Here is a 72,089-nt window from a genome sequence, read left to right as displayed (position 1 = left end):
TTTATTTTTATTATACTTTAAGTTCTAGGGTACATGTGCGCAACGTGCAGGCTCGTTACATAGGTATACATGTGCCAGGCTGGCCCACTGCACCCATCAACCCATCATTTACATTAGGTATTTCTCCCAGTGCTGTCCCTCCCCGCTGTCCCCCACCCCACAAAAGGCCCCAGTGTGTGATGTTCCCCACCCTGTGTCCAAGTGTTCTCATTGTTCAATTCCCACCTATGAGTGAGAACATGCAGTTTTTGGTTTTCTGTCCTTGTGATAGTTTGCTCAGAATGATGGTTTTCAGCTTCATCCATGTCCCTGCAAAGGACATGAACTCATCCTTTTTTATGGCTGCATAATATTCCATGGTGTATATGTGCCACATTTTCTTAATCCAGTCTATCATTGATGGACATTTGGGTTGGTTCCAAATCTTTGCTATTGTGAACAGTGTCGCAATAAACATATGTGTGCATGTGTCTTTATAGTAGCATGAATTATAATCCTTTGGGTATATACCCAGTAATGGGATCCCTGGGTCAAATGGTATTTCTAGCTCTAGATCCTTGAGGAATCGCCACACTGCCTTCCACAATGGTTGAACTAGTTTACATGCCCACCAACAGTGTAAAAGTGTTCCTATTTCTCCACATCCTCTCTAGCATTTGTTGTTTCCTGACTTTTTAATGATCGCCATTCTAACTGGTGTGAGACGGTATCTCATTGTGTTTTTTATTTGCATTTATCTAATGACCAGTGATAAGGAGCATTTTTTCATGTGTCTGTTCACTGGATAAATGCCTTCTTTTGAGAAGTGTCTGTTCATATCCTTCGCCCACTTGTTGATGGGGTTTTTTGTTTTTTTCTTGTAAATTTGTTTTTTAAGTTCTTTGTAGATTCTGGATATTAGCCCTTTGTCAGATGGGTAGATTGCAAAAATTTTCTGCCATTCTGTAGGTTGCCTGTTCACTGTGATGGTAGTTTCTTTGGCTGTGCAGAAGCTCTTTAGTTTAATTAGATCCCATTTGTCAATTTTGGCTTTTGTTGCCATTGCTTTTGGTGTTTTAGTCATGAAGTCCTTGTTCATGCCTATGTCCTGAATGGTATTACCTAGGTTTTCTTCTAGGGTTTTTGTGGTTTTATGTCTAACATTTAAGTCTTTAATCCATCTTGAATTAATTTTTGTATAAGGTGTAAGGAAGTGATCCACTTTCAGCTTTCTACATATGGCTAGCCAGTTTTCCCAGCACCATTGATTAAATAGGGAATCCTTTCCCCATTTCTTGTTTTTGTCAGGTTTGTCAAAGATCAGATAGTTGTAGATGTGTGGTATTATTTCTGAGGCATCTGTTCTGTTCCATTGATCTATATATATGTTTTGGTACCAGTACCATGCTGTTTTGGTTACTGTAGCCTTGTAGCATAGTTTGAAGTCAGGTAGCGTGTTGCCTCCAGCTTTGTTCTTTTTGCTTAGGATTGACTTGGCAATGTGGGCCCTTTTTGGTTCCATATGAACTTTAAAATAGTTTTTTCCAAGTCTGTGAAGAAAGTCATTTGTAGCTTGATGGGGATGTCATTGAATCTATAAATTACCTTGAGCAGCATGGCCATTTTCACGATATTGATTCTTCCCATCCATGAGCATGGAATGTTCTTCCATTTGTTTGTGTCTTCTTTTATTTCATTCAGTAGTGGTTTGTAGTTCTCCTTGAAGAGTTCCTTCACACCCCTTGTAAGTTGGATTCCTAGGTATTTTATTCTCTTTGGAACAATTGTGAATGGGAATTTACTCCTGATTTGGCTCTCTGTTTGTTGGTTATTGGGGTATAGAAATGCTTGTGATTTTTGCACATTCATTTTTTATCCTGAGACTTTGCTGAAGTTGCTTGTCAGCTTAAGGAGATTTTGGGCTGAGACGATGGGGTTTTCTAAATATACAATCATGTCATCTGCAGACAGAGACAATTTGACTTCCTCTTTTCCTAATTGAATACCTTTTATTTCTCTTGCCTGATTGCCCTGGCCAGAACTTCCAACACTATGTTGAATAGGAGTGGTGAGAGAGGGCATCCCTGTCTTGTGCCAGTTTTCAAAGGGAATGCTTTCAGTTTTTGCCCATTCAGTATGATATTGGCTGTGGTTTGTCATAAACAGCTCTTATTGTTTTGCGATACATTCCATAAATACCTAGTTTATTGAGAGTTTTTAGCATGAAGGGCTGTTGAATTTTGTTGAAGGCCTTTTTTGCATCTATTGAGATAATCATGTGGTTCTTGTTGATGGTTCTGTTTATGTGATGGATTACGTTTATTGATTTGCATATGTTGAAGCAGCCTTCCATCCCAGGGATGAAGCCCACTTGATCATGGTGGCTCAGCTTTTTGAAGTGCTGCTGGATTCGGTTTGCCAGTGTTTTATTGAGGATTTTCACATTGATGTTCATCAGGGATTTTGGTCTAAAATTCTCTTTTGTGTGTGTGTGTCTCCACCAGGCTTTGGTATCAGGATGATGCTGGCCTCATAAAATGAGTTAGGGAGGATTCCCTCTTTTTCTATTGATTGGAATAGTTTCAGAAGGAATGGTACCAGCTCCTCTTTGTACCTCTGGTAGAACTCGGCTGTGAATCCACCTGGTCCTTGACTTTTCTTGGTTGGTAGGCTATTAATTACTGCCTCAATTTCAGAGCCTGTTATTGGTCTATTCAGAGATTCAATTTCTTCCTGGTTTAGTCTTGCGAGGGTGTGTGTGTCCAGGAATTTGCCCATTTCTTCTAGATTTCCTAGTTTATTTGTGTAGAGGTATTTATAATATTCTCTGATGGTAGTTTGTATTTCTGTGGGATCAGTGGTGATATCCCCTTTATCATTTTTTATTGCATCTATTTGATTCTTCTCTCTTTTCTTCTTTATTAGTCTTGCTAGTGGTCTATCAATTTTGATTTTCAAAAAATGAGCTCCTGGATTCATTGATTTTTTTTGAAGGGGTTTTTATGTCTCTGTCTCCTCCAGTTCTGCTCTGATCTTAGTTATTTCTTGCCCTCTGCTAGCTTTTAAATGTGTTTGCTCTTGCTTCTCTAGTTCTTTTAATTGTGATGTGAGGGTGTCAATTTTAGATCTTTCCTGCTTTCTCTTGTGGGCATTTAGTGCTATAAATTTCCCTCTACACACTGGTTTCAATGTGTCCTAGAGATTCTGGTATGTTATGTCTTTGTTCTCATTGGTTTCAAAGAACATCTTTATTTCTGCCTTCATTTCGTTATGTGCCCAGTAGTCATTCAGGAGCAGGTTGTTCAGTCTCCACGTATTTGTGGGGTTCTGAGTGAGTTTCTTAATCCTGAGTTCTAATTTGATTGCACTGTGGTCTGAGAGACAGTTTGTTGTGATTTCTGTTCTTTCACATTTGCTGAGTAGTGCTTTACTTCCAACTATGTGGTCAATTTTGGAATAAGTGTGATGTGATGCTGAGAAGAATGTATGTTCTGTTGATTTGGGGTGGAGAGTTCTGTAAATATCTATTAGGTCCGCTTGGTGCAGAGCTGAGTTCAATTCCTGGATATCCTTTTTAACCTTGTCTCATTGATCCGTCTACTATTGACAGTGGGGTGTTAAAGTCTTCCAATATTATTGTGTGGGAGTCTAAGTCTCTTTGTAGGTCTCTAAGGACTTGCTTTATGAATCTGGGTTCTCCTGTATTGGCTGCATATATAGTTAGGATAGTTAGCTCTTCTTGTTGAGTTGATCCCGTTACCATTATGTAATGGACTTCTTTGTCTCTTTTGTTGGTTTAAAGTCTATTTTGTCAGAGACTAGTATTGCAACTCCTGCTTTTTTTTGCTTTCCATTTGCTTGGTAGATCTTCCTCCATCTCTTTATTTTGAGCCTATGTGTGTCTCTCCATGTGAGATGGGTCTCCTGAATACAGCACACTGATGGGTTTTGACTCTTTATCCAATTTGCCAGTCTATATCTTTTAATTGGGGCATTTAGCCCATTTACATTTAAGGTTAATATTGTTATGTACGAATTTGATCCTGTCCTTATGACATTAGCTGGTTATATTTCCTGTTAGTTGATGCAGTCTCTTCCTAGCATCAAAGATGTTTACAATTTGGCATGTTTTTGCAGTGGCTGGTACCGGTTGTTTCTTTCCATGTTTAGTGCTTCCTTCAGGAGCTCTTGTAAGGCAGGCCTGATGGTGAGAAAAATCTCTCAGCATTTGCTTGTCTGTAAAGGATTTTATTTCTCCTTCACTTATGGAGCTTAGTTTGGCTGGATATGAAATTCTGGGTTGAGAATTCTTTTCTTTAAGAATGTTGAATATTGGCCTGCAGTCTCTTCTAGCTTGTAGAGTTTCTGCCAAGAAATCCACTGTTAGTATGATGGGCTTCGCTTTGTTGGTAACCCGACCTTTCTCTCTGGCTGCCCTTAACATTTTTTTCCTTCATTTCAACCTTGGTGCATCTGAAAATTATGTGTCTTGGGGTTGCTCTTTTCAAGGAGTATCTTTGTGGTGTTCTCTGTATTTTCTGAATTTGAATGTTGGCCTGCGTTGTTAGGTTGGGGAAGTTCTCCTGGATAATATCCTGAAGAGTGTTTTCCTACTTGATTCCATTCTCCCCGTCACTTTCAGGTACACCAATCAAATGTAGATTTGGTGTTTTCACATAGTCCCATATTTCTTGGAGGCTTTGTTTGTTACTTTTTACTCTTTTTTCTCTCAACTTCTCTTCTCACTTTATTTCATTAATTTGATCTTCAGTCATTGATACCCTTTCTTCCCTTCGATCGAATCGGCTACTGAAGCTTGTGCATATGTCACATAGTTCTTGTGCCATGGTTTGCAGCTCCATCAGGTCATTTAAGGTCATCTCTACACTGTTTATTCCAGTTAGCCATTGGTCTAATCTTTTCCCCAGGTTTTTAGCTTCCTTTTGATGGGTTTGAACATCCTCCTTTAGCTTGGAGGAGTTTATTACCAACCTTCTGAAGCTTACTTCTGTCAGCTATTCAAAGTCATTCTCCGTCCAGCTTTGTTCAATTGCTGGTGAGGAGCTGCGATACTTTGGAGGAGAAGAGGTGGTCTGGTTTTTAGAATTTTCAGCTCTGGTTTCTCCTCATCTTTGTGGTTTGATCTACCTTTGGTCTTTGATGTTGGTGGCCTACAGATGGGGTTTTGGTGTAGATGTCCTTTTTGTTGATGTTGATGCTATTCCTGTTTGCTAGTTTTCCTTCTGACAGTCACGTCCCTCAGCTAAAGGTCTGTTGGAGTTTGCTGGAGGTCCACTCCAGTCCCTGTTTGCCTGGGTATCACCAGCAGAGGCTGCAGAACAGCAAATATTGCAGAACAGCAAATATTGCTGCCTGATCCTTCCTCTGGAAGTTTCGTCCCAGAGGGGCACCTGCCTGTATGAGGTGTCAGTCGGCCCCTACCGGTGGGTGTCTCCCAGTTAGGCTACATGGCGGTCAGGGACCCACTTGAGGAGGCAGCCTGTTCATTCTCAGAGCTCAAACACTGTGCTGGGAGAACCATTGCTCTCTTCAGAGCTGTCAGACAGGGATGTTTAAGTCTGCAGAAGTTTCTGCTGCCTTTTATGCAGCTATGCCCTGCTCCCAGAGGTGGAAGCTACAGAGGCAATAGGTGTTGCTGAGCTTTGGTGGGCTCCACCCAGTTTGAGCTTCCCCTGCTAGCCGCTTTGTTTGCCTACTCAAGCTTCATCAATGGCAGATGCCCTTCCCCAGCCAGGCTGCTTCCTCACAGTTTGATCTCAGACTGCTGCACTAGCAGTGAGCAAGGATCCATGGGCGTGGGACCTTCCAAGCCAGGTGTGGGATACCATCTCCTGGTGTGCCGTTTGCTAAGACCATTGGAAAAGCACAGTATTTGGGCAGGAGTACCCCGATTTTCCAGGTACAGTCTATCATGGCTTCCCTTGGCTAGGAAAGGGAAATCCCCCCACCCCTTGTGTTTCCAGGGTGAGGCAATGTCCTGCCCTGTTTCGGCTCACCCTCTATGGGCTGCATCCACTGTCCAACCCGTCCCAGTGAGATGAACCAGGTACTTCAGTTGGAAATGCAGAAATCACCCATCTTCTGCATCAATCACACTGGGAGCTGCAGACCGGGGCTGTTCCTATTTGGCCATCTTGGAACAGACTCCCCGTCTTTAGGTTTTTCTATATATAAGATCATGTCATCTGCAAACAGGGACAATTTGACTTCCTCCTTTACAATTTTGATGCCCTTTTTTTCTTTCTCTTGCTAACTGTGCTGGCTAGGGTTTCCAGTTCTATGTTACGTTCTATCAGTTTTTATAGGAAAAGATTTAGCTTTCCTCTATTCAGTAAGATGTTAGCTGTGGATTTTCCATATACGGCCTTTAGTAGGTTGAGCTGCTTTCCTTCTTGTGGGAAAGAGAGTTTCTGGTTGGTCTCCTCTGTGTGCGACACCCGTGGAAAGCCATGGGTGGACTCTGAGGAGAAGTCTCCTTATTGCCTTCATGTCTTTATGCCCCAAGAGCATAACCACTCAGCGGCATTCCATAGGTTGCTCAGGGAGATAACGCTTCCTTGAAGCAGTGGAGTGTAATCAAACATCTTGGCTCCTCCTTAAACCTGCTCCCACCCGTTTCAGTCCAGATAAGTTAAAGATCTTAAGTAGTTTATACACACGCCTTTGCTCAAGGAAATTCACAGAAACCACCACTGCTATACATTTTATCAAATAACTCACGAGTTCTCCTTCACTGATTAATCCATTTCCTCATCCCTTCCTCCCCCTCCCATCTGCCCTAAGAACAAAGAACTTGTAAACCAATTAAACCAATAAAACCAATAAATTGGGCAGAGCCTGAGAGCTCTGGGCTGTGAGCAAACCTCCGATGCTCTGGTCCCCTGGACCCGCCTTTTAAACGCTTTTCCTGTCTCTTTCTAACTCCTTTGTCTCCACTGGACTCAAGTACCCACTGGGTGGTGTGGGACTGGTTTTGCCAACACTTCTCTACCTAATTTATTAGTTTTTATTATGAAGGGATGTTGAATGTTATCAAACGCTTTTTCTGCATCTATTAAGATGATCATATGGCTTTTGTTCTTCATTCCATTAATGTGATGTATGATGTGTATTGATTTGCATATGTTGACTCATGCTTGCTTTCCTGGGATAAATCCCACTTGATCATGGTGTATGATTAATTTGATGTGTTGTTGTATTTAGTTTGCTAAGATTTTGTTGAGAATTTTTATTTCTATGTTCATCAGATATTGGCCTCTAGTTTTCTTTTTATGTTGGATCCTAGTCTTCTTTTGCTAACAGGGTTATGCTAGCCTCATAGAATGAGTTAGGAAAAATTCCCTCTGTTTTAAAATAGTTTGAGAAGAATTAGTGTTAATTCTTTAAATGTTTAGTAGAATCCAATGGTAAAACCATCCAGTCCTGGACTTTTTTTTTGTTGGAAGACTTTTTATTATTGATTTAATCTCATTAATTGTTATTAATATTATATGTTTAGGTGTTCTATTTGTCTTGTTTCAATTTTGGTAGGTTGTATATGTCCATTAAGTTATCCATTTTCTCTTTATTTTTAAATTTACTGGTATATAGTAATCTCTAATGATCCTTCCTATTTCTATGTTATCTATTGAGATATGTCATTTTTTGTTTCTGATTTTTATTTATTTGAACCTTTTCTCTTTTTTTCTTAGTCTAGTTAATGGTTTGTCAATTTTGTTTATATTTTCAAAAACTACCCTTTTGTTTCATGAATCTTTTGTATTTTTTTACTCTCAGTTTTATTTATGTATGCTCTGATTTATATTATTTTTTTCCTTCTATTAATTCTGGGGTTCATTTGTTCTTGCTTTTCTAGTTCTTCAAGGCGCATTGTTACACTGTTTATTTAAAATCTTTCTAGTTTTCTGATGTAGGCATATATTGCTATAAACTTACCTCTTAATACTGCTTTTGCTCCATAAGTTTTGGTATGTTATGCTTAAATTTTCATTGGTTTCAAAGAAGTTTTAAATGTTAGTCTTAATTTCTTTCTTTATCTATTGGTCATTAGGAGCAAGCTATTTAATTTCTATGTATTGGTATAGTTTTGAATGTTACTCTTGTTATTGGTGTCTAGTTTTATTCCATTGTGATCAGATAAGATACTTGGTATGGTCACAATTTTTAAAAATTTTGGAGACTTGTTTTGTGTTCTAATATATGATCAGTCCTGGAGAAATGACCATATGTTAATTAAGCATCAGTTAACATTAATGCTTAATTAACATATGTTAATTACGCTTAATTAATTAACATATGTTAATTATGCTTGATTAACACGTGTTAATTATGCTTGATTAACACGTGTTAATTATGCATAATTAACATATGGTCACCCAAGCAGCTGTTGAGTGAAATGTTCTGTAAATGTCTGTTAGGTCTACTTGGTCTATAGTGCAGATTAAATTCAATGTTTCCTTGCTGATTTTCTGTCTAGATGATTTGTCTAGTGCTGACAGTGAGGTTTTTAAGTCCCTAGATATCATTGTTTTAGGGTTTCTCTTTCTTTAGATTTAATAATATTTGCTTTATATACCTGAGTGCTCTAGTATTGGGTAAATATATTTTTACAATTGTTATATTTTCTCACTGAATTAATTCCTTTATTATCATATAATGTCCTTCTTTGTCTCTTCTTATAGCTTTTAAAATGAAATCTCTTTGTCTGATACAAGTATAGGTTTTCCTGCTCATTTTTGGTGTTTGTCAGCATGGAATATCTTTTTCTATCTCTTCACTTTCATCCTATTTGTGTCTTTAACAACAAGATGAGCTTCTTGTAGGGAGTATGGAGATAGGTCTTGTTTTTGTAACCATTCAGTCAGTCTATGTTGTTTAAATGAGGAATTTAATCCATTTGTATTCAAGATTATTTTTGATAGGTGAGGTCTTATTCCTATCATGTTTATTGTTTGTTTCGGGGTTATTTTGTATATTCTTTGTTGCTTACATCCTTTCTTCTTCTTCTTATTTTTTTAGATTTGGGTGGTTTTCTGTAGTGATAAAGTTTGATTTATCTTTCTCCTTTGTGTATCAGCTGTACCAGTATTATAGTTTTGCATGTTTTCATAATAGTGGTTATCATCTTTTTATTTCCAAACATAAGACTCCTTTGTAATGCTGGTCTAGTGGTGATAAGTTTTCTTAGTTTTTGTTTGTCTATGAAAGATTTTATTTATCCTTCATTTCTGAGGGATAATTTGGCTGGGTATATTATTATTGGCTGGCAGGTTTTTTTTTTCTTTCAGCATCTTGACTACATCATTTTATTGTCTCTTGGCCTATAAGCTGTCTGCTGAGAAATGCGCTTTTTTTTTTTTTTTTTTTTTGAGATGGAGTCTGGCTCTGTCACCCAGGCTGGAGTGCAGTGGCATGATCTTGGCTCACTGCAACCTCTGCCTCCTGGGTTCAAGCAATTCTCCTGCCTCAGCTGCCCAAGTAGGTGGGATTACAAGCGTCTGCCACCACACCCGGCTAACTTTTGTGTTTTTAGTAGAGGTGGGGTTTCACCATGTTGACCAGGCTGGTCTCGAACTCCTGACCTCGTGATCCACCCACCTTGGCCTCCAAAAGTGCTGGGATTACAGGCATGAGCCACTGCACCCGGCAATACACTGTTATTCTAATGAGGATTCCCTTATATGCGACTTTACACTTTTCTCTTGCTGCTTTTAAAATTCTATGTTCTTGACTTTTGACAATTCGACTATGATGTCCCTTGAAGAGGACCTGTTTAAGTTGAATCTATTTGGGGTTCTTTGAGCTTCCTGAACCTGGATATCCTTCTCTCTCCATAGACTTGAGAAATTTTTTGCTATTATTTCATTAAATATATTTTTCTTACCTTTCCTTGTCTCTTCTCCTTTCTATAATGCTCATAATGTAAATATTTGCTTAATCGTGTCTTGTAAATCCAGCATGCTTTCTTTATTCTGTTTTCTTTTTTCTTTTTTTTGTCTGCCTGTATTATTTCAAAATATTTATCTTCTAGTTCATAAATTCTTTCTTCTGGTTGGTCTAATGTGTTGTTAAAGTTCTCAATTGTATTTTTTGTTTAACTCATTAAATTCTTCAGTTCTAGGATTTGTTTGTTTTTTTATAATGATATCTATTTATCACATCTGTTTGTTGAAATTCTCATTCAAATGATGAATTGTTTCCTAATTTTATTGAATTGTCTATCTGCATTGGCTTGTATCTCACTGAGTTTCTTTAAGATTATTATTTTGAATTATTACTCTAGCACTTCCTATATTTCCTTTTGATTGGGGTATATTACTGCAGAATTATTTTCCTTTGGAAGTGACGTGTTTCCTTGCTTTTTCATGGTTGTGTCCTTACATTGATTTCTATGCATCTGGTAGAAAATTCACCTCTTCCAAATTTATGGAGTAGGCTTCCTAGGGAAAGACTTATTCATATGAATAGGTCTTGGTGGTATCAGTGTGTTGTGTGTTTTGATCTTTGTTCTAGTATAGTCTCTGTGTAGTTTCTTCAGTTGTAATCCATGCCAGTGGCATTTGCGAGTTTCTTAGCGGCTTAGGCTGAGAATGTTTGTGGCTTGGTTGTGTGCTTTGCCATGGGTGGGCCTACTGGGCTGTTTCTTATGTTGAGGGTATCTGTATGCACATATGGGTTGGCCAATGTGAGGTTTGACTGTCCAGGGTTGGGGGTCACAGGGCTGTTACTCTGGCCACAAACTAACGCACACAGTTGTTTGGCTAGCCTGGGGTTTGACCTCTCAGGAGCAGCTTGTGGGGTGGTTTCTCAGGCCTGGAAGGTATGTACACTACTGCTCTGCCACCTGGAAATGTGTTTTCCAGGGTTGACCCATAGGGCTGTTTCTCAGGCCTGGGACATGGGCTAAATGCTGCTTGGCTGTACTGGGGGGGTGTGCTAGCCAGTGATAGTCCATGGGGTTATTTCTTAGGCCTGGTATGTGGGTGCAGGGCTGGCTGTGTGTGTGCCTGCTGCAGCTGATCCACGACACTATTTCTCAAGCTTTAAAGCTGCATAGCTGCTCAGCTGGGGGATGTCTGTGGGAGGTGGTCCATGGTGCTGTTGCACAGACCTGGGATGCAGACACAGGGATGCTTGGTTGGCCCCGGGCATGCTTACCAGAAGCAGCCCACAGGGCTCTTTCTCAGGGGCACATAGCTGCTTGACGAGCCTGGGGCCGTCTTCTCTGGATGGACCATGGGCTAGTGCTTAGGTTTGAGATGAAGGTGTAAGGCTGCTTGGCTGGCTCAGGGGTGCACTCAACAGGGGTGGTTCATGGAATTGTTTCTCAGGTCTCTTGGCTGCTTGGCTGATCTGGGAGCATTCCTACCAATGATGGCTTACAAGACTATTTCTCAGGCCCTTATTAGGGTTACAGGGCCACTGGGTAGGCCAAGGACATGTCTGGGGGTATCAGGGATGCTAGGGGGCTCTTAGGTTCTGAGCACAGGTATGTAGCTACTTTGCTGGCCCAGGGGCATATTAGCTGCTTGAAGACTCAGGGGCCTCTCCGACTTCGGGGGAAGGCATGCAGTGGTTTGGCAGGCTTTAGGATAAGTTTGTCCTAGGCAGGACTGCTAGACTGTTCCTTTGACTGGAAGTGAGGGAGGCAGGGGTTGGTTATCCTGCTGTGCTGGACCAGAGTCACAGCCAATCCTAGGCCCAGGCTTCACACAGCTAAGATTTTGGCATTCTGTCACATTTGTGGGCTTGGTTTAATGAAGATGGAGCCCCAATGCAGGATAGCAGTAGCTACTGTGCCCCAGAAGAGGGCACACACTGGTCTTAAAGATGGCACCGTGCTACGGCAGGTTGGCTCACCATGGCTGGGTGAGAGGAGTACACACCTTGTGCTTCTAATCTGGGCAATATAACTATGCGAATTCCCAGTATATTTCAAAACTTGGCTCAGGGCTTGTGAGAACTTAAGATTTTCCTGTTGTAAGGATTGTAGGTGTTTACGGTGGCAATGGGGGCTGGTGGGGATCTTCTGCATACCTTCTCCCTGAAACAGAATGTCCCTCCTGACTCTAGGCAAATCTGATCTGGGTGAGAGAGATGGGGCTGCAGAGGCTAGGTGTCTCCACACTGCCCTCCTGGGCTTCCAGTCACCACAAATGTCTCTACTCTCCTACTGCATTCTAATGATCTCCCTTCAACACTCCAGTCAAATCAGCTATGGATTCTTTGCTTTGGTTCATTCTTGTAGGGGGGATGAATGCCAAGTGTCTGTAGCTAGCCATCTTGCCAATGTCACTCCCCCAATTTCTATCACACGTTTTTTTTTTTTTGGCCAGAACTTCTGAAAGCTATGCTGTAAGGCAACATTGTGGGGTGGATGGTTTTTTAAGCTTTTTCAGGTGAGCTTTTGTTTGTTTTTACTGAAATATCACACAAATGTCTAGTAAAAAACAAGTTTCAGTTATAACTATTTTATTTAAAGAGGGAGCAGTGACCTAAGACCGAATTCCTTGGCCTTCTTCTCTCTTACCCTTTGGCACATTTGAGAATACACAGGCCTTTACCAAATGCAACTGAAAGCTCCAAAATTGACATTTGCCAGAGAAACCTGGAATTGAATCTTGCTTTCATTGCTTTCTAGCTAAGTAACATTGGAAAAGTTGTTAGCCCATCTAAGATCTGTTTTCTTTATCAGTGAAATAGTGGTACCAGTGCTTAGCTTGCAAAGTTATTGTGACATTAAATTGAGATAGCAGAGGATAGTAGATTCTCAACAAAGATTATTTCTATTTCTCTCCCTGCTTGAAGCTACATACAACATAATAAACCAAATTTTTTATAAACCTGGTTTAAATTAATTCGTTGCCATCATCCTCCACGTATTTGTAGAACATGTGAAGTTTTCTTCTGTTTTTCTTTGTTACCAAAATTAACCCTGATGTAGTTTTTTCTCTTCTCTTATACACTCATCTGGTGAAACAATAGATAATATTTCTCCTTTCTCCTTTATTTATGTTTGTTGAATTTTCATTAATGATAATATCTTACTTTTATAAACAAAAATAATTAATTTAAATAATACCACAGTTTTAAAGCTATACTGTTAGATATTATTTAGCTTGTTTACTAATTTAATAAATGGTGTTTAATACATCTTTAACAATTGCCTAATGTGTATTTTGATAATTTTCTTCTTTTTCTTAGTCAATTTGCATTGCAATAAAGGAACACCTGAAGCTGGGTAATTCATAAATAGGTGATGTGGCTCAAGGTTCTCTAGGATGTACAAGAAGCATGGTACCACCATCTGCTTCTGGTGAGGGCCTCAGGCTGCTTCCACTTACGGCAAAAGGTAAAGAGGAGCAAGCATTGCATGGTAAGAGGATAGAAGCAAGAGAGATAGCGGAGGAGGCATCAGGCTCTTTTTAACAATCAGTTCTCATGGGAATTCACAGAGCGAGAACTCGCTCATTACTATGAGGATGGCACCAAGACATGCATGAAGGATCCGCCCTCATGACCCAAACACCTTCTGTCAGGTCCCACCTCCAACACTGGGGATCAAATTTCAACATGAGATTTTTGAGGGGACAAACATTCAAACTCCATCATTCTTCATATATGATTTTCTTAGAAAGTTTTTATACATACATTATTTCCATAAGTTTCCAAAGTTACACATTGTTATGTCATGTATACATATGTTTTTTATGTAAAAAAAGGATCAGTGAAAATAGCAAATTATAGCTTAAATTACTTTTCTCTATGCAAAACCAGCCTTTGAGTAATAGGTTGCTATTTGCAAAGGCTGTTGCTTTGTTTTTTTCTCTATACCTTTGACTAAAATGTTGTAAGATGCTTTTTCTTCTTTCATCTTTCCTTCTTTTATCTTGGCCTATTCTTGGAACTTTTGTCATAGTCCTTGACTATTGCAGGTTATTTAATATTGAACTTAATTGTATCTTTGCAGTATTTGTTTGACTCCATATTTATACTCTGCTTTTCTGTAGACTCACCTCCCTAATGTTACTGCTTAAGTGCTAACAAATTTGGAAAATGGATTTGATAAAGGAAGTGAACAGTTCCTAGACTGGCCTTAAAAGAAATCAGACCTATTTATTCATAGACTTACCACAGAGTGATTTTCATGGGACTAACTCTTGAAAATTCTAGTTTTTAAAAAACAGAAACAGAGTGAAATAATTCACTGTAAAGAAATTTAAAGTTACTTATATTTCTTCATTAATAGATTATTTGAATCTGAATTCATTGTTTACAAAAGCACAATCTTTGATGTGGGGGGCACATATATAAGGAAGATCTGGAGTGACTTTGTTGGCCATGATTACAATGTAAAAAAAAAAATGCCTCTTATTTGTAATGCGTAAGCAGGAGGAATTTAACAGAAAGTCCACCTTCTAAGATGACCAAGGAAAATAGGATGAGAAGAAAAGGGAAAACTTAGCTTAGAATGAAATTATGTGATTGGAAAGATCTAAAACAAGTAATATTAGCAACCAAAATCAAGTTTACATTCCCAACCTGTTAGCTAAATCTAGAAAAGAACTTGACATTCTAATATAAGCAGCTGCTTGAAGAGTTTAGACAACTTTCTTTGCATAGATATTTAGATAAAAGCAAATTAATGCGTATGTTTTACAGAAAATTATTTTATCTGTGACACAGAATTTAATGGAAGACAAGTATTCTCTAGAAAAATAGACTCAAGGGAAAACAGCTGGAATTCTTACAGCTTATAAATGAAGTGCCTGAAGGTAGCCTTAATACAGTTTGCTAAATGCTTCCAAAGAATTGCCAACAGGTCTCCACATCTTTGAATTAAAACATACCAGGTTTCTTAAGGAAACTCAAAGTAGATCCAAGCTGGCACAGCATTTCCGGGCCCTGTGATCCAATGAATTAAACTTTAGTCATCACTTCCTAAACAAAGCAGAGCGGAGTTTCTTATGTAGGCAAAATTTCCTTACCTCCATTTCAACCGCTGTTTTTGAAAGGCCTTGTGATGAGGTCCAAGGGAGTTTTGATCTGAGAATCACAGGAAATGTTTTTTCCACTTTCCAATAAAATTCCAAGTTTTTGTAACATGACCATTCAGTCTTTCTATAATTACTTTGCTTTGCTAACTTATGTTGTATAATGAGGTAAATAATTCAGTGTAGAATGAAAAAGATTGGCCGGGCGCAGTGGCTCAAGCCTGTAATCCCAGCACTTTGGGAGGCTGAGGCGGGTGGATCACGAGGTCAGGAGGTTGAGACTATCCTGGCTAACACGGTGAAACCCCATTTCTACTAAAAATACAAAAAAAAAAAATTAGCCGGGCGTGGTAGCGGGCACCTGTAGTCCCAGCTACTAGGGAGGCTGAGGCAGGAGAATGGCCTGAACCCGGGAGGCGGAGCTTGCAGTGAGCCAAGACAGCGCCACTGCAGTCCAGCCTGGGCGAAAGAGTGAGACTCCGTCTCAAAAAAAAAAAAAAAAAAAGAATGAAAAAGATTATGTGTGTGTGTGCGTATGTGTGTGTGCATGTAAAATTAATTGCAGAGAACCGATACTAGTAATTATAATCCTTTTTCAATCCCTCAGAAGTATAGTAGAGATAAGTCACTTAGATGTGCATTTTGGTGCTGCTTAATTAAGGAGCATGTTGTTTACAAAATTATCCTGAAAGAAGAAAAGTATTACGGTTGACTCCTTCCACCTGGCTAAAACACAGATTATTATTTTACTGTCAGATTAGAAACATGTGAAAAAGTCTCTTTCTGTAATTTTAAAGTGTACTGTGTTATTGTTATTCACAGACAAAATTTTCTTTGTTTTCCATCTATGTACACTAATATTTAGTATTTAAACACATAATATTTAAATATTTGAAAAAAACCTCTGGGAATAGGAGACCAATCTGCCAAAAAAAAAAAAAAATCCCCTTTCAACTTATGGCTTTTACTAGTACCTTAGTATTAGAAATTTCAACCACTTTATGAGTTTTTAACAGTCTATATATGAGATAATTTATTGAATAAGTTGTAGGGTTTCTTTAGATGAGAAAAAATTGCCAATTTTAAGTATGAAACTATAGAATGTCATAAATGCTAGAAGGAAAACAGTCTTGTATAAATTTTTAACCCCACATCCCTGTAAGTAACATATTTTGAGCAGGTACAATTATATACACTTGACTTATTTATGTACTACATTATAAAACACACACTTAAAATAACATAAGAGTATAAAAATGAAATAGCATTTTCTCATACCTGAAGGAGTATACAGTCATTCCTTGGTGTTTGTGAGGGACTGGTTCTGGAACCCCTGCAGATACCAAAATCCATGAATGCTCAAGTCCCTTATATAAAATGGCATAGCATTTTCAAATAACCCAGGCATACCCTGTACACTTTAGATCATCTCTAGATTACTTTAAATAACTAATACAATGTAAATGCTACACAAATAGTTTTAATATTGTATTTTAAAATTTATATTACTTTTTATTGTATTTTTTTCCAAATATTTTTTATCTGAGGTTGGTTGAATTCATGCATAAGAAACCCATGTATACAGAGGGCCAACCATATACTATCGCTACAAATTTGAATATGAAGAAAAATTTCATGTAGCTATTTCTTTCACTCTGTATTTTTTTCAAGGCTCCAGAGAACCTCTTTAAGCCGGGGGCACATGCAGCACAGTTTTGTGGCCTCTTTACCAGAGGACACATGACAGGGGAGAGAGAGGTACTTCCGCATCCCACAGGGTGGCCCTCAACACTCAGTGTGCATCAGAATCACCTGTATGTTTTAAAAAATACTGATGCCCAGGCTCTAACCTCAGGATTTGGTTTCCAAAAGTCTGGTAAGAACAGGGTCTAGGCATTTATATTTTTAAAAATCCTCCCAGGAGAAGTTAGTGTACAGCAGGTGTTGAGAATCACTGCTTTAGACACTTGTTGGAGGGCCAAAGAAAATTTCCAGCAGAATGTGGCTATGGTGTTCAGCCATAGTGCCTGGTGGGGCAACACAGTAGCTGCAAGGACACAGTGGAAGTAGTGATCTGTCCAGATGGAGATGACTGCATTGCCCAAGGAAGGTGGTCACTGGAATCAGAAGAAGCAACTGCCATGCCCTACAAGATAGTGGTGCTCAGCAGAAGAAGATGTGTCACTAAGATTGAAGGCTGGACTGCTTTAAGAGCTCTGGCAAGTCATCAGGAGAATGTTGCAGGGGCTGAGATCTTGACAGAGCAGGTGGGAACAAAGACTATTGCAACTTAAATTAATGTCATGCCAATGTCATTAAGGCTTCCACAGTTTGAAGATGCTTAGGGAAACTCAGGTTACAGCATTCGTATTGTAACAATAACCACCTTTTACAGAGAGAGCATCACAATTTACAAAGATCTTTTGTATATATTATGTTACTTGATCCACCCTTTATCCCTGGGAGGAAGTAGGATAAACTCTATTAGTTCCATTTTATGAAGGAAAATAATAAAGTTCAGAAATGTTAAGTATTTGCCTGAGGTCATACAATACCAAAGGGCAGAATCAGAATGCCAACCTAGATCTCTCAGCTCTTAACCTTTCTCTTTCTCACCAAATCTTGAGATGGTAGGGTGTTTGGTGATGCATAGAAGAGGATGTCTATGAATTTATGTGGTTATTGGCTTGTTTAGAAATGGGGTAAATCTCTCTCAGGCATGCTTTTAGAATGGTGCAAAAGTAATTGATTATTCAACAACTAAGAGGTTAATACCTGACACAGCAAAGACATTCCTGGCCCTGGTTCAGTGCCGAGGACCAGACTAAGTGCCTGGGCTATAAAATATGTGGTTGTGAAATGATAGAAAGATTACCTTTCCCCATGGCCATTCATTTTCAAATTCAGGTGTTTTGGAAATTAATTGTATTGATAATAATGGGCCATAGAGAATGGATAAGCAAAACATTGATCTATCCATTCAAAGATTCATTTCATCTGTGATCAAGCTATTTCGATTCTGCCTCCTTAATATCTCTCCTTTGTGTCTCCTCCTGCTCCCAACCACTGCTGCCTTTATTTAGATTTTCACCATCTTTTTCATAGCCTCTTGTTATGTGGTCACTGATTCTTATCTAACCCCTTCCAGTTTGTTCTCACACTGCTCCCAGACTTTTGGCTCTAAATTTCAAATCTGATCATGTCCCTACTCTTTTAGATTTTACCCTTTTAGAATTTTTCAAAGGTTGCCTTTTATTGGTAAGGTTTTACTTAAACACCTGCGCTGGAACACAAGATCATCTCTACTTTGGTTTATGCTTTTCTCTTCAGCTTCATATCTAACTGAACCCAGTTCTTACTGTATCTTACATTCATGTCACAATGAAATATCCAGAGTTCTCCAAATGTACCATACAACTGTGCCATGACTCTTCTTTGCAGACTCACATCACCTTTACTTCCTGATGAATAAGAGTACATTCTCCAGACTTAATTCAAGCCCCACCTTCTCCATTGATTAACATCCTGATTTCCCATGGCCTCACCCAGTTGGCAATGACTCCTTCCTTTATGAACTCATCATACTCCATGAATACTTCCATCACAGCACCTATAAAGCTTCATTCCACCTACTTGTTTATGTAGCCTTCTCTTCCATTTAAACTGTTTATACTCTTTGGGGGTATGAATCATGTCTTAGTCTTATCACCAGCACCCAAAATACTGTATGATGTATGAGGTATTTAATAGTGCTTATCAAATAAATGCCTTAATTCATTAACTCCCATATATGAATTAGGGGCTCTTCCTTAGATATAACCTAGAGCTTCTGAATTTTAAAAAAGTTAGGTAAAAGGTCTCACAAAGACTTTTTTAGTTTCTCTTTCAAACCTGGGAAATAATAGATAATGATATATCTATGAATGTCAGTTGGCAGACATTGCTAAGTGTTTTTCAAAGCAGTGGGAGTCCCGAACCCAGTCATATATGCCAACCACAAAACTATAAATAAGTATCTGTGTACTGCAATTAATAGCTTATTTGGAGTTGGATAATTTCTTCAAGCATGGAGTATTTTAAATCAGGAATGAACTAGCACTGAGCGAGTTTTGGCAAGTTTCTCTTACACATGGGGAGAGATTTTAAACATCACTTAGGTGCTTAAACAGAAACACATTAATATCAGCCATTATTTTTGGTTACAAGCTGGTGTCATAACTGGCCTAATCCTTTTTCTTTCTTCCTTTTCTTAAAATAATCTGATCTATAAGAACAATTGGCAGATGTTATTTGAAAATGGGCTCCACACACCAAAATTCTGTGGAAGTTCCTCTACACAGGTAGAGGAAAAAAAGAAAAAAAAATTTCCTACTTCTTAAATCAGATAGAAAATTCCCATTCTGGGATTAAGAAGAAAAAAGCAAATCTCAATTTATAAGTGCTTTGCCAAACATATAAATCACAAGCGTTTATGGTTTATTTTTGAATATTCTTAATTGCTAAGATGTAAACTCAACATTTCAAAAGTCTCTACATTATTTATCCAGTCTTATAACCTTGAAAAAAACAAACTGTCCTAAAGCATGAACTATTTTTAAGTGAGCTAATATCTGTGGAATCCTTTCCCTAATGGATTTCAGGGTTAAGGGCGTGTCTGATCCACTGTGCAAGAAAGCAAGATGTGCTCATTTCCTTCCACTGTATGCATGAAAATGATGACGACTTATCCTCAAAGTGAAAACTAGGAACTATGTGTCAAGTGATGTATAAGACTATGTAAAATATACATGTATGCAAGAAATATGTACATCTAAACACTCCAAATGTTTGACTGTAGAATATGACTTTTAATGTCAGAATGAGAAGAAGGAAGCATTGAACAAGAATAAAGAAAAATCTTATATTTACTTTTTAAATTAAAAAGCATAACCACATCTTCTATAAATTCTAACAAAATCCTGCACACAATTTCGAGAAACAGAGTACCATATCTCTTATGGTACTGTGTTACTTGGATGAACTTAGCAGTTGGTGGGGATAAAGAAGTATGAGACTAGAGAACCAAATTTTTATTATTTGTCAACAGACAAATGGGTAGATGCTAGGAGTAAGTAGAGGAGTAAGTAAATTCAGAGGGAATTTTTTTTTGAAGAAACCGGGGCAAGGTGAGGGTGGCTTTGGTTTATGAGATTACCCATGCTCGCTATTATGACTGTGCTTCCTGTACTAATTTCCGTATCTGTTCAAGCTGAATCCACATGCCTGTTGATTGGTACTTTGCTTGGTTTCAGGGACCTCTCTCAAATGTAGCCTAGAGCTTCTGAATAAAAAATATCAAGTTAAGATATTTGATGAAAGTTTTTTTCTACTTGTTTGCCTTGATTTATATAGTGCATCTTACAAAGCCATTGAAATTAAATCACATATCCATAATCTGTTAAGAAAAGGTAAGTAGAAGAAATAAGGTTATATGAAATTGGGACTATTTTGAAAATTCCAGGAAGTATGCTGGCATATATTTCTCAATTGTTTTCTCAACCTTTTGAAAATTATTGTCCAGGCTGTAGATCATGTTGTCAGTGGCTTCTCCCTATCTAATAAAATATGAAGACCCTCTCCACCTTTTGGAGGAAAATGCTGGTATCTTGGAGTTTGATACTACCATGTAGAAACCAATATACTAACTTGTAAGAGACAAAAGTTTATTTACTCCATGTATTGTTGAAATTTTATCATAAAAACTGATATTCTTTGGGAAAATGATTATAAAAGCCACAAATTATAATATCTATTCGGTTGTAATTTAAAAATACCTGAATTTTCAGCCATTTGCAGTGGCTCATGCCTGTAACCCCAGCACTTTGGGAGGCCAAGGCAGGCAGACCACTTGAGGTCAGGAGTTCAAGACCAGCCTGTCCAAAATGGTGAACCCCACCTCCCACCCCATCTCTACTAAAAATACAAAATTAGCCAGGTGTGGTGGTGTGTGCCTGTAATTTCAGCTACTTGGGGGGCTGAGGCACAAGAATTGCTTGAAACCAGGAGGCAGAGGTTGCAGTGAGCTGAGATCGTGCCACTGCACGTCAGCTTGGGTGACACAGCGAGACTCTGTCTCAGACAAACAAACAACAACAACAACAACAACAATTTTCAAGGAAAGAATAAGTTTTCTACTATCGATTCCATTAACTCTGACTACACAACTCAGATTGTGTTTTTGAGGTAGCACAGTAAGCTGGGCATTAGTCCTGCATGCTCCTAGGTAAACTCTCTGAGCTTTAATTTTCTCATTTGTATGATAGGAATCATTCTACACACCCAGTTTCTCTCAGGGCATTTGAGGGGAAACCCCTGGAGCAATGGACAAAAAAAAAAAACCCCTTTGATACCTGTAGATACTGGTGTTCCAATCTCTACAGATTGGTGTTCCAATACCTCTGCCCAGGGTATGCTTATGCCCCAGCACCTGATCATAAAATGGTGTCTTTGCCCTCTTGCCTCCTGGCTCACAGCTTCTTACACACTTGAGTCAGAAGCGGTTTTTGTCTTCCTCCTTTCATGAGAGCAGGAGCCTCATTCCAGTCTCCAGCTTTGAGAAATGAGTATTTCTGTTGCCTTCTTGCATGGAGCACTCTCTGCTCTTTAACTGACAAGGGCTAAGCTCCTGACTGCTATTGTCTACCTTGAGTTTTGCCCCTGCTTTTGCTTGGCATTTCTGTCCAAGAAAAATGCTGATCTTGTTTTTGAGATGGGCTATGTCTTTTTGGTCTCTCTGTTATCAACCTATATATGTGTTTAGAGTGGAGAGTATGCATCAAAGAAACATACTCGATGTTCAAGAAATCTTTAAAGAAATGCTGTCTTCTCAGTTCTTGGGGCAATATTGTGTTGAGTCAACTTATCCAGACAACTTGGCTGGAAGGCTTTATTGGTGCAAGTATTTCATAAACTGCAAAGTTCTATACAAACATAAAACATTATGTTGATGTGTATAAGAAAGAAAACCTAAGGTTTACCTTTTTCTGAACTTCACCAGCCATTCCTGAGAATATCTGATATTCAGTGTTATCACTTCAATAGCAGCACAGATCAGTCACAGAGTGTGGCCCACAAACTGCTGATCCATGGATTGTTACTGATCTGGGGCAAGATAAGTTCAGAAAGTGAGAGTGAGCGCCTAGAAAATTTTACAGCAATTTGACAAAGTAATTTTACATTCGTTATATCTAATGATTTGAAGAATTAGCTTATTATATTTTTATATCTTTTAAATTTCATTTTTCTTGTACTTTACAAAATACCTGTGACGAATTGAAAATTGAAACTAGGTCCTTTACCACAGATAGGCTTATACTGTTACTTATGCTTATTATATTTCACCAAATACGATTTCATCAATTTAACACGTGCTATAATCTTTATATATTAATACAAAAGAAGAAAACAATGCTACCAATTAAGCTATCCACAAGGCCTATATATCACTTAGTTTTTAAAATCTTATATTTACTGAAAGAGCTCTTTTAGTAAAGTAAACAAAATTTTGGACTTAACCTAACTTTAAAGAATTTCATATCAGTCTCATGTGGGTATAAAAGGAAAATGTTAATGCAATAAATTAATGAAGAAGACATTTCCTAAATTTCTTTACAATCTGAGTCCAATGCTTCTGACTCACTTTTCAGCTTAGAGTTGTTAATGTCTGTGTTTTCTACACAATATTGCCCCAGAGCTGAGAAGATGGCATTTCTTTAAAGATTTCTTGAACATTAGTTGCAGATTTTTCTCCCCAAATTACTGGCCTTACTAAAAAGTGTCTAGGGGCAGTTACGTGTATTTTAGGAGCAAACTATATCGTAACTTTTCATGCCTGTAAGTACTGTCCTTTCTTAGGTTCCATAGAGCACTTGATAGTTGCTTTGCAAGAAAAAATGAAATTGTGACTATCTTTTCAAAAACAAGTATCTGCTTCTTCAGTATCAAATGTATACTCAATGTTCTGTTTCCACGCTTTATTGCAAATACAATAACTTTTTTGTGTTAATGCTCAGTTATATTGTAATCTTTTAAAATATATTTTAAAAGACAATTAAACCCAACACATATATTATTAACAAGGCATTTAATTCCATAGAAGTGATGAGAATATGAAAACTGTGACTGAGCTTGAGAATGCTTAGGCAAGGTCTGGATGACTGTAATTGCAATCACAGATTATGAACTGTATCCTAATAACATGAGCTGTCTTTACAATCTTTTATTTTATTTTTTCAGGGATGGGGTCTCGCTTTGTTGTCCAGGTTGGGATGCAGTGGCTATTCAGAGGTACAATAATCATAGCATACTGCAGCCTCAAACTCCTGGTCTCAAGTGAGCCTCCCAAATAGCTGGGACTATAGGCAATTGCCACCACACCCAACCTTGAATTAATGACTTTTAAGAGTGAGCTATCATTTTGCCTATAACTTAAAGATACCTAGGTTCATGATTAATATTTACTCCCAGGAGAATCACTAAACTTAATGCTTCTAAATTTAAATCCATTGAACATAAAGGAATTATCTAACTGTATGGAGATTGCAACATTCCATTGACTAAATCAACTAGCCTGCTAGAGAGCTCAGTAAATAGCTAAGTGGTTTAATTTACTGAACTACTTACTCCAAAGACAGAGTGTATCTAGCACATGTGTAACAAATAGCACTTATAATGTGTAAGGCATTATCCACAGCAACCTTTTAAATTAGGATACTAATAATTCTCCCATTTGTAAGACCAGGCAACAAGGGCAAAGAGAGGTTAATAAGTTGTGGAGCCAGGACTCAAAACCACATGTCTACCCTAAGGGTCGAAAGACTGAGCTTTTAACATATGCTATTTTGTTTTTCAATAAGTGAAATTATTTTGGCTACACTTTGAGTTTTCAGAAGATCTCATAGTTAATATAAGAAATTATTTTCTAAAACTTTCCAGATCATGAAAGCATATAATGGGAGAAAAAAAACAACAACTCTGAATTTAAGCAAACAAACCAACTACACTGGTCAAGGCTGGGAGCATGAGTGGAACCAGCTGAAGAAAATGTGGCCCAATCAGAGCCTTTACCAAGTCTTGGTAATAAATGCCCTTGGCAAACAAAGACAATCAGAACAAAAACTACTTTCCACTACCACTGAAAGGAAAAAATGTTGGCAAAGGTTATGGAAATGCGGTGACTTGTAATTATTTAGCTGAGGGGGAATATCAACTGGGACTTACATAGACTTTAGATGCCAAACAAAACGATTTTAATGAAATTCTAGGAGACCAAATGTAAATTAAAACTATGGTCCAGGCTACAGCGTTTCTCCACTATTGAATATACAAAGGTGAAATTGAATCACCAAGGGGGACAAAGCAAGTAACAATATCAGCTGTTTCTCACAATGAAATCCTAATAAAAATGCAACTGAGTTTGTTGAACTTCAATTGTCTGAGGTAGATGCATTTCCTCTTGTTATTTAAACAGCAGATTCTTGCTTACCTAAAATACAGAGCCCCAAAAATGTCCATTTGCCCAATAAAATCTTTATTTAGGGAATACAACACATGAAATACTTAAACAATAGGGTATTTTACATGTTATAAAAGGATGCATTTATATTTCATAGACAATTTAGTTTCCCATGAGTTAAATGAATTTCCAGATCATTGTGTGATTAAGCTCTTCGTTCTAAGAAAGTTTAAAGTAAAGCTTAGGTAATGGCCAAGTTATGATGAATAAAATAATTGAATAGAAAAACACTATTTGAAATTATAATACAATCAATACCAAATATTTGATTTTACTGAATTATATGGACTAAGACAAACCTTATTCACTTTCAGCAGTAGTGCTTTCTAAAAATCCTGGCATCTTTTAGAAGGAAAACACTGGAAGATACTAAAGGACAATCCGTTGTGGCTAGAATACAATATTACATCTTTTATTTGCATTTAAAAATATTTATACTGTTATTTTCATATACTCATTATATATCATGTTTAATGTTAAACAAATAAGATGTTTTACTTTATTACATTTTGAAACATGGATTGGCCTAGGAGCCCTTATTTGGTCAATATGTGAGGATGTGGAGGCCATCCTATCAGAAGGATGAGCTCCAACCTATGATGGGTAATTTTACATGTAAACTTGGTTGAGCCAAGGCACCAGGCGATCCATCAAACATTATGCTGGATGTTTCCATGAAGGTGTTTTTTTGGATGAGATTAACACTTAAATTGGTGGATTTTGATTAAAGCAAATTACATACCATAGTGTGGATAGGCCTCATCCAACCAGTCAAAGGCCTTAATAGAACAGAGACTGACCTTTCTCAGAGGAAGAATGAATTCTGCCAGCACATTGCCTTCAGATTCACGCTGCAACTCTCCCCTGGATCTTCAGCCTGACAGAACCTCCATCTTGCAGATTTTGAATTTACCAAGCCCCACAATTGTGTGAGCCAATTCTTTAAAATACCTCTCTCTCTCTTTCTCTCTCTCTCTCTCTATATATATATATTCTATATATATATAGAATATATATATATTCTATATATATTCTATATATATAGAATATATATATTCTATATATATTCTATATATATATTCTATATATATATTCTATATATATTCTATATATATATTCTATATATATTCTATATATATATTCTATATATATTCTATATATATATTCTATATATATTCTATATATATATTCTATATATATTCTATATATATATTCTATATATATTCTATATATATTCTATATATATTCTATATATATATTCTATATATATTCTATATATATATTCTATATATATTCTATATATATATTCTATATATATTCTATATATATTCTATATATATAGAATATATATATATTCTATATATATATAGAAACAATAGGCTATCTCTCTCTTTGCATATATATTTATGTATAATCATATATATTCATGTATCATATATATCAAATATATAGAATCATATATGATTCATATTATATATAGTGTGTGTATATATATATCTCTATATATATTCTATATATATAGATTGGAAATTTCGCATATATGTTCATGAGCGGTATTAGCTTGCAGTTTTCTTGTAATATCTTTGTCAGATTTGGGTATTAGTGTGGTGCTGGCACCATAAAACGTGTTGGGAAGTATTCTTTGCTTTTCATTTTTTTCAGAGACTTTGTTTAGGATTGGTGATATTTCTTTCTTAAATATTTGGTAAGATTCCCTAAAGAAGGTATTTGGGCCTGGATTTTTATAGGAAGATTTTTAACTATAAACTCAATGTTTTAATAAATGTTAGGCTATTCCCATTATTCGTAAGTGAGGGTTGGTGGACATTTGATTATTTTTTCCCCCTCAGTCTAAGTTCCTTGGCATTAAATTTTTTATAAACAACTTTTGCTTAATTGAAGTTTAATTTACTTTTTTTTTTAGTTTTTAAACGTAGAGGCTAAGATTATTAATTTGAGGCCTTCTTTTTCTTTTCTAATATAGCCATTGCTACTATAATTTCCCCTCACATACTGCATTCCACATTTTCATTCAGTTCAAAATATTTTCTGATTTATAAAAAAATCGTTCTTTGATACACGGGTTATTCAGAAGTGTTATTTAATTTCCAAATATTTGGGATTTGTCAGGTATCTCTTATTGATTTTAGTTTAATTCTGCTACGTTTATACAACATATTTTGTATATCATAAAACCTTTCAAATTTAGTAAGACTTGTTTTATCACCCTGAATGTGGTCTATCTTGGTAAATCCTTACTGTGCACTTGAAAAACAATGTGTATTTTGTTGTTTCTGGGTGGATCATTCTAATAGTTTTCTAGTTGGTCAAGTTAGGTTGGTAGTATTACTCAAGGTTCAATATACTTACTGATTTTCTGTCTATGTCTTCTATCAACTATTGAGATGTATGTTGAAATTTCCAGCTATAACTGAGAATTTGTCTATTTTTCTTTGCAGATTTATCAATTTTTCCTTCATGTAATTTGAAACTCTGTTATTAGGTATAAAAACATTTAGAATTGTATGTCCATTTGATGAATAGAACCTTTTATCATTATAAAATGGCCCTTTTTATCCCTGGTAATATTCTTTGCTCTAAAATCTGTATTATCTAATATTAATATGAGTGATTAATGGTAGCATGATATATCTTTTTCCATCCTTTAACATGTAGCCTATTTGTGTGTTTTTTTTTTAATTTAAGGTGGTTTTCTTCTTGGTAGCATTTGTTTGTTTGTTTTCAATACAACTTCTGCCTTTTAATTGGAGTGCTTAGATAATTAATAATTAATGAAATTACTGATATAGGTGCATGTGAGTCTATCATATTCTTATTTGTTTTCAGTTTTTCTATATGCTCTTAGTTCCCCTTTACTGTATTTTCTGGCTTCTCTTGGACTTTTAAAAAAATTATTTCATCTTATTTACTTTTTTGGTTTATTAATTGTAACTCTGTTGTATTTATGTGTTACGTGTATGTGTTATGTATACTTTGAAGCATAAATTTTTAACTTATCACAGCTTTTCTTATACGTATACCACAGCATATATATAATAAGAACCTCATGTCAGTACACTTTCATGTCTCCCCTCCTGGCCTTTGTAATATTATTGTCATATATTTTACTTTTACATATATTATAGATCCTAAGATCCTTTGATACACTGTTTTTTTTTTCCTTTTAACAGTTTTTAAAAGACATTTTAAAAAACAAGAAATTTGATATAGTTTGGGTCTATATCCCTGACCAAATTGCATGTCAATTTGTAATCCCCAGTGTTGGATGTTGGGCCTGGTGGGAGGTGCTTGAATCATGAAAGCAGATTTCCCCCTCAGTGCTGCTCTTGTGATAATGAGTGAGTGTTAGCCAGATTTGATGGTTTAAAAGTGTGTGGCACCTCCCTCCTTGCTCTCTTCCTTTGGCTCTGGCCATGTGAAGACATGCCTGCTTCCCCTTCGCTTTCTACCATGATTCCTGAGGCCTCCTTAGCCATGCTTCTTGTACAGTCTGCAGAACTGTGAGCCAATTAAATCTCTTTTCATTATAAATTACCCAGTCTCCGGTATTTCTTTATAGCAGTGGCGAGAATGAACTAATACAGAAAGTTGGTACCAAGAGGTGGGGCATTGCTATAAAGACACCTGAAAATGTGGAAGCAGCTTTGGAACTGGGTAATGGGCAGAGGTTGGAACAGTTTGGAGGGCTCAGAAAAAGACAGGTAGATGAGGTAATGTTTGGAACTTCCTAAGACTTGAATGGTTGTGACCAAAATGCTGATAGTGATAGGGACAGTGAAGTCCAGGCTGAGGAGGTCTCAGATGGAAATGAGGAATTGGAGTAAAGGTCACTTTAATAAGTAAAGGTGGCTTATTGGGATATGGAGTAATGGTCACTCTTGCTACACTTTATCCCTGTTCTAGGGATCTAAGAAACTTTAAACTTGAGAGAGATTATTTAGGGTACCTGGCAGAATAAATTTCTAAGAAGGAAAACATTCAAGATGTAGCCTGGCTACTTCTAAAAGTCTATGCACATATGCATAAGCAAAGAAATTATCTGAAACTGAAACTTATATTTGAAAAGGAGGCACAGCATAAGAATTTGGAAAATTTGCAGCCTAGCCATGTGGTAAAAAGAAAATCCCATTTTCTGGGGAAGGAATTCAAGCCAGATGCATAAATTTGCATAACTAAAAGGAAGGCAAGTACTAATAGCCAAGACAATGGGAAAAAGACCCTGAAGACATTTCAGAGACCTTCATGGGAGCCCCTCTCATCACAGGCCCAGGAGGGCAAAATAGTTTCGTGGGCCAGGCCCAGGGCCCTACTGCTCTGCACAACCTTGAGATGCTGCTCCCTGCATCCTTGGGGACTCCAACCATGGATCAAAGGGGCCCAGGTACTTGGGCCACTCACTGCTTCAGAGGGTGCAAGCCATAAGCCTTGGTAGCTTCCACATGGTGCTGGACCTGCAGGTGTGCAGAGTGCAAGAGTTGAGGCTTGGTAGCCTCTGCCTAGATTTCAGAAGATATATGAAAAAGCCTGAATGTCCAGGCAGAAGTCTGCTGTGGAGGCAGAGCCCTCATGAAGAACCTCTACTAGGGCAGTGCAGAGGGGAAATATGGGGTTGGAGCCCCCACACAGAATCCCCACTGGGCACTGCCTAGTAGAACTGTGAGAAGAGGACCACCATTTTTCAGACCCCAGAATGCTAGATCCACCTGCAGCCTGCACTGAGTGCCTGGAAAAATCCCAGGCAATCAATGCCAGCCCTTGAGAGTAGACATGAGGGCTCAGCCCTGCAGACCCAATGGTGCAGAGCTGCTCAAGACCTTGGGAGTCCACCCCTTGAATCAGCATGCCCTGAATCTGGGACATGGAGTCAAAGGAGATTATTTTGGAGTGTTAAGATTTAATGACTTTCCTGCTGGGTTTTGGACTTGCACAGGGCCTGTTGCTCCTTTCTTTTGGCTTATTTATCCATTTTGGAAAATGAGTATTTACCCAGTGCCTATAACCCCTTTGTATCTTGAAAGCAACTAACTTGTTTCTGATTTTACAGGCTTATAAGTGGGAGGTACTAGCCTTATCTCAGATGAGACTTGACTTTCGACTTTTGAGTTAATACTGGAATGAGTTAAGACTTTGGAAGACTGTTGGGAAAGCATGATTGTGTTTCAAAATGTGTGGACATGAGATTTGGGAAGGGTTGGGCAGAATAATATGGTTTGGATCTGTGTCCTCCCAAAATCTCATGTCAAATTGTAATCTCCATTATTGGAGGTGGAGCCTGGTAGGAGGTGACTGGATCAAGTGGGGCAGATTTCCCCCTAGGTGTTGCTCTCATGATAGTGAGTGAATGCCCATGAGATCTGGTTGTTTAAAAGTGTGTGGCACCGCCCCCCTTGCTCTCTTCCTCCTGCTCTGGAGATGTGAAGGCATGCTTGCTTCCCCTTCACTTTTGACCATGATTGGAAGTTTCCTGAGGCCTCCCCAGTCATGCTTCCTATAGGAAGCCTGCAGAACCATGAGCTGATTAAACTTCTTTTCTTTATAAATTACCCAGTCTCAGATATTTCTTTATAGCAGTGTGAAAACAGACTAATACAAAAGTTTTTCTAATTATATAATTACCATTTCTAGTGCTTTTTATTCCTTTATATAGATGCACATTTTCATCTGGTATCATTTTTTTCTGCTGATAAACTTCCTTAAAATTTTCTTGTAATAAGCAGTCTGCTAGTGATGAATTCAGATTTTGTATGTCTGAATAAGTCTGTATTTTACCTTTGTTTTAACAAATATTTTTCCTTGGTAAAGAATTCTAATAGACAAGTTTTTAAAAATGTCAACATCAGCTCTATAGTTGATAGCATCTCCTTAATTCTTACCACACTAAATCTAATCTCTGATTTGTAGAGTTTGAGGCTCATCCTATCATTTTAATTGATTGTCTCACTACTCTAAAATTAATTTTCAAATGCAGGTATACTGGTCTCCTTCCTCGTCCTATTTATTTTTCTGCCTTCTCTTTAATGTTACCTTCTTTTCAGACTGACCTATTTTACTTAGCAATATGTGTTTAAGTTTCCTCCATGCCTTTTCATGGCTTGATAGTTTATTTCTTTTTAACACCAAATAATATTCTGTTGTCTGGAAGTACTGCAGTTTATTAATCCATTCATCTCCTGAGGGACATCTTTGTTGCTTCCAAGTATTGATAATTGTAAATAAAGTTGCTATAAATATCTGTGTGTTTTTGTTTGGATATGTTTTCAACTCATCTGGCTAAATACCAAGTGAGCAATTGCTGAAAAATATGGTATGAATATGTTTAGTTTTGTAAGAAACTGCTAAACTGTCTTCCAAGTAACTGTACCATTTTGCATTCCTACCAACAATGAATAAAAGTTTCTGTTGCTCCACATCCTCATCAGTGTTTCTTGTTGTCAGTATTTTGGATTATGGCCATTCTAATATGCAAGTAATGGTATCTCATGGTTGTTTTAATTTGCCTTTCTCTGATGACATGATGCAGAACATCTTTTAATATGCTTATTTGTCATCGGTATAATCTTGTTGATATGTCTGTTTAAGTCTTTAACCCATTTTTGAATCAGGTTGCGTGTTTTCTTATTGTTGAGTTTTAAGAGTTCTTTGTATATTTTGGATAACAGTTCTTATTCAGATGTGTGTTTTGCAAATATTTTCTCCCAATCTGTGGTTTGTCTTTCCATCCTCTTTATATTGTCTTTCACAGAGCAGAAATTTTTAATTTTAATGAAGTTCAGCTTATCAATTATTTCTTTCATGGATAGTGTTTCTTGTGTTATATTTAAAAAGTCATTGTTACACCCAAGGTCATCTAGATTTTCTCTTATGTTATCTTCCATAAGTTTTATATATATATAAAAAATATATATATATTTACATTTGGGTCTAGGATTCATTTTGATTTAATTTTTGTGAAGGATGTATGTTGGTATCTAGATTTATCTTTTTGCATGTGGATGTCTAGTTGTTCTACTACCATTTGTTGAAAAGACAGTCTTTGCTCCATTGTATTTTCTTTGCTTTTTTGTCAAAGATCAGTTGGGTATATTTATGTGGGTCTATTTTTGGGATTTCCATTCTGTTCCACTGATCTGCCTATTCCTTTCACCAATACCACACTGTCTTGATTACTGTAGCTTTATAGTAAGTCTTGAGATCAGGTAGTGTTTGTCCTCCAACTTTGTTCTTCTCCTTTAATATTATGTGGCTATTCTGGGTTTGCTTCTTCATATACACTTTAGGATCAATTTGTCAATATCCACAAAGTAACTTGGTTGGATAGTGATGGGAATTGCATTAAATTTATAGATCAAGTTGGAAGAACTGACATCTTGATAATATTGAAATTTTTGTCTATGTTCTTTGCCATTTAAATCTTCTTTGATTTGATGTATTTCATCAGAGTTTTGTAGGTTCTCTCATATAGATCTTGTACAATTGTGCTAGTTTTATACCGAAGTATTTAATTTTTGGGGTGCTAATGTAAATAATTTGGTTTTAATTTGAAATTTGACTTGTTTAATGTTATGCAGGAAGGTATCTGACTTTTGCATATAAACTCTGTTTCCTGCAACCTTTCTACAATTGCTTATTAGATTCAGGAGGCTTTTTTTGGGGGGCAGTGGGACAATTTTTTTGGATTCTCTATGTAGACAACCAAGTCATTTGTAAACAAAGACAGTTTTATTGCTTCTTTCTCAATCTCTATGCTTTTTATTTCTTTTTTGGTTTGTTATATTGCAGTAGCTAGTACTTTCAGTATGATGTTGAAAAGCAGTAGTGAGAGGCAACAGTCTTACCTTGTTCTTGATCTTAGTGAGAAGGTTTCAAGTTTCTCACCATTAAATATATTATCTGTAGGTTTCTGTGGATGTTCTTTATTGAGGACGTTCTTTTCTATTATTAGTTTTTATCATGAATGGGTGGGAGTTTTTTTCAAGAATGGGTGTTGGATTTTGTCAAATACTTTTTCTTCATCTACTGATATAATCATGTAATTTTTAGACTGTTGATTATAATAATTAATTTTTAAAAGTTGAATCAGCCCTGCATACTTGGGTTAAAACCCACTTGGTCATGGCATATATGGTTATGCATCACTTAATGATGGGAACATGTTCTAAGACATGCATCATTAGGAGATTTCATCATTTTACAAACATCATAGAGTGTACTTACATAAACTTAGATGGTACAGCTTACTACACCTAGGCTATATAATATAGACTATTGTTCCTAGGCTACAAACTCATACAACATGTTACTTTCCTGGATACTGTAGGAAATTACAATGCAATAAGTATCTTTGTATCTAAACATAGAAAAGTGCAGTAAAGATGTGGCATTATAATATTATATCATCCATCATTGATTAAAATGTCATTATATGGTGCACAACGATAATTGTTTCTATACATTGTTGGATTCAATTTGCTAATATTTTATTCAGAATTTTTATTTCTACATTCATAAAATATATTGGTATGTAGTTTTCTCTTCCTGCAATATCTTTGTTTAGTTTTGGTATTAGGTAAGGCTGGCCTCATAAAATGAGTTAGGAAGTAGTCCTGTTGCTTCTATACTCTGAAAGAGATTGTAGAGAATAGTACAATTTCTTCTGAAGTGTTTGGTAGAATTCTTCAGTAAACCTCTTTGAGCATTCTGCTTTCTGTTTTGGAAGGTTATTAATTATTGGTTTAATGTCTAGAATAGATATAGAACTATTCAGATTGTCTATTTCTTCTTTTATGAGTGTTTGGTCATTCTTTTAAGGCTTTTGTCTACTTCATCTAGTTTATCAAATTTGCGGGTATAGAATTATTCATAATATTTTTTATTATCATTTTAATGTGCATAGGATTTTAAAGTTTATAGTATTTCCCCTCTTTCATTTCTGACATTAGCATCTTGTGTCTTTTCTTTCTTTCTTTGTAAGCCTGGAAAAAGGACTATAAGTTTTACTAATGTTTTCAAAGTAACAACTTTTGATTTTGTTGATTTTTCTCCATTGATTTCCTGTTTTCAGTTTCACTGAGTTCTGCTCTAATTTTTATTGTTAATTTTCTTTGGCTAACTTTGGCTCTAATTTGTTATTTTATTTCTAGTTACCTAAGGTGGAAGCCTGGATTATTTATTTATTTCATATTTTTAAATTTCCTAATTTTAAAATAATTTTTTAAACTTTTATTTTAAGTTCTGGGTTACATATGCAGGTTTGTTGTATAGGTAAATTTATGTCATGGGAGATTATTAGACAGATTATTTCACCATCTAGGTATTAGCCTATGAAGGAAAAAATGTTAAAAGCAGTTAGAGAGAAAGGTCAGGTCACCTATGAAGGGAAGCCCATCAGACTAACAGCAGACGTCTCAGCAGAAATCCTACAAGCCAGAAGGGATTGTGGGCCAATATTCAACATTCTTAAGGTAAAGAAATTCCAACCAAGAATTTCATATCTGGCGAAACTAAACTTTATAAGTGAAGGAGAAATAATATTCTTTTCACACAAGCAAATGCTGAAGGAATTTGTTACCACCAGACCTGCCTCACAAGAGCTCCTGAAGTTAAGCACTAAATATGGAAAGGAAAGACTGTTACTAGCCACTACAAAAACACACTTATGTACACAGACCAGTGACACTATAAAGCAACCACACAAACAAGTCTGCATAACAACCAGCTAGAATTAAGGTAACAGGACCACATCTACACATATTAATAATAATGTTGAATGTAAATGGGCTAAATGTCCCACTTAAAAGACAGAGTGGCAAGCTGGATGAGAAACCAAGATTCACTGTTATGCTGTCTTTAAGAGACCCATCTCACAAGCAGTGACACCCATAAGCTCAAAATAAAGGGATGAAAAAATTTACTAGGAAAATGGAAAACAGAAAAAAGCAGGGGTTGCAGTCCTAATTTTAGAGAAAACAGACTTTAAACCAACAAAGACCAAAAAAAGACAAAGAAGGGCATTACATAATGGTAAAGGGTTCAATTCAACAAGAAGACCCAACTATTCTAAATATATATGCACCCAACACAGGAGCACCCTGATTTGTAAACCAAGCTCTTAGAGACCTTCAAAGAAGTTTAGACTCCCACACAATAATAGTGGGAGACTTCAACACCCCAATGACATGATTAGACAGATCATCAAGACAGAAAATCAACGAAGATTTTCACAACCTGAAATCAGCACTGGATCAAATGAATCTGACAGATATCTACAGAACTCTATCCCAAAGCAACAGAATATACATTCTTCTCACCACCACATGGCACATACTCTAAAATTGACCACACAATTGGACATGAAACAATCTTTGGCAAGTGCAAAATAACTGAGATCATAACGACCACTCTCTTAAACCACAACACAATAAAATTAGAAATCAAGACTAAGAAAATTGCTCCAAACCATACAATTACTTGTCATACAGTGTGTGATAATCACATCATGGTAAATTAGGTATCTATTGCATCAAGCATTTATCCTTTCTTTGTGTTACAAACCATCCAATTATACTCATTTAGTTATTTCAAAATATATAATAAATTATTGTTGACTGTAGTCACCCTATCGTGCTATCAAATACTAGATCTTATTCATTCCATCTAACCACATTTTTGTTCCCATTAACCATCTTCACTCTCCACCCCACCCCGACTCCACTACCCTTCCCAGTCTCTGGTAGCCATCATAAAACTCTCTAGCTGCATGAGTTCAATTGTTTTAATTTTTCTAGCTCCCACAAATAAGTGAGAAGTAACATTTGTCCTTTGTTATTTCCAAATATTGGCTATTGTGAGTAGTTTGATAATGAATATGGAAGTGCAGACATCTCTTCTTCATATTGATTTCCTTTCTTTTGGGTATATACTTAGCAATGGGATTCATGGATCATATGGTAGTTCTATTTTAAGTTTTTGGAGGAACCTCCATGCTGTACTCCATAGTGGGTGTACTAATTTACATTTGCCCCAACAGTGTTTGAGAGTTCCCTTTTCTCCACATTCTCACCAAAATTTGTTACTGCCTGTCTTTAGGATAAAATCCACTTAAGCTGGAGTAAGATAATATGTCATTGTACTTTTGATTGCATTTCTCTGATGATCAATGATGTTGTGCATCTTTTCATATATCTGTTTGCCATTTGTATGTCTTCTTTTGAGAAATGTCTGTTCAGATCTTTTGTGTATTTTTTAATTGAATTATTAATTTTTTTCTTATTGAATTGTTTGAGCTTCTTATATATTCTGGTTATTAATCCCTTGTCAGATGTATAGTTTGCAAATATTTTCTCTCATTCTGTGAGTTGTTTCTTCACTTTGTTGATTGTTTTATTTGCTGCACAGAAGCTTTTTAACTTGATGTGATCATACTTGTCCATTTTTGCTTTGGTTGCCTGTGCTTGTGGCATACTAATATTCGGAAAAACTTTGCCTAGACCAATGTCCTGGAGAGTTTCCCCAATGTTTTTTTGTAGTATTTTTATGATTTCATGTCTTATATTTAAGTCTTTAATCCATTTTGTTTTGATTTTTGTTCATGGTGGGAAATAGGGGTTTAGTTTCATTCTTCTGCATGTGTACCAGTTTTCCTAGCACCATTTATTGAAGAGACTGTGTTTTCCCCAATGTATATTATTGACATTTGTTGAAATGAATTTACTGCAGATGTATGGATTTATTTCTGTGTTCTCTATTCTGTTCCTTTGGTCTATGTGTCTGTTTTTATGCCAGTACCATGCTGTTCTAGTTACTATATCTCTGTAGTATAGTTTAAAGTCAGGTAATGCCACTCCTTTTGGTTTGTTATTTTTGCTCACGATGCCCTTGTCTATTCTGGGTCTTTTGTGGTTCCATATAAATTTTAGGATTTTTCTTTCCTGTGAAGAATGCAATTGGCATTTTGATAGAGATTGCATTGAATCTATAGATTGCTTTAGATAGTATGAACATTTAGCAATACTGATTCTTCCAATGCACAAACATAAAGTATCTTTACATTTTTTTGTGTCCTGTTCAATTTCTTGCTTCAATGTTTTAGTTTCCGTTTTAGAGATCTTTCAATTCTTTGGTGAAATTAATTCCTAGGTATTTAATTTTATCTGTAGCTATTGTACATGGGATTACTTTTTAATTTCTTTTTCAGATTGTTTCCTGTTGGCATACAGAAATGCTACTGATTTTTGTGTGTTTCCACACTTTACTGACTTTAAAAAAAATCAGTTTTAATAGCTTTTGGTGGAGCCTAGGATTTTCCAAATATAAGATTATATCATCTGGAAACTGACTTTTTCTATTCCAATTTGGTTGCCCTTTATTTTGCTCTTTTGTCTGATTGCTCTGTCTAGGACTGCAGTACTATCTAAAATAACAATGGTGAAAGTTAGCATCCTTGTCTTCTTCCAGATCTTAGAGAAAAGACTTTCAATTTTTCCTCATTCAGTATGATTCTAGCTGTGGGTGTGTCATATGTAGCTTTTACTGTGTTGAGGTATGTTCCTTCTATACTCAAGTTTTTGAGGGTTTTCATCATGGAGTGATGTTAAATTTTATCAAATGTTTTTTCAGCATCAATTGAAATGATCATATTGGTTTTGTCCTTTGTTCTGTTCACATAATGCATCACATTGATTGATTTGCATATTTTGAATCACCCTTGCATTTCTGAAATAAATCCCACTTGATCAGGATGAATGACCTTTTTAATGTGTTGTTAAATTCACTTTTTTAGTATTTTGTTGGGGATTTTTGCATCAGTGTTCATTAGAGATATTAGCCTGTAGTTTTCTTTTTTTGATGTACCTTTGTCTGTTTTTTTTTTTATGTGGGTATTACTGGCCTCGTAGAATGAGTTTGGAAGTATTCCTCTTCCTCTACTTTTCAGAATAGTTTGAGTAGGATTGGTATTGGTTTTTCTTTAAGTGTTTGGCAAAATTCAGCAGTGAAGCCATGAGGGCCTCGGTTTTCTTTGCTGAGAGACTTTTTATTATGGATTCAATCTCATTACTTGTTATTGGTCTGTTAAGGTTTTGGATTTCTTCATGGTTCAATCTTGATAGGTTGTATGTGTCTAGGAATTTATCAATTTCTCTTAAGTTTTCCAATTTATTGGGTATGTAGTTGCTCATAGTAGCCTCTAACGATCCTTGGAATTTCTGTGGTTTCAGTTGTGATGTCTCTTTTTCTATCTCTAATTTTATGTATTTGGGTCTTATCTTTTTTTTAATTATTCTGGCTAAATATTGTCAATATTATCTTTTCAAATTATCAACTTTTTATTTCATTGATCTTTTGTACTTTTTTATTTTAATTTCATTTATTTCTGCTCTGATCTTTATTATTTCTTTGCTTCTACTAATTTGGGGTTTGGTTTGCTCTTTTTTACTTCTGTAAGATCCATCTTTAGGTTGTTTATTTAAAATTTTTCTACTTTTTTGACATAGCCACTTTTGTTATAAGCTTTCCTCTTAGTCCTGCTTTTGCTGTATTCCATGAGTGTTATTATGTTGTGTTTCTATTTCTATCTGTTTCAAGAAGTTTTTAAACTTTCATCTTAATTTCTTTATTGAACCACTAGTCATTAAAGATCATATTCTTTAATTTCCATGTGTTCATATAGTTTCCAAAGTTCCCCTTTTTGTTGATTTCCAGTTTTATTCCACTGTGTTCAGAGAAGATATTTGATATGATTTCAATTTTTTCGAATATTTCGAGATTTGTTTTGTGACCTAACATATGGCCTATCTTTCAGAATGATCTAGGTACTGAGGAGAAGAATGTTTATTCTCCACCACTGAATGAAATATTCCCTTATATCTATTTAGGTCCATTTGGTCTAGAATGCAGATTAAGTTCAGTGTTGCCTTGTTGATTTTCTGTCTTGATGATTTGTTAAATGCTGTAAGTGGTGTGTTGGAGCTCCCAGCTATTATTTTATTGGGGCCCATCTCTCTGTTTAGTTCTAATAATATTTGCTTTATATATCTGGATGCTGCAGTGTGGGGTGTTTATGTATTTACAACTGTTGTATCCTCTTACTAAATTGACTCCACTATCATTATATAATGTCCTCTTTTGTCTCTTTTTAGATTATTGATTTTTAGATGTTTCTTCTTTTCTATTATATGCATTCAGTGCTGTAAATTTCCCTGCAAGCACAGCTTTCACTCTATCCCACAAATTTTGGTAAACTGTATTATCATTTTAATTTAGTTCAAAATATTTTTTCACTTCTCTTTAGATTACTTCTTTGATTGCTGTTTTATTTGGAAGGTTTTTAAAATCTGTATGTATTTTGGTAAATACATGGGATTCTGCATGTATTTCCCAGCTATCGTTCTGTTATTGTTTTCTACTTTAATTCCATTGTGGTCTCAGGGCAGATGACAATTTACAGTTGTATTGTTTAAAATTTCTTAAGGTGCTTTCCATGACCCAGACAGTGGTGTATCTTACTGAATATTCCATGTGAACTTTAGGAAAATACATAATCTGCTATTGTTGGATGAAGTTATCTACAGATGTTGATTGATTGATGATGCTGTTGAGGTCAAATAGGTCCTTCCTTACTGATTTTCTACCTACGAGTTCTGTTAATTAAATTAATAATGTTATTAAATTAAATTAATATTATTAAATTAAATTAATAAAGAATGTTATTGTCTCCAAGTATAATAACACATTTATTTCTTCTTTCAGTTCTATCAGTTTTGCTTCACATAGGTTGACACTCTTTAGTTAGATGTATATACCTTAAGGATTGTTATACCTCCTAGAAGCATAGACCCTTTTATCATTATATAATGCTCATTTTGTCCCTTATAACTTTGCTTGAAGTCTGTGCTGTCTAAAATTAATAAAATATATTAATATAGCTTGATAAATTAAAACATAATAGCTATGTTTTCTATTGATTAGTAGTAGCATGGTATGTTTTTCACCTTCCATTTACTTTTAATTTATACATGTTTTAATGCTTAAAGTTGTAGACAACACACAGTTGGATCGTGTTGTTCCATTCACTCTGACTGACAATCGTTGTCTTTTTTTTTTTTTTGGAGATGGAGTCTCACTCTGTTGCTCAGGCTGGAGTACAGTGGCGCGATCTTGGCTCACTGTAATCTCTGTCTCCCGGGCTCAAGCAATTCCCCTGCCTCAGCTTCCAGAGTAGCTGGGATTGCAGGAGCATGCCACCATGCCCAGCTAATTTTTGTATTTTAGTAGAGACGAGGTTTCACCATGTTGTCCAGGCTGGTCTTGAATCCCTGACCTCAGGTAATTTACTCTTCTTGGCCTCCCAAAGTGTTGGGATTACAGGCGTAAGCCACTGCACCTGGCCAATCATTGTCTTTTAATTGGTGTATTTAGGCCACTGAAATTTAAAGTGATCATTGATATAGTTGGATTTATATTTATCCTATTTGTTAGTGTTTTGTATTTGTTGCCATTGTTCTATCTTCCTATATTTGTCTACTGTACTTTTTTTTTTTTTTTTGCCGCTTGTGCTTTTAATTGAGCATTTTAAATAATTCTACTTTTTATGTTTTCTTAGTTATCAAGTATAGGTCTTTTAAAAATTTTATTTCTTTAGTGCTTGTTTTAGAGTTTGTAATATACATTTACAACCAATCTAAGTCCACTTTCAAATGACACAATGCCATTTAAGGAGTAGTGTGAGTACTGTATAAAAACAAAATAGTCATAATTCTTTCCTCCTGTCTTATGTGTTATTGCTGTCATTTGTTTCACTTATTCATAAGCTTATGCATATTTACATGTATATGCTTATGTATATATATTCACCTAAGTATGCATAATTACTTTGCTGCCATTATTATTTTGAATAAACTCTTATCTATTACATCAATTAAGAATAAGAAAAATAGAAGTTTTTGTTTTACCTTTAGTTATTCATTCTCTGACATTCTTCCTTTACGTAGTTTCTGAAACTATATCATTTTCCTTCTTTCTGATACATTTCTTTTTTTATTAATTGCAAGGCAGTTCTGCCAACCAATTCTCTCAATTTTTGTTCAACTGAGAAAGCCTTTATTTCTCCTTCCTTTCAAGGATAATTTCACAGGGCACGAAATTCTAGGTTTGTATTTTTTTTCTCTCAACACTTTAAATACTGTTATATCTAAAATATCTAAAATATTGTTTGAATATTTTATTATTTTTTTTGAGACGGAGTCTCGCTGTCGCCCAGGCTGGAGTGCAGTGGCGCGATCTCGGCTCACTGCAGATTCCGCCCCCCGGGTTCACGCCATTCTCCTGCCTCAGCCTCCCGAGTAGCTGGGACTACAGGCGCCCGCCACCTTGCCTGGCTAATTTTTTGTATTTTTAGTAGAGACGGGGTTTCACCATGTTAGCCAAGATGGTCTTGATCTACTGACCTAGTGATCCGCCCGCCTCAGCCTCCGAAAGTGCTGGGATTACAGGCGTGAGCCACCGCACCCGGCCTTGAATATTTTATTCTACTCTCTGCTTGTTTGCATGGTTCTTGGGGAGAAGATTCATCTAATTCTTTGCTCCTCTATGGATAAAGTGTTTATTTTCCCTCTGCCTTCTTTCTCTATCTTTAATTTTCTGAAGTTTGAATATGATAGAACTAGGGTTTTTTGGGGGGTGGATAATGTGCCTTTCTTGGTGTTCTATAAGCTTCCTATTTCTGTAATTTGGTGTCTGACATTAATTTGAAATTCACAATCATTATTGTTTTAAATATCCTGCTCCTTTGCTTCTTCTTCTCTAATATTCCAGTTATTCATATTTGTACCTCTTGCACTTGTCCCACAGTGCTTAAATATTCTTTTCTAGCTTTTTGTTAGTCTTTTTCTTCTCTGTTTTCAGTTTGTCGAAATTTCTATTGCTTCTATTTTGTCTCTCTTAGAATTTCTATCTCTCTGCTTACATTTTTTATGCTTTCTTGCATGTTATCTACTTACTTTATTAAAGCCCTTACTATTTGGATCATAGATTTTTTTAAAATCTCGAATTTAGAAGTCTAGCATTACTGTTATATTTGACTCTGGTTCTGATGCTTATTTGATTGCTTCACACTGTGATTTTTGCCTTTTAGTATGCCTTGTACATTTTTGTTGAGAGGTAGACATAATATATCGAGTAAAATAAACTGCAATTAAATAGGCCTTTAGTATTATGGTGTAAGGTGTGGGGGCAGAAAAGGCCTTCAAGAGTCTCATCAGCAAATCTCCATCTTTTAGTGAGTCTGTGCCACTGGTGAGCTTCAGAAGTGCTTCTCAGGTTTCCTCCCACATTAATATTAAACAGGAGATTTAGAGGGAGTTGGAGCTGGGTATTTCCTTTTCCCACATGGAAGGCTAGAACCACCTCGAGTTAAGTGTTCCCTTCCTTTGGGCTTGTTAGGCTCTGACTACATCCTAGTAGGTTAGGCTCTGAGAAAAACAGAATGCTTTGGGGTATTTCAAAGTGGTTACTTTTTATCTCCCCCTGCTGGAAGCAGGAAGGGTTTTTTCTCCAATATTCATGGTGCTGACCTGGTAGAGCTCCTGGAGGTGAAAGTCCAGAAGTATGAGGGGTTCCCTACAACTAGGTATCCTTGGAGTTTTTAGCTTTCAGCCTTGTGCACACTGATTCTTCAGTAATTTGTTAGTTATGTTTCTTACCTCAGTGCTAGTTTCTGAAGAGACTTTTGCTTCAGTTAGTTGTTATTTTCTGAATCTACCTATATCTTCAATTTGGGAGGAGTGGCTTGCCTTGTGCTCTTGCTTCTCTGACAGATCTAAGAAGAGTTGTTCATTTTTCAGTTTGTTTAGTTCTTTACTTGCTTTTTTTAAGACACAGTGTTGACTTCTAAGTTCCTTATTTGCTGCACCAGAAACCAGAAGTCTCTTCTATTTTTATTTCACTTTAATAAGAGGTAGAGTAACTCACGTTTCTGTTATCATATTTAAGGGAAACATATTCTGTCTGCTTTTCTGCTTATTGGCCAGATGCTTTTATTTACTTATTCATGCAAGAAATATTGGTTGAACACCTACTGTGCATGTCAAGCATTTTTCTAGGAGCTTTGGATTCATGATGTCAAAGCAACTCCCTTTTATATTGATTATAAGAGGGTTAATCTCCAACGTAGTGAAATAGCTTATTCATGTGTTGACTTTTTAAAATATATGATTTCTACATTCAGATTAAGCCAATGCCTAGTGAAATACCTTTTTTTTAATACTTTAAATTCTGGTGTACAGGTGCAGAAAGTGCAGGTTTTTTACACAGGTATACACGTGCCATAGTGGTTTGCTGCACTCATCAACCCATCATCTACATTAGGTATTTCTCCTAATGCTACCCATCCCTTAGCCCCCCACCCCCCCCAATAGGCCCTGGTGTGTGATGTTCCCCTCCCTGTGTCTATGTGTTCTCATTGTTCAACTCCCACTTATGAGTGAGAACATGTGGTGTTTGGTTTTCTGTTCCTGTGTTAGTTTGCTGAGAATGATGGTTTCCAGCTTCATCCATGTCCCTGCAAGGCCATGAACTCCTCATTTTTTATGACTGCATAGTATTCCACAGTGAATGTGCCGCATTTTCTTTATCCAGTCTATCATTGATGGGCATTTGGGTTGTTTCCAAATCTTCACTATTGTGGATAGTGCCACAATAAACATATGTGTGTATGTGACTTTACACAAGAATGATTTACAATCCTTTGGGTATATACCCAGTAATGGGATTGCTGGGTCAAATGGTATTTCTGGTTGTAGATCCTTGAGGAATCGCCACATTGTCTTCCACAATGGTTGAACTATTAAAGACTTAAACGTAAGACCTAAGAACATAAAAACCCTAGAAGAAAACCTAGACAATACCATTCAGGACACAGGCATGGGCGAAGACTTCATGACTAAAACACCAAAAGCGATGGCAACAAAAGCCAAAATTGACAAATGGGATCTAATTAAACAACAGAACTTCTGCCCTGCAAAAGAAGTGAACTTGCAACTTACAGAATGGGAGAAAATTTTTGCAATCTATCCATCTGACAAAGGGCCAATATCCAGAATCTACAAAATACTTAAACAAATTTACAAGAAAAAAAACCAACCCCATCAAAAAGTGGGCAAAGGATATGAGCAGACATTTCTCAAAAGAAGATAAGTGCATAAATGCAGCCAACAAACACATGAAAAAAAGCTCATCACCACTGGTCACTAGAAAAATGCAAATCAAAACCACAATGAGATACCATCTTATGCCAGTTAGAATGGTGATCATTAAAAAGTTAGGAACAACAGATGTTGGAGAGGATGTGGAGAAATAGGAATGCTTTTACACTGTTGGTGGAAATACCTCATTCTATATGAATAAAAGAAAGTTATGACAGCTTTGCAGTTGAAACTGACAGCAGTGATTTTAACAGTCTTAGGGATACAGTGAGTAAACATAAGAATTATTATATTGGTATCATGTCTAACTAATACAATACAGCTTATCATTAAAATGCATTTTATCTGCTACAAAATTATACCTTTGCTAGAACAGACATATCTTTGCAATGATTGGCTGATGCTGAATCTCTGTGCTGTAGACCCAAGTCAAATTGGTTAGCATCTTCAGTAATTATTTTTCCATGCAGCATAATGACGCTGACCTCCAAGGCCTTCATCAGAAAGCTAAAGCCAGTTTTATTCCCCCCACTGATATTATTCCTCTAAGAATTACATTTTAATATTTTGCTTGGGTATTTTTTTCTGGCTCTGTTTAAGTGTTTACTTTTTAATAATAAGTTTTAAATGCATTTTGAATTTAATTGCTATTTTTGTTTTGATAGTACATGATGAGTGCTTGCTGTCTTGTGGTTTTCTTCATCCCACTACTGTTTATAGATTTTATCTATTCTCATTGATATGTCTAGTCAATCAATGTTGATTCAATAAATGACTTGTTTTAGTTATACTTGGAGATATCAGACTGTAATATTGTGCTCTTAAACATGTAGAAACACCATCAGGGGCATTAAGAGCTAGTGTAATGTAATGCTTATATGCAGAGCTCTGGAACCAGACTCTCAAGGTTTGAATCATTATTCTTTGTGACTTTAAGCTGATGTGTGTGTTTGGCTTTCTGCATATAAAAATGAGATTTGTATTACAATCCAGCTCATGAACTTCTTGGAAGAATTAAATATGTTAAAATATGTGAAGTGCTGAGAACAGTGGCTAACCCATAGTAAATGCTATGTAAATGATTATTATATAATTTCAAATTTAATTTTGTTTTCCTTAATGTACTTTTTCTTTCCCTGTAATTTGACTTGTATCTTGCATAGTCATTCTCTGTTCCAAGACATTTAGTTAAAAGATTATAGTTTTGTTAGGAAAGAGTGGTTTCTGTGGAAGTACTAGAATACATCTTAGAATCTTTCAATGCCAGGAGTTGCTAGAGAGACTCTTTAAATATCACAGAACTTATTTTATCTTACAAGTTCAGAAAAAAATTCAAGTTATGGAAATCTGACTCCCATACAAAAAATTTGTGTTTTCCCCCAAAGTATTCCTTGTGAGTGACTGTTACGTGATTCTACCTTCTCTCATGTCTGAATAAGATCAGCACTTAGTTCATGGCCTAACATCCAATAAATTCTGTTGATAGACTGACTGTAATTTTCCCCAACACTGTGTACTCCAGTAATTTCTACAGGGTCATCCTATTAGGATCTCTGTGAGACTCTTAAATATCTTTGTCACACCAGTGAATGTCCTTAAATACATTTGTGCCATGAAAAACATTTTCTGTGCATTCTCTGACAGAATATTTGCAAGAATAGGCTTTGAATGGAGGATAAAATCTAAGGGAAAGAGTTTTCAGAACAAAAATGCATTCTTAAGGAATTTCTGGGGAGAGTTCAATTCCATTACTTAACTATGTTTTTTGAAGGGCATACCAATGCCAAGATATGAAATAACCAGGAAGAATATTACTGAGGTGATGACAAACTTTTCCAGTAATAGCCAAAAGTGATACAACTTTCTTCCAAACCAAACTTTGCAATATTTTTAAAGGAAGGCTTGGTAACATTGCAATATCTAGAAGAAAATGAGAAGGTAGGAAGCCATCCTCCCTAGTGACTGATTATACTCCAGACACTGTGGAAGACTGAGAGCTATCTAGATAGGCAGTTTAAGGTGAGATGTCTCAGATGTGCAAGGAATGTTGAGGTGTCTGATAAAGAAAACACATTAAGACAGTGATATATAATTAGTGCTTTGAAAATTAATGTTCTCCTTATATTCATTTACTTAGAAATAAGCAGCATTCAAAATGATAACAGAACAAAAACGTTAAATCAAAACAATAATCTAGGATTAGAGTCACAATGTAATAAGACATTGTCAAGATGAAGAATATAAAAGTGCAGTTAATTTTACAATAAAATTAAAAATTAACACAAAATTGTGCATTAGAGCTATTATCAATGACATTTATATTTTTCTATTTATTATAAAATTGAGCTACTTGGAAGTGGATGTTAATTTCCACTTCCAAGGTGCACTTGAAAGAACCATATCTAACTCAGCTTTGAACATTTAAAGTATTTGAACATTAAAAAAATTAATAAATGACAGCTAAACATTTTCAAAAGGCTTTGTGTCCACATTATTTGAGGGAAAAAATACAGCCTTCACTATGAACAGGCAGAAAATATTAAGTTCAAATTAGTTGAAATGGAATTTGAAAAATGAATTTCTTTATCACTGTAATGACTGGCTTCTGCTGTTGCCAAAAAGATGTAAAATTGGTCACACCTCACAGTGTGATTGTCCCTGCTGGGTGTGGCTGAAGCAGTGGAATTCTTGGTCCCATATTCACTGAGCAGGGTGCTTCTCCTGATACAGGTGTCTCTCAGAGGTTGGGACAGTGACAGGAGACTCTTCTGGGAGGCACAGAGAAAAAACCTGGATTTCTCCGTCAGCCACCCAGCTCTACCTAGCTATCAGTCTACAGGACCCATGAAACATCATGCCCAGAAAGGCAAAAAAGAGATAGAATGCTGAACTTTGTGGCTTTTTAATTTTGAGAACTATATTTGGTTTCATACAACTCTGATTCTTTTGAATTTGTGTCATCATCTTAACATAGTGAACACAGCACACACACACACACACACACACACCCCATTTGGTTTATATTCTCCTAATCTCTATTCTATTAAAGTATTGATTATATCATTACAATATTATTAGTTTATTTAAATCTTTAATCATTCAAAACCTATTTTGTTTTTCCTACTAATTTATACAATTGCTTTTATTGATTTTTGCCTTTTTATGCAGTCTAATTCTCTTTTATAAATTTGGTTTTGCTTCATCTTGTCTATTCTTATTCTGGTTTCTTATTTGCATTCTTATGTGTTGGTATCTTTTCTCAGCTTACTTCATTTTTAAAATTACAAGTGAATGTATTGTATTTCCCTCCCATTAAAAATATTTTTATTACTCTCCTAGCTTTTTAAATCACAGGCAGGAATCATGGTCTATGCTATAAAGTGGGTGCTATAAAGTTAATCTGTGCCCCAGGAAGGAGACTAATGATTTTTGTCTATGTCTTTCTGGCCCTTTAAACATGACCAACCTCCTACCCAGTTTAAATTGGCAAAAAAAGTTTTATAAGTCAATTAAATAATAAAACTGTAAGCCTCACTTATAAAAGTATTCAACTCAATCTTAGGATTCAAATTATCACACATATGTAAATTTAGGCCTTGCTTTTTATATTACTGGTAGTGAAATTTTCTTATACATTCTAATCAGTGGCTTTGTCTACTTTTATTGCCTTGTACCTAAGGCTTGTTTGAACATGTTTTATATATTCGAATTTTACTTTCACTTACTTATTTTAGATTGGAAGGAGTAATGCACAGGATCAAGAGGAAAAATGGAGAAAATATTCTCTCCAGTCTTTAATAAACAAACAAAGAAGAAAAAGAAAATTCACTACCAAATCATACATTTTCTTCCAACCGTAAAATGAAATAACAGTTTCTTCTAATTCAGTTGTCTGTCTTTTCATAATCAAGTCTTCAACTTCCATATACAACATAGGAGAACAAGTTTGTTCGTGAGGCCACAGGGGAACTTGATGTTAACAGAAAAAAGATGTGAACAAAGCCCAAGGCAAATGTACAAAATAAAGGTGGAAACTACCTACTAAGAACTAGAACATGGTTGGGGTTCAATGAGAACGAACACAAAATTCACCCATTCATATATAATGATTTTTGCAGATGTTAGTTAATGATTTTCACTTCTGCAGTTTTTGCAAGTCCTGGAATTCATCAGATCTGGAAGGAAACATTTCAACAGTTCCCAGAGAATTTCTGGCCTACCCATATTCAGGAAGTTATGTGGGTCTCATGAGGAATCCTGTTCTTGTAACAGTTATGGTCCACTTTGTAAACTCGGAAGAGTTGAACTAGGGTCAGCAGCAACTACTATTTATTTGTTGCCCAGTAAGTGCCAGACAGTGTTAAGCACTTTACACATATCGTGTTATCAATGTCTTCTGACAAGCCTATTAAGTAGATATTATTATCTCTATTTTATAATGAGAACCCTACAGCTCAATTAACTTAACTCAAGGTCACACAGCCAGTAAGTGGCAGAGCTGGGACTGGAATCCAGGTCTTAAAGACTATATTCTTAACCATCAATTAATACTGCCCCCCAACTTCCTGAATGTTTATTTAAACTCCACGAAGAGCAGGCATTTAAAATTGTATTGCTAAATATTTTCAAGTTAACCTTGAATTGCTTGGGAGATGAGCAGATATGATATAGTTTGGCTGTGTCCCTACTCAAATCTCATCTTGAATTGCACTCCCATAATTCCCATGTGTTGTGGGAAGGATCTGGTGGGAGATAATTGAATCATGGGGGCAGTTTCCCCCATACTGTTCTCGTGGTAGTGAATAAGTCTCATGAGAGCTGATGGTTTTATGAGGGGTTTCCCCTTTTGCTTGGCTCTCATTCTCTCTTGCCTGCTGCCATGTAAAATGGCCTTCTGCCATGATTGTGAGGCTTCTGCAGCCACGTGGAACCTCTTTTTCTTTATAAATTACCCAGTCTCAGATATGTCTTTATCAGCAGTGTGAAAATGGACTAATATAAGATACATTTGGAAAAAAATTCTTCAACATCCTTATTGTCATTTTTAGTATCATTTAAAATTCAGTGATAAATGGTACCATTTTAAGATCTACGGGCAGGGACAGCATAGAAGCCATAGCTACTAACTGCAAAGGATATAAAATACCAAGTTATAAAGCCAAAAATTTCAATCTGTAAGAGTTACACATGGTGTAATACATCATATTAAAATTGTACAAATCACAAGAGGTTAAATATCCACAAGCATAACTTTTCTTTAGGGTTCAGAGCTTGCCCTGACTTAAGCATTTTTAGGGTTCTGTCTCTCTTTCCTTGACCTTTCCCCTTACCCTCTTTTGTCATTCTCTTTCCTTCTACTTTAATGAAAATTGCTCAAGAAAGAATTCTTAAACAAAAATTTAAAATATTAGTATATTTTTATCTAAAATACCTAAATCCATAGAGTCAAAACATTTTCTGTGTAAAAATCTTAGATTCAAGGGCAGGGTAGAAGATTCTTCTGTTAGCCTCCAGTTTTCAGATAACAAATTCTAGCTACTTCTTTTTTTATATCTCTAAAATAAGAAAACATCTCTTTTATTTAGGCTCTTACTTCTTCTAATCTGTGTGTTATTTCCACTTTCACTAACTCCTCCTGCAGGTGAAATATCCTTCTACAAACCCATTCCTTTGCTCTCATACTGTTAATGTCTACATGGATTGGTTTTCACTTGTCCTCTATTAGAGAGTTGACCTGCAGGCCCTTTGGCAAGCAGCACAGTTCTTTTATTTATTTTTTAATATACTTTAAATTCTGGGGTACATATGAAGAAAGTGCAGGTTTGTTACATAGGTATACACGTGCCATGGTGGCTTGCTGCACCCATCAACCCATCACCTACATTAGGTATTTCTCCTAATGCTATCTGTCCCCCAGGCCCCCACTCACTGACAGGCCCTGATGTGTGATGTTCCCCTCCCTATGTCCATATGTTCTCATTGTTCAACTCCCACTTATGAGTGAGAACATGCAGTGTTTGGTTTTCTGTTCCTGTGATAGTTTGCTGAGAATGATGTTTCCCACCTTCATCCATTTCCCTGCAAAGGACATGAACTCATCCATTTTTATGGCTGAATAGTATTCCATGGAGTATATGTGCCACATTTTCTTTATCCAGTCTATCATTGATGGGCATTTGGGTTGGTTCCAAGTATTTGCTATTGTGAATAGTGCTGCAATAAACATACATGTGCATGTGTCTTTATGATGGAATGGTTTATAATCCTTTGGGTATATACCCAGTAATGGGATTGCTGGGTCAAATGGTATTTCTAGTTTTAGATCCTTGAGGAATTGCCACACTGTCTTCCACAATGGTTGAACTAATTTACACTCCCACCAACAGTGTAAAAGCGTCCCTATTTCTCCACATCCTCTCCAGCATCTGTTGTTTCCTTACTTTTTAATGATCGCCATTTTAACTGGCATGAGATAGTATCTCATTGTGGTTTTAATTTGCATTTCTCTAATGACCAGTGATGATGAGCATTTTTTCATATGTCTGTTGGCTGCATAAATGTCTTCTGTTGATATCCTTTGCCCACTTTTTGATGGTGGTGTTTGTTTTTTCTTGTACATTTGTTTAAGTTCTTTGTAGATTCTGGATATTAGCCCTTTGTCAGATGGATAGATTGCAAAAATGTTCTCCCATTCCGTAGGTTGTCTGTTCACTGTGATGATAGTTTCTTTTGCTGTGCAGAAACTCTTCAGTTTAATTAGATCCCATTTGTCTATTTTGGCTTTTGTTGCCATTTCTTTTGGTGTTTTAGACATGAAGTCTTTGCCCATGCCCACGTCATGAATAGTATTGCCCAGGTTTTCTTCTAGGATTTTTATGGTCATAGGTCTTATGTTTAAGTATTTGATCCATCTTGAGTTGATTTTTGTAAAGTGTAAAGAAGGGGTCCAGTTTCAGTTTTCTGCATATGGCTATCCAGTTTTCCCAACACCATTTATTAAATAGGGAACCTTTTCCCCATTGTTTGTTTTTGTCAGGTTTGTCAAAGATCAGATGGTTGTAGATATGTGGTGTTATTTCTGGGGCCTCTGTTCTGTTCCATTGGTCTATATAACTGTTTTGGTACCAGTATCATGCTGTTTTGATTACTGTAGCCTTGTAGAATAGTTTGAAGTCAGGTAGCGTTATGCCTCCAGCTTTGTTCTTCTTGCCCAGGATTGTCTTGGCTATGTGGGCTCTTTTTTGGTTCTATATGAAATTTCAAGTAGTTTTTTAGTAGCTTGATGAGGATAGCATTGAATCTATAAATTACTTTGGGCAGTATGGCCATTTTCATGATATTCATTCTTCTTATCGATGAGCATGGAATATTTTTGCATTTGTTTGTGTCCTCTTTTATTTCCTTGAGCAGTGGTTTGTAGTTTGGCTTGAAGAGGTCCTTCACATCCCTTTTAAGTTGGATTCCTAGGTATTTTATTCTCTTTGTAGCAATTATGAATGGGAGCTCACTCATGATTTGGCTGTTTGTCTGTTATTAGTGTATAGGAATGCTTGTGATTTTTGCACATTGATTTTCTATCCTGAGACTTTGCTGAAGATGCTTATCAGCTTAAGGACATTTTGGCTTAGACAATGGGGTTTTCTAAATATACAATCATGTCATCTGCAAACAGAGATGATTTGACCTCCTCTCTTCCTATTTGAATACGCTTTATTTATTTCTCTTGCCTGATTATTCTGGCCAGAACTTCCAATACTATATTGAATAGGAGTGGTAAGAGAGGGCATCCTTGTCTTGTGCCAGTTTTCAAAGGGAATGCTTCCAGGTTTTGACCATTCAGTATGATATTGGCTGTGGGTCTGTCATAAATAGAGATACGTTCCATAGATACCTAGTTTATTGTGAGTTTTTAGCATGAAAGGGTGTTGAATTTTGTTGAAGGCCTTTTCTGCATCTATTGAGAGAATCATGTGGTTTTTGTGCATTATTTCCACTTTCACTCACTCCTCCTGCAGGTGAAATATCCTTCTACAAACCCATTCCTTTGCTCTCGTACTGTTAATGTCTACATGGAGTGGGTTTCACTTGTCCTGTATTGGAGAGTGGACCTTGGAGGCCCTTTGGCAAGCAGCACAGTTATTTTTATTTATTTTTCTATGTTTTTTGAGACAAAGTCTGACTCTGGTGCCCAGGCTGGAGTGCAGCGGCATGATCTCAGCTCACTGCAACCTCTGCCTCCCAGGTTCAAGTGATTCTTTTGCCTCAGCCTACTGACTAGCTGGGATTACAGGTGTGTGCCACCATGCTCACCTAATATTTTTATTTTTGGTAGAGACAGGGTTTCACCATGTTGGCCAGGCTGGTCTCAAAGTCCTGACTTCAGGTGATCCACCTGCCTTGGCCTCCCAAAGTGCTGGGATTACAGGCATGAGACACCGCACCCAGCCTAGCACAGTTCATTTTTGTTCAGCAATCATTTATTGAAGCGTTTCTATGTGCCAGACAGTGTGTTTGGTGTTGGGGGTGTAATAACTAAAAAGACATGGCCTTTGTCATAGGAGCACTCACAGGTCAGTGGATGAACTTTTCCTGCTTGACTAACTCTTGTTATTTTCTGGTTCCCACACTCCCTCCAAACTAAACCTTTCTTTCTTTTGCCACTTATATTTAGTTAAGCTCAGAGACATTAGCTGAGAACAACGTCTGAGTACTTTGGAGTTTCCTCTATTATGTCCCTCGGAAAAGGGGTGATATGGTTTGACCCTCTGTACCCACCCAAATCTCAGGTTCAGTTTCCAGTGTTGGGTGAGGAACCTGGTGGGAGGTGATTGCATCATGGGGGTGGAGTTCCCCCTTGTTCTCGTGATAGTGAGTGAGTTATCACGAGATATGATTGTTTAAAAGTATGTGGCACTTCCTTCTTCTTCTGTCTGTCTTCTGCTCCACCATGGTAATACACGCTTGCTTCCCCTTCGCCTTCTGCCATGATTGTAAGTTTCCTGAGGCCATGCTTCCTGTACAGCCTGCAGAACTGTGAGTCGATTAAAACTCTTCTCTTCATAAATTACCAAGTGTCAGATTTTTTTTATAGCAGTGTGAGAATGGAGTAATAAATGAGATTTCCCCTGAAATTTTCTTCTCATAAACATCAGCTTGTTCTAGCAACATTTTAACCCAGCTTCTCTGGCCAGTGTACTCTTGTAATTGCTTTAATTTTACTCTGCTGGCTTCCAAGTGAGATTATTCTTTTTAATGAAAGGAAGCATATAATAAATAATAAGTTGACATTTTATAGGGGGAAGGTTTGGTACTTTTCTACCTTGAGAGCTGAAGAATTGCTGTCTTATTAGAGGGCAGGTGGTAGTTAAGAATAAAGGTCCTGGAATCAGGTTGCATGGGTTCAAATCGTAACTGTGACTATCCCTAGCTGTGACCTTGGGCCAGTTATTTCAACTCTCTGGGCTTTATTGTTCTCTTCTGCTACATTGGGTTAATAATAGGGCCTTCATGTCAGGGCTGTTGGGAGGAATAAGTAGGATTTAGAAGAGCCACATAAAATGCTCAATAATATTATCTATTATTAAAAGCAAGTCCTATTCTTTGATGACCTCAATAAGGATTGATTTGAAATTAGCCTAGGATGTAAAATTTGCTATGTTCCTATGTATTAAGATCACCAAAACATTATTACACAAAGCATAACTTCTAATGACTTCATCTAGTATTTCAATTTGGGAAATATATTCTAAGAAAATAATTCAAGATGAAGACATACTTAGGTACAGAAATATTAATCACATTAATTATTCAAAAGAGCAAAAAGGCACTTCTGGATGTAACTTTCATTCAGAGAGTAATATACTTACAAATATTACATAAAATTTATATATTATATAAAATTAGAAAATTTTCACAAATGTATTTGTAAAGTCCATTATTTTATTAATAATATACAATAACATAACTTATTTAATAAACATTCATTAAAACTATATTTATAAAAATTCTCTAATGGATGGAAAAGACTTATGACAAAACAGGTTAAAAAAGATAATAAAATGTGTATATTGTACATGCTAAACTCTGAAAAATAACACACACAGAAGAGAAATGCAGCAAATTTTTCTGAGCAGTTAACTCTTTCTTGATGGTAAGACTATGGGTAGTCTTTCTATTTATCTGCACTGAAACAAATTTATTAATTTATAATATGGATGAAAAATATTTTTAAATGTTAACATGGATAACCCCCAGTTGTATAAAATGGCATTTAAATATTGAAACCCAGTGGGAATTTTAATTATGTTAAGTCGGTAAGGGATTCCTAAAATATTTGAAGGCGGGAGCTGCCTGTTTTTAATAATCTTCTTCACTTAATAAAATGGTTTGTACTCTGTGAACATTGGTTTTGTGATTGTTGACATATCTAGAGATTGGTTGGCTACATCTTCAGACATCTAAATTTTAGTAATATCAAGCAGAGCAAATGGAAAAATTAAGAGTTCTTAATTATACATCTGAATCTTTTTTCTGGTTCTTTATTTTTATTTTTTATAAATGAAACTATTGGGTCTGATAAAAATTAATGCACTATATATTGTGTATTTTTACAAAGCTAGTAGCAGACGTAATAGGAACAAGAGAGAAACCTTGAAGTACTGAGGGAGACAAATGTGAGGATGAAGCCATCAGAGGCGATAGTAAAAGGTCTGAAACTGGTAATTGGTAGCATCCAGGACATTTGGGGGCTGTGCAATTTCCAAGACCACTGAAAATTCCCTTGGAGAGTGAAAGATACTAGATTTCTGCTATTGGACCTAGAAAGGGGAGGTAAAGGTTAGTTGGCCTGCATCTACTACAGCATCTCAAGAACAGACTCATCAGATTTGTCGTCACTGCCTGAGAAGATCCAAGATGACACCTTAAGGTTCTGGAACAGGCAAAATAAGTGGAGTCAGAAGATAGTTAGGAAGCTGCAAAACCACTGCTGGCTTTAACTTCCTCAGGATCCCAGAGCCCTTGTCCTGTTGCTCCCCTTCCTTCCAGGAATAGATAACTGTCATGTTCAAAGGGCAGAACTGGGACCACCCTGGTTCTGATTTATGTCCACAGCACTGCCTCTATGTTCTCCCATACACTGTTCTCTTTTCTTGTGCTTGGGCTTCAAGCTCTCATCTACAAGGTATGAGAGCAAACAAAGAATGGTAGAAGAAAACTTCAATTTTGGCAGGAAAAGGCACAACAAAGAGATTCTCAACAAAGATAGCAGAGACTCTCTAGATAAACCTGAAGATTTTAATGTGGATTGAATTATTTCCCCTATTTGTAAAGACATCCTTGCTTCTAAAGTGATTTCTTTTGCTGCTTTCAGTTTATCACCATTATTATCAGTATCATTGTATAGTGGCTTACAGTGGACAAAATACTTTCATATATATTATTTTATGTATGTAAAGTTATTACTAGCTTTTTACAGATGAAGAAATCAAAACTTAGAAATGACATGATTTTCTCCTGTAAAAAAGTCAAATTCATATGCTTTGACTCTTGTTCATCTGTTTGGTCCTAGAACTGACATACACTATCATGTCAATTGTCCCAAATGACAAAAATCCTGAGACTTAAACTGTATTCCCATTAAGTCACGTCCCAAATTATCTAAATCTTCCTTTGGATACTTTGCCAGTCTAATACTCAAGGCTTATAAAACTCAGGCAAGTCTAAGAAGAATAGAAAGAATTCTACTTTTTTTCTTTTGCTTGTGTTAAGAATACTATTTTAATTTATTTGAGCTATCCCAAAGTGGCAGGCTTGGCAATATTCTGCTCTGAAGCCTTTCTTGATATATTTTCCATAAATATACACTTTCCCAAAATGCTTCTACTTTGGTAGCAAAAGAGAAAAAAAATGTTAGTTTAGGCCCAGAAACAAAGACTATGAAGGTTATGGGCAAAAAATATATATATTGTGCACAGTTCTCTAAATCTTAACATAGGTCCAATAAACATTTCCAGTTCCCAGACTGCCTTTTGGCTCTCATCAAAGAACTCTTAAGCCTGTTTTTAACTCAAAAAGACCTCCTATACCCTGATAATACCCTTGGTATCAGATTTTAAAAACATAGAGTTGTCAAGTGTCAACATTTTGTGGAGAGGGGTCAAATTAGCATTTCCTCCTGAGAATTTGCGCCAGCTTTTTCTGTTACTGACTCTGGCACTCAAAGAAAGCAAGGATGTTTGTTACTCCTTAGACCTAGATGAGAAAGAACTCAGCTCTGTTGCTTTCAGGGGAGGGTAATATTACTTGATGGCAAAAGTGAAAAAGATATGAAAACTCCCAACTTTGGCAGGATTTATTTTTTTTCTCCATCTATGTTGTCTCATTCAGCATAATAAAACAAATCTTAGAAGGTTATTGTCTTTGTTAGGGCTGCTAGAACAAAATATCTTAGACGAGGTAATTTATGAGTAGCACAAATTTATTGCTCACAGTTCTTACCGGCTGGAAGGTCCAAGATCAAGGCACCTCCAGATTCAGTGTCTGGTGAGGCTTGCTCTCTACTTTAAAGATGGTGCCTTGTTGCCATGTTTGCCATGTCCTCATGTGACCGGAGAGGCAAACAAGTTCCCTCAGGCCTCTTTTTTACAAAGGAACTAATCCCATTCACTAGGATTGAGCTCTCATAACCTAATCAACCCCACAAAGCCGCATCTCTTAATTTCTACCACATTGGGGATTAGGCTCCAGTGTACGAATTTTGGGGAGACACAAACATTCTGAACATAGCAGTTGTAACAAAATTTAGTAAAACTGTATCAATTTTAGATTTACTGAAACATTTTTATAGGATTTTGTGTTTTTGATTCAAACATTTATTAAGTACCTATTCTCTATAAGGCACTGTGGGAGGTTAAAAATACGACTTTTTCAACCACACTCCTCTGGTAAGCTTTCTCTACACCTACCCCAAGACAATGTAAGATCATAATCTATATGCTTCAATGGTAGCCAACATTTACCTTGATCATAAATCATTCTGAGAGGTGACAGCATGCTGGCAGCGCTCGCAGCCCTCCCTTGCTCTCGGCGCCTACTCGGCCTAGGCGCCCACTCTGGCCGCGCTTGAGGAGCTCTTGAGCCCGCCGCTGCACTGTGGAAGCCCCTTTCTGGGCTGGCCGAGGCCAGAGCCGGCTCCCTCAGCTTGAGAGGAGGCGTGGAGAGAGAGGCGTGGGCGGGAACCCGGGCTGCGCGCGGCGCTTGTGGGCCAGCGCGAGTTCCGGGAGGGCGTGGGTTTGGCGGGCCCCGCACTCCGAGCGGCCGGCTGGCGCCGCCGGCCTCGGGCAGTGAGGGACTTAGTAACTGGGCCAGCAGCTGTGGAGTGTGCACCGGGGCCCCCAGCAGTGCCGGCCCGCCGCCAGTGCTGCACTCAAATTCTGGCAGGGCCTCAGCTGCCTCCCTGTGTGGCAGGGCTTGGACCTGAGACTCCCCCATTCCCCGGCCGCCATGGGCTCCTGCACAGCTTAAGCCTCCGGACGAGCTCCGCCCCCTGCTCCGCAGCGCCAGGTCCCATCAACCACCCAAGGGCTGAGGAGTGCAGGCGCACGGCAGGACTGGCGGGCAGCTCTGCCTGTGGCCCTGGTGCAGGATTCACTAGGTGAAGCCAGCTGGGCTCCTGAGTCTAGTGGGGACTTGGAGAATCTTTATGTCTCTCTAAGGGATTGTGAATACACCAATCAGCACGCTGTGTCTAGCTCAAGGTTTGTAAATGCACCAATTAGCACTCTATGTCTAGCTGATCTGGCGGGGACGTGGAGAACCTTTAGGTCTAGCTGAGGGATTGTGAATACACCAATCAGTACTCTGTATCTAGCTCAAGGTTTGTAAATGCACCAATCAGCACTCTGTATCTAGCTCAAGGTTTGTGGATGCACCAATTGGCAATCTGTAGCTAGCTAATCTAGTGGGGACTTGGAGAACTTTTGTGTCTAGCTCAGGGATTGTAAATGCACCAATCAGCAGCCTGTCAAAACGGACCAATCAGCTCTCTGTAAAATGGACCAATCAGCAGGATGCGGGTGGGGCCAGATAAGGCAATAAAAGCAGGCTGCTGAGCCAGCAGTGGCAACCTGCTGGGGTCTCCTTTCGCAGTGTGAGAGCTATGTTCTTTTGCTCTTTGCAATAAATTTTGCTGCTTGTCACTCTTTGGGTCCACATTGCCTTTATGAGCTGTAACACTCACCGCGAAGGTCTGCATTTTCTCTTGAGGGCAGCGAGACCACGAACCCACCGGGAGGAATGGACAATTCCAGATGTGCTGCCTTAAGAGCTGTAACAGTCACCGCGAAAGTCTGCAGCTTCACGCCTGAAGCTAGCGAGACCACGAACCCAGCAGAAGGAAGAAACTCCGAACACATCTGAACATCAGAAGGAACAAACTCTGGACATGCTGCCTTTAAGAACTGTACTCACTGCGAGAATCAGTGGCTTCATTCTTGAGGTTAGTGAGACCAAGAACCCACCAATTCCTAACACAATTCAAAAAGTATTTACTGAAGGCCTTCTAAGTGTCAGACGGTGTGCTAAGATCTTGAGAGCCAACATCTTCCCTACTATAGCTGTGAGCAACCCAAAGACTGAGATTCAAATGAAAAATATTAATACATTAATTGAAATGGTACTGGCTAAGTTTCTAGAACAAAAGGGGAAAGTGTAGACCCAGAGAGAGATAGGCACTAGGAGTTCATGTGGCAGGATATGGTGGGCAGTTTCTTTTTTCTTTTTTTTGAGACAGAGTCTTGCAAGCCTTGTCACCCAGGCTGGAGTGCAGTTGCACCATCTTGGCTCACTGCAACCTGCACCTCACGGGTTCAAGCAATTCTCTTGTCTCAGTATGCAGAGCAGCTGGGATTATAGGTGTGCACCACCACGCCTGGCTAGTTTTTGTAGTTTCAGTGGAGTCAGGGTTTTGCCATTTTGGCCAGGCTGATCTCAAAGTTCTGACCTCAGGTGATCCACCCACCTTGGCCTCCCAAAGTGCTGGGATTACAGTCATGAGCCGCCACACCTGGCCTCAATGTCTTCCATCTTAAAATTAAACACCTGTCGGGGTTTTAGGTCTTTGCATCTTGACTCAAGATTCCAAGTCCTTCAAGGGAGAATACAATTAGCCTAACTGGAGTCATAGGCCCAGCACTTGAATAGCGGCACCTGGACTAATAATCCCACGAAGCCAGCAAACATAGCAGTGGAGTGAAAATTCACTCAAGGGATTGAGAAAGTGTTTCCAAATCAAAGAGGAATAGATACAGACAGCTAAAACACAACAAATATACATTGTACATGGCAACACTACACAAAAACCTTTTATATCTAAGTTCTGGAATTTAAAATGGAAACCTTTACATTTTCTCCTGCTTCCTGATTCCTCTTTTACCTCTGGCCTTCATTCAGGAGGAATGTGGAGATAAATGCCCACAAGTGCATCGCTGATATGTCCTACCAAACAAGGTAGATAGACTAGCAATCGGTAAGTCACAGAATTCGAAAACAAGTATTAACACTTTTGGTTCCGTAGTTATCTAAAAGCTATTTGCTTTTTATCTGGGCTGTATTTTGTATTTTTTCCAAGTATAAACTTATTTGTCCTCATAATTCAGAGAAGTGAATTCCCTCACCTTAGAGTCCTCATTTTTGTAGGTACTATGAAAGCCACATTACTTAACATTTTTGTCTCAATTTTTCCACCTACAAAACAGGAGCTAGATACAATCTTGTTCATGCTGCCATATTTAATGCTTGTCTAAATATTTATGATATTCAGACATAGTCATCTTTGTTTTTCCTTCAGAAACTTCAGCTTTCAGTCAGGTTGGCCCAGGTAAAAAGATGAAGACAGGTCAAGTCTGATTCTGGGGCTTTCTGTTCACTGCTATGGTTGGTTTTTCGCTTGTTTCTTCATGCCGTTTTTTCACATTTCCATTTTCTCTCTTAGTGAGATAATTAATGTAAAAAGTGAACTAAATGGTGTTTGGGGATGGTAAGTCTTGAGCATGTAGACATTGTATCCTGAGTCTCACAGTTCTGCACAAGTTGCTCAAATCTCACTGTAAACGTCATCACGTTTTCCAGAGCCCAGGATGGCTGTGGTTGGCTTCCAGCTATGAGAAATGGCTTCCTGAACATGGGCTGGTGAATCTGATGCTTTCAAGATTTGTGTAGCCTGTGTCTTCTCAGCTCTGAGGATTTAGTCATTAAGTTCTCAGCAGGAAGGGGAATTCTAGGGCTGTTTACATCACGTAGTACAAACCACATTTGATTATGTGACACATCAGGAATTCATTTAAATCCATAGACAAATCAAGATTCCTCATAGAATTACACTCATTTTTTATGACTCATGGGAACGTTTTTCTTGTAAATTCAAATATGAGTGATTTTTAAAAATTCCTAAATGGGTCTCCTAATTTGTTCCTAAATTGTTCCTAGATATTTTGTAATTCCTTGTCTTTCTCTTTTGAGAAAAAATGAAAAACCCTTGCTCCTTTATCCTTAGAATACCCTTCAGGTCCTGTTTCTCACTTTCTCTTTTATTGCTTAAGCAACTGATTAGGTTTCTTTACCTAATATCAGGAGCTTCATATCTAGAAAAAAATATTTTTTCCAAGTGAGCTCTGGAAATTTTTGGAAAAGAAATAGAATTTCTTTAGATTGACATTTTAAAATATTTATGATAGCTCATAACATATTATGAATGTGATAGAATCTCTGACTTTTCTTAGCCTCATAGAAATTTTTAAAAAAATATTTGTTTAAATGCCCTGGCACCAACATCTGTATTAAATTGCCTTTGAAAATAATGTAAAGTTCTACACATTTAGGAAGATCAAAACAAAGCCATCTTCATAATGATACATAGTGCTGAGCTAGGCTTGGGGTAATATTAATTGTTACTGAGAACCTACTATTTTTGTTTACTTATTTTTTTAGAGTATTTTTAGGTTCATAGCAAAATTAAGGGGAAGTACATAGATTTCCCATTCTCCATGCCCCTACACATGCATAGCTTGCCTTATTATCAACATTATTTACCAGAGTGGTACATTTGTTGCAACTGATGAACCTACGTTGACACATCATAATCACCCAAAGTCTGTAGTGTACATTACAGTTTGTTCTTGGTGTCGTACGTTCTGTGGGTTTAGACAAATGTAAATATGAAGATACATATGCATAATTATAGCACCATATGGAGTATTTTCACTGCCCTTAAAATCATCTGTGCTCCATGTATTCATTTCTTCCTTCCTGCAATCCCTGGCAACCAGTGATCTTTCAGTCTTGCCTTTCCAGAAGATCGTGTTGGAATCATACAGCATATAGATTTTTCGGATTGGTATCTTTCACTTAATAATATACACTTAATATAATATATATAATATACATTCCTCCATATCTTTGTAGCTCATTTCTTTTTAGCACTGAATAATATTCTAATGTCTGAGTGTACCACAGTTTATTAATTTGTTCATCCACTGAGGATATCTTGATTGTTTCCAAGTTTTGGCAACTGTGACTAAAGCTGTTATAAACATTCATGTGCATTTTTATGTGTATGTGTGTGTGGACATAACTTTCCAACTCCTTTGCATAAATGCCAAGAAATGCATTTGTTAAGTTGTGTGGTAAGAGTATATTCAGTTTTGTAGAAACTGCCAAACTCTCTTCAACAGTAGCTGTACCATTTTGCATCCCCACCAGCAATGAATGAAAGTTCCTGTTGCTTGGCATCCTGGACAACATTTTGTGTTACCGGTGTTCCAGACTTTGGACAGTCTAATATGTGTGTAATGCTATCTCATTATTGTTTAATTTGCATTTCTCTGATGACATATGAAGCAAAGCATCTTTTCACATGCTTATTTGCATTTGCATTCATGTTTTTTCTTGGTGAGGTGTCTGAGTCTTTGGCCCAGTTTTAAAGATTGTGTGTTTTCTTATTCTTGAGTTTCAAGAGTTTTTGTATATTTTAGATAACAGCCCTTTTCATATGTGTCTTTCACAAATATTTTCTCCCAGTCTGTGGCTTCTCTTCCCATTCTCTTGAAATTGTCTTTCACAGAGGAGTTTTTAATTTTAATGAAGTCCAGCTTATCAATTATTTCTATCATGGATGGTGCTTTTGATGTTTTATCTTAAAAGTCACTGTTACGCCCAAGGTCATCTAGGTTATCTCTTATGTTATCTTCTAGGAGTTTTCTAGTTTTGTGGTTAACATTTAGGTATATGGTTCATATTGAGTTGATTTTTCTGAAGGGTGTAAGATTTCTGTTTAGATTCTTTTTTTTTTTTTTTTTTTTTTTTTGCAGCTAGATGTGCAGTTATTCCAGCATCACTTGTTGAAGAGTATCTTTTATCTATTACATTGCTCTTTTGACAAAGATCAGTTGACTGTATTTATGTGGGTCTGTTTCTGGGATCTCTATTCTGTTCTATTGATCTATTTGTATATTCTTTCACCAATATCACACTATGTTGATTACTGTAGCTTTGTAGTAAGTTTTAAAGTCATGTGGTGTCAGTCTCTAACTTTGTTCTTTTTCTTCAATGTCATCTGGACTATTCTAGATTTTTTTCCTGCCCCCATAAACTTTAGAATCAATTTGTCAATATCTACAAAGTAACTTGGATTTTCATTGTAATTATTTTAAATCTATAGACCAAGTTGGGAAGAACTGACATCTTGATAATGTTGATACTTTCTATCCATGAATATGGAATATCTCTCCATTTATTTAGTTCTTCTTTGATAGCTTTCATTAGAATTTTGTGGGTTCCCTCATATAAATCTTGTACATATATTGTAAGATTTATACTTAAGTACTTTCTGAGGTGTGCTAATGTTAATGTTATTGTGTTTTTAATTTCAAATTCCCCTTGTTCATTGCTGGTATATGGAAAATCTATTGACTTATTCATTTTTTTTTGAGACAGGGTCTTACTCTATGGTCCAGGCTGGAGTGCAGTGGTGTGGTGCAATCTCAGCCCACTGCAACCTCTGCATCTTGGACTCAGGTGATCCTCCCACCTCAGCCTCTCGAGTAGCTGGAACTACAAGCATGCATCACCACGCCTGGCAATTTTTTCCATTTTTTTAGTAAAGACAGGTTTTCTCCATGTTGACCAGACTGGTCTCAAACTCCTGGGCTCAAGCAATCTGCTCAGCTTGGACTCCCAAAATGCTGGGATTACAGGCGTGAGCCACTGTACCTGGCCACTATTGACTTTTTTATATTAACTTTGTATCCTGGAGCCTTGCTAAAATTGCTTAGTAGTTCCAGGAGTATTTTTTGTTTGTTTGTTTTAAATCAGTTCTTTGAGAGAATCATATCATCTTTACATAAAGAGTTACACTTCTTCCTTCTTAACCTGTATACATATTATTTCCTTTCCTTTTTCTGTCTTGTTGTATTAGCTAAACTTCCAGTACAATGTTGATAAAATGTGATGAGAAGAGACATCCTTGCCTTGTTCTTGAAATTATTGGGAAAGTTTTATGTTTCTCACCATTAAGTATCATGCTAACTATAGGTTAGCTGTAGGGTTTTTGTATATATTCTCTCTCAAGTTGATGAAGTTCCCCTCCATTTCTAGTTTACTAAGCCTTTTTATTATGAATGAATGTTAGAATTTGTCAAATGCGTTTTTTGCATCTATTGATATGACAATGTGGTTTTTATTTATTAGCTTGTTGATGTGATGGAATACAAAAATTGATTTTCAAATGTTGAACCAAACTTGTATACCAAGGATAAATACCACTTGGTCATGGTGTATGATTTTATATACATTGTTTGATATGATTTACTGAGGATTTTTACAGCTATTTTCATAAAATGTATTGATCTGTAGTTTTTATTTCTTCTAATGTCTTTGTCCAGTTTGGGTATTAGAGTAATATTGGCCTCATAAAATGAGTTAGGAAATATTTCCTCTGCTTCTCTACTCTGAAAGAAATTGTAGAGAATTGCTAACATTTCTTTCTAAATATTTTGGAGAATTCATCAGTAAACTTATTCAGTCTTGGTGCTTTCTGTTTTGGAAGTTTATTATCAATTCCATTTCCTTAATATGGGGCTATTCAAATTGTCTTATTTCTTTTTCTGTGAGTTTTGGCAATTGTGTTCTTCAATAAATTGTTCCATTTTATCTAGGTTATCACATTTGTGTGTGGTGGTGTTTGCAGTATTTCTTTATTATCCTTTTAATGTTTATAGGCTCTATAATGATGTCATGACTTTCTTTTCTGATATTAGTAGTTTCTGTTCTCTTTTTTCCTAGTTTACCTGGCTAAAGGCTAATTAATTTTATTGAACTTTTCAAAGAACCAGCTTTTGATTTTATTGATTTTCTCTATTGATGTCTTATTTTCAATTTTATTAACTTGGTTTTTACTCTAATACTTATTTTTTTTTCCTATTGATTACTTTGGATTTAATTTGCTCTTCTTTTTCTAGTTTTCTGAGATAGGAACTTAGAATATTGATTTTAGATTTTTTTTACTAATATGTGCATTTTAACACTATAAATTTTCCTCTAAGCACTGCTTTTGCTGTATTTCACAAATTTTATATTTTAAATTTTCTCTTGAGATTTCTTCTTTGACCCCCATGTTATTTAAAATCATGTTGCTGACCAGCCTGGGCAAAACAGCAAGACCCTGTCTCTACAAAAGTTATAAAAAAATTAGTGCAGCATGGTGGTGTGTGCTTGTAGTCCTAGCTACTCAGGAGGCTGAAGCAGGAGGATTGCTTGAGCCCAGGAGTTTGAGGATGCAGTGATCTATGATCATGCCACTGAACTTCAGTCTGGGTGACAGAATGAGACCCTGTATTTTTTTTTTTTTAAAAAGCATGTGGCTTAATCTGTGTGCATTTTGGGATTTGGTATTTTCCAATTATCTTTTTGTTATTGATTTCTAGTTTAATTTCATTTGGTCTGAAAGCAGACACTGCCTAATTTATATTCTTTTGAATTTGTTAAGATGTGACATATGGTCCTGAATAAGGTCTATATCCATGAATGTTTCATATGAGTTTGAGAATAATTTGTAATTAGCTGTTGCTGGATAAAATAATCTATAGATGCCAGTTATATACAGTTGATTGATGGTGTTGTTTAGTTCAACTAGGTCCTTACTAATGTTATGCCTGCTGGATGTGTCCATTTCTGAAAAAGAGATGTTGAAGTCTCCAGCTATAATGATGAATTCATTTATTTCTCCCTTTGCAGTGCTATCAGTGTTTGCCCCAGCTGTTTTGACACTGTTGTTAGGTGAGTATACATGAAGAATTGTTATTTATTATTAGAATTGACCCCCTTATCATTATGTAGCGCTCTACTGTATCCCTGATAACGTTCCTTGCTTTGAAGTCATCTTTGTCTGAAATTTATATAGCTATTCCATTTTCTTCTGATTAGTGTTAACATGCCATATTTTTCTCTATTCATTTAATTCTAAACTATATGTGCCTTTATATTTAAAAGGGGCTTCTTCCAGACAATATATAGTTTGGTATTTTTTTTTTAATCTACTCAGACAATATCTGTCTTATAGATGGTGCATTTAAACTTTTGATGTTCAAAATGATTGTTGATGGTTGGATTAACATCTACCATATTTGTACTGATTTCTCTTTAAGGCTTTCTTTTCTTTTCTTTCTTTCTATTTTTAGAATTATACTTTAAGCATTGGGGTACACGTGCAGAACATGCAGGTTTGTTACATAGGTATTCATGTGCCATGTTGGTTTGCTACACCCATCAACTCATCATTTACATTAAGTATTTCTCCTAATGCTATCCCTCCCCCAGCCCCCCACTCCCTGACAGGACCCAGTGTGTAATTTTCTCCTTCCTGTGTCCATTTGTTCTCATTGTTCAACTCCCCACTTATAAGTGAGAACATGCAGTGTTTGGTTTTCTGTTCTTGGGTTACTTTGCTGAGAATGATGGTTTCAGGTTTCATCCATGTCCCTGCAAAGGACATGAACCCCTTCTTTTTTATGGCTGCATAGTATTCCATGGTGTATATGTGCCACATTTTCCTTATCCAGTCTATCATCGATGGGCATTTGAGTTGGTTCCAAAACTTTGCTCTTGTGAACAGTGCTGCAATAAACATATGTGTGCATGTGTCTTTATAGTAGAATGATTTATAATCCTTTGGGTGTATACCCAGTAATAGGATTGCTGGGCCAAATGGTATTTCTAGTTCTAGATCCTTGAAGAATTGCCACACTGTCTTCCACAATGGTTGAACTAATTTACACTCCCACCAACAGTGTAACAGTGTTCCTATTTCTCCACATCCTTTCCAGCATCTGTTGTTTCCTGACTTTTTAATGATTGCTATTCTAACTGGTGTGAGATGTTATATCTCATTGTGGTTTTGATTTGCATTTCTCTAATGACCAGTGATGATGAGCATTTTTTCATAAGTTTGTTGGCTGCATAAATGTCTTCTTTTGAGAAGTGTCTGTTCATATCCTTTGCCCACTTTTTGATGGGGTTGTTTGTTTTTTCTTGTAAATTTGTTTGAGTTCTTTGCAGATTCTGAATATTAGTGCTTTGTCAGATGGATAGATTGCAAAAATTTTCTCCCATTCTGTAGGTTGCCTGTTCATGCCGATGGTAGTTTCTTTTGCTGTTCAGAAGCTCTTTAATTTAATTAGATCCCATTTGTCTATTTTGGCTTTTGTTGCCCTTGCTTTTGGGGTTTTAGTCATGAAGTCTTTGCCCATGCCTATGTCCTGAATGCTATTGCCTAGGTTTTCTTCTTGGGGTTTTTATGGTTTTAGGTCTTACATTTAAGTCTTTCATCCATCTTGAGTTAATTTTTGTATAAGGTGTAAGGAAGGGATCCAGTTTCAGCTTTCTGCATATGGCTAGCCAGTTTTCCCAGCACCATTGATTAAATAGGGAATCCTTTCCTGATTTCTTGTTTTCATCAGGTTTGTCAAAGATCAGATGGTTGTAGATGTGTGGTATTATTTCTGAGGTGTCTGTTCTGTTCCATTGGTCTATATATCTGTTTTGGTACCAGTACCATGCTGTTTTGGTTACTGTAGCCTTGTAGTATAGTTTGAAGTCAGGTAGTGTGATGCCTCCAGCTTTGTTGTTCTTGCCCAGGATTGTCTTGGCAATGCAGCTCTTTTTTGGTTCCATATGAAGTTTAAAGTAATTTTTCCCAATTGTGTGAAGAAAGTCAGTGGTAGCTTGATGGGGATAACATTGAATCTGTAAATTACTTTGGGCAGTATGGCCATTTTCATGATACTGATTCTTTCTATCCATGAGCATGAAATATTCTTTCATTTGTTGGTGCCCTCTTTATTTCCTTGAGTAGTGGTTTGTAGTTCTCCATGAAGAAGTCCTTCACATCCCTTGTAAGTTGGATTCCTAGGTATTTTATTCTCTTTGAAGCTATTGTGAATGGGAGTTCACTCATTATTTGGCTCTCTGTTTGTCTGTTATTGGTGTACAAGAATGCTTGTGATTTTTGCACATTGATTTTGTATCCTGAGACTTTGCTGAAATTGCTTATCAGCTTAAGGAGATTTGGCGCTGAGATGATGGGGTTCTCTAAATATACAATCATGTCATCTGCAAACAGAGACAATTTGACTTCCTCTTTTCCTAATTGAATACCTTTATTTATTTCTCTTGCCGGATTGCCCTGGCCAGAACATCCAATACTATGTCGAATAGGCATGGTGAGAGAGGGCATCCTTGTCTTGTGCCAGTTTTCAAAGGGAATGCTTCCAGTTTTTGCCCATTCAGTATGATGTTGGCTGTGGGTTTGTCCTAAATAGCTCTTATTATTTTGAAATACGTTCCATCAATACCTAGTTTATTGAGAGTTTTTAGCATGAAGCGCTGTTGGTATACCTGAAAATGATGGGGAGAATGGAACCAAGCCAGAGGCCTTTTCTGCATCTATTGAGATAATCATGTGGTTTTTGTCGTTGGTTCTGTTTATGTGATGGATTATGTTTATTGATTTGTGTATGTTGAACCAGTCTTGCATCCCACGGATGAAGCCGACTTGATCGTGGTGGATAAGCTTTTTGATGTGCTCCTGGATTCGGTTTGTCAGTATTTTATTGAAAATTTTTGCATCGATGTTCATCAGGGATGTTGGCCTAAAATTTTCTTTTTTTTTGTTATGTCTTTGCCAGGTTTTGGTATCAGGATGATGCTGGCCTCATAAAATGAGTTAGGGAGGAGTCCCTCTTCTTCTATTATTTGGAATAGTTTCAGAAGGAATGGTACCATCTTCTCTTTGTACCTCCGGTAGAATTCGACTGTGAATCTGTCTGGTCCTGGACTTTTTTTGTTGGTATGCTATTAATTGCTGCCTCAATTTCAGAACCTGTTATTGTTCTATTCAGAGATTTGACTTCTTCCTGGTTTAGTCTTCGGAGAGTGTACTTGTCCATGAATTTATCCATTTCTTCTAGATTTTCTAGTTTATTTGCATAGAGGTGTTTATAGTATTCTCTGATGGTAGTTTGTATTTCTGTGCGATTGGTGGTGATATCCCCTTTATCATTTTTTATTGCGTCTATTTGATTCTTCTCTCTTTTCTTCTTTATTAATCTACCTATTTTGTTGATCTTTTCAAAAAACCAGCTCCTGGATTTATTGATTTTTTGAAGGTTTTTTTGTGCCTCTATCTCCTTCATTTTTGCTCTGATCTTAGTTATTTCTTGTCTTCTTCTGCTAGCTTTTGAATTTGTTTGCTCTTGCTTCTCTAGTTCTTTTAACTGTGATGTTAGGTGTCGATTTTAGATCTTTCCTGCTTTCCCTTGTGGGCATTTAGTGCTATAAATTTCCCTCTACACACTACTTTAAATGTGTCACAGAGATTCTGGTACGTTTTGTCTTCGTTCCCATTGGTTTCAAAGAACATCTTTATTTCTGCCTTCATTTCGTTATTTACCCAGTAGTCATTTACTCGGTTGTTCAGTTTCCTTGTAGTTGTGTGGTTTTTAGTGTTTCTTAATCCTGAGTTCTAATTTGATTGCACTGTGGTCTGAGAGACAGTTTATTGTGATTTCTGTTCTTTTACATTTGCTGAGGAGTGTTTTACTCCAATTATGTGGTCAATTTTAGAATAAGTGTGATGTGGTGCTGAGAAGAATGTATATTCTGTTGATCGAGGGTGGAGAGTTCTGTAGGTATCTATTAGGTCCACTTGGTCCAGAGCTGAATTCAAGTCCTGGATATCCTTGTTAATTTTCTGTCTTATTGATCTGTAGGGTGTTAGGGTGTTAAAGTCTCCGACTATTATCATGTGGGAGTCTAAATCTCTTTGTAGGTCTCTAAAAACTTGCTTTATGAATCTGGGTGCTCCTGTATTGGGTGCATGTATATTTAGGATAGTTAGCTCTTGTTGCATTGATTCCTTTACCATTATGTAATGGCCTTCTTTGTCTCTTTTGACCCTTGTTGGTTTACAGTCTGTTTCATCAGAGACTAGGATTGCAACTCCTGCTTTTTTTTGCTTTCCATTTGCTTGGTAATCTTCGTCCATCCCTTTATTTTGAGCCTGTGTGTGTCTTTGCATGTGAGATGGGTCCCCTGAATACAGCACATTGATGGATCTTGATTCTTGATCCTGTTTGCCAGTCTGTGTCTTTTAATTGCGGCATTTAGCCCAGTTACATTTAAAGTTAATATTGTTATGTGTTATTTTGATCCTGTCATTATAATGCTAGCTGGTTATTTTGCTTGTTAGTTGATGCAGTTTTTTCATAGTGTTGATGGTCTTTACAATTTGACATGTTTTTGCAGTGGCTGGTACTGGTTGTTCCTTTCCATGTTTAACGCTTCCTTCAAGAGCTCTTGTAAGGCAGGCCTGGTGGTGACAAAATCTCTCAGCATTTGCTTGTCTGTAAAGGATTTTATTTCTCCTTCTCTTATGAAGCTTAGTCTGGCTGGATATGAAATTCTGAGTTGAAAATTCTTTTCTTTAAGAATGCTGAATATTGGCCCCCACTCTCTTCTGGCTTGTAGAGTTTCTGCCGAGAAATCCGCTATTTGTGTGATGGGCTTCCCTTTGTGGGTAACCCAACCTTTCTCTCTGGCTGCCCTTAACATTTTTTCCTTTATTTCAACCTTGGTAAATCTAATGATTATGTGTCTGGGGTTGCTCTTTTCAAGGAATATCTTTGTGCTGTTCTTTGTATTTCCTGAATGTGAATGTTGGACTGCCTTGCTAGGTTGGGGAGGTTCTCCTGGATAATATCCTGAAGAGTGTTTTCCGGCTTAGTTCCCTTCTCCCTGTCACTTTCAGGTATACCAATCAAACATAAATTTGGTCATTTCACATAGTCCCATATTTCTTGGAGGCTTTGTTCATTTCTTTTTACTCTTTTTCTCTAATCTTATCTCCTTGCTTAATTTTATTAAGTTGATCTTCAGTCACTGATATCCTTTCTTCTGCTTGAACGATTTGGCTATTGATACTTGTGTATGGTTCACGAAGTTCTCATGCTGTGTTTTTCAGCTCCATCAGGTCGTTTATATTCTTCTCTACACTGGTTTTTCTAGTTAGCATTTCGTCTAACCTTTTTTCAAGGTTCTTAGCTTCCTTGCATTGGTTTAGAACATGCTCCTTTAGCTTGGAGGAGTTTGTTATTACCTACCTCTGAAGCCTACTTCTGTCAATTCGTCAAACTCATTCTGCATCCAGTTTTGTTCCCTTGCTGGTGAGGAGTTGTGAGCCTTTGGAGGAGAACAGGTGTTCTGGTTTTTGGAATTTTCAGCCATTCTGCTGTGGTTTCTCCCCATCTTTGTGGTTTCATCTACTTTGGTTTTTGAAGTTAGTGACCTACTGATGGGGTTTTGATGTGGATGTCCTTTTTGTTGATGTTGATGCTATTCCTTTCTGTTTGTTAGTTTTCCTTCTAACAGTCAGGACCCTCAGCTGCAGGTCTGTTGGAGTTTGCTGGAGGTCCACTCCAGACTCTGTTTTTGTGGGTATCACCAGCAGAGGCTGCAGAACAGCAACTATTGCTGCCTGATCCTTCCTCTGAAAGCTTCGTCCCAGAGGGACACCCACCAGATGCCAGCCAGAGCTCTCCTGTATGAGTTGTCTGTCAGCCCCTACTGGGAGATGTCTCTCAGTCAGGCTACCTGGGGGTCAGGGACCCACTTGAGGAGGCAGTCTGTCTGTTCAGAGCTTGAATGCTATGCTGGAGAACAGCTGCTCTCTTCAGAGCTATCAGTCAGGAACATTTAAGTCTGCTGAAGCTTTGCCCCCAGCTGCCCCTTACCCCAGGTGCTCTGTCCCAGGGAGATGGGGGTTTTATCTGTAAGTGCCTGACTAGGGCTGCTGCCTTTTGTTCAGCGATGCCCTGCCTACAGAGGTGGAGTCTAGAGAGGCAGTCAGCCTTGCTTAGCTGTAGTGGGCTCTGCCCAGTTCAAACTTCCCGGCAGCTTTGTTTACACTGCGAGCATAAAACTGCCTACTCAAGCCTCAGTAATGGTGGACGTCCCTGCTCCACCAAGCTCGAGCGTCCCAGGTCTATCTCAGACTGCTGCGTTAGCAGCGAGGATTTCAAGCCAATGGATCTTACTTTGCAGGGCTCTGTGGGCAAGGGACCTGCCAAGCCAGGCACTGGAGGGAATCTCCTGGTCTGCCAGTTGCGAAGACTGTGGGAAAAGTGCAGTATCTGGGCAGGAGTATACTGTTCCTCCTGGTACAGCCTCTCATGGCTTCCCTTGGCTAGGAAAGGGAAATCCCCCGACCCCTTGCATTTCCTGGAGCTGTTCCTATTAGGCCATCTTCCTGGGCCCTCCCCAAGGTCTTCTTTTCTTTCTTTCCTTCTTCAGATGTCTCACTCTGTCACCAAGTGTGAAGTGCAGTAGTATGATCACAGCTCACTGTGGTCTCAAACTCCTGGGCTCAAGAGATCCTCCTGCCTCAGCCTCCTGAGTAGCTAGGACTACAGGCATGTGCCACCATGCTGAGCTAATTTAAAAAAATTTTTTTTGTAGAGATGGTGTCTCACTGTATTGCCCAGGCTGGTCTCAAACTCCTGGCCTCAAGCAACCCTCCTGCCTTGGCCTCCCGAAGTACTGGTATTACAAGCATGCCTGGCCCCTCTGTTCTTTATTTCTATTTTTGTCTCCCATTACTTCTGCTTTTTGTGGTTTTAATTGATTATTTTACAGATCCATTTTCTTTCCCTTCTTAGCTTATTTATTTTTCTTTTTGATTTTTAAAAAAGGTTTTCCTAGTGTTTGCAATAAACATTTACA

At 37.0% G+C, this 72,089-nt stretch overlaps 1 protein-coding gene across 1 annotated transcript; it reads right to left on the bottom strand.

The window, feature by feature from the left end:
- Positions 1–16,271: 16,271 nt before the first annotated feature.
- Positions 16,272–57,437, bottom strand: LOC129397463 (T-box transcription factor TBX1-like). The gene is made up of 3 exons (XM_055110607.1): positions 56,783–57,437; positions 22,010–22,133; positions 16,272–16,326 (listed from the first exon to the last, which is right to left on the bottom strand). Exons 1-2 carry the CDS (start codon positions 57,252–57,254, stop codon positions 22,126–22,128), a joined length of 480 nt encoding a protein of 159 aa, XP_054966582.1. The 5' UTR covers positions 57,255–57,437; the 3' UTR covers positions 16,272–16,326; positions 22,010–22,125.
- Positions 57,438–72,089: the final 14,652 nt, after the last annotated feature.

This window comes from Pan paniscus, chromosome 2 (genome assembly GCF_029289425.2).
Source record: "Pan paniscus chromosome 2, NHGRI_mPanPan1-v2.0_pri, whole genome shotgun sequence".
NCBI classification, from domain to species: Eukaryota; Metazoa; Chordata; class Mammalia; order Primates; family Hominidae; genus Pan; species Pan paniscus.
This window is presented reverse-complemented; position numbering and strand designations above follow the sequence as displayed.

What these genes read in the sequence shown, in the direction of transcription:
- LOC129397463 (XM_055110607.1), bottom strand. Translation starts at nt 57,254, where the DNA reads ATGGGGGAGTCTCAGGTCCAAGCCCTGCCACACAGGGAGGCAGCTGAG.